We start from the raw sequence: 72,089 nt of genomic DNA on the forward strand, positions 1-72,089 counted from the left end.
TCCAGGGTGCCACCTCTCTCGTCAGCTTGGACCCTGCCAGGCTGCTAGGTGACTGGATGGTACTGCAGGGTGTCACTCCTGACACTGCCACTTCCCCCGGTGCTGCTGCTGCCGCTGCTCACGCCATTGCTGCCCCTCACGCCACTGCTGCTGGCACCACTGCCCCTGGCTCTGCTGCTGCCGTCTCCACTGCTGCCGCTTCCCCCGCTCACTGATTCCTTTTTGCTTAGCCAGTAACCCTGACAGCAGGAAGGCCCTTCCAGCATCCTCATGGTGTCTCTCCACCTGGCTTCCTCCACTCTTCTGTGGCACATGGAGGAAACTTTAATTGCTGTATGATTTCAAGTACATGACATTCTGGAAAAGGCAAAACTTCAATCTGGGCATAGCTTTTACTTCTTCGAAGGTCATCAGAGACAGAGATTCAAGAGTTTCTCTCAGCCACTCTTTTCCACTTCAGTCTTTTAAAGGTGCTAATCTCTGTAAATTTCCTCCTTCATATTCTGGATAGTTTTTCTCATTTTGTTGTGTCATCTGCGTTTTCTTGTGTATCATTAAGTCTCCTGAAGATTGTTGCTTGGATTTACTTTTAAGTTATTTCAAAGCTTTTCTGCTCTATGGTGTCTGGTACTTGAGAATTATTGTACTCCTTTGGTGGCGTCATATTTTCTTGGGTTTTTATATTTCTAGTATCGCTGCATTTATGTCTGGTCATCTGGTAGAGTAGTTGCTTCTTCTGTTACTCAGGAGTGGGCTTTGAAGAGAGAGACTTCATCCTATAGATGTATTTTATATTGACCATTGAATGGAGTGTTTTAGTATTGGTTCTGGGTAGACATAGTATTGTAGTCTCTGTTTCAGTAGTTCGGCTGTATTCAGTGTTGGGGTTGTGTGTGAGTGCCTCTGTGGCTTTGGTCCTGAGGCAGTTAGTGATTCCTTGCTGAGGTTAGTGACATTGTGTTGGGTTGTAGAGTACACGGATGAGCTCTCACATTCTTAGGAGAAGCACCTTGGTGCCCTGTTGTTCTGTGGGTGGGGTGGGTGATCTTTGATGAGCATCTTGGCACCCTGGCTAGCATCCAATGTCCATGATGTGTGTACTGTGGTTTACTAGAGCTCCTCAGTATGAATGGGTGACCCTGTCTGGGGTTTCTCTTTTTCCTTTCCTACAGGAAAGACTCCTTCTGGGTCTTTGCTTCCTGTTGTTGGGGGATGTGTTGGCTGGGAATTTTCTTCCTGACTGAATTTGGCTATCCTGGCTTCCTTCACTCTCCCAAGGCACTGCATACGTCTCTCCCCAGATCAAGGTAGTCATGTGGGCTGTGCATGTACCTCCTACCCCCAGGTGTGCTACCATGGGGGGCAGCATCATTCCCCCTGTGGATTGGGCCACTGGGTCATGGGTCTGTGCTTGCTCACCTCTTTCCCCAGGCTTTGCTGGTGACCCTTCTTGTGTCAATGCATTTGAGCCTTTGGCTGGCTGCCATGGTAGTGGTGGCTGTTATGGTGGCAGTGCCTGTTTCTGTGGTGGTGGGCTGCCCTTGCAGTGGTAGTGGCTGTAGTAGACCACCCATGTGTTGGTGGTGTCCCCTGCCATGATGGTTTCCTGTATTCCTAATGTCTTTTGGCGGTGTCTGCCTTCCGCTGCTGAGGTCTCTGCACTTCTACTGTTTCTTGGTGGGGCTGTGCTTGGCTCCTGAGGTCCCTGAACTTTTGTGGCTGTCCGCAGGGGCTGCTCTCAGTTCCTGTGGTCCCTCCACTTGTACCCTATATTTACAAAAACTCTAATTAGGATTTTATTATTTTATTTTTGGCTACAAAACGTCTTAATACATTTAAAAAGACTAAGATCATAGAAAATAATAGAAAATATGTTCTTTGACCAAAATACCAGAAGAAAATTCACAAATGTATAGAAAAGTAAACAACACTCTCCTAAAATGAGCAATCACAGGAAAATTAGAGAGTGCTTTGACATAAAAATCAAAGCACAGTATATCAAAATTTATAGGATGCAGGGCTTATGCAGTGTTTAGAGGAAAATTTATACTTGTCAACGCCTATATTAGAAATAAGAAAAATCTCAAATTAGTACTGTAAATTTCTACCTTCAGAAAATAGAAAAAGAAGAGCAAACTAAGCCAAAGTGAATATAAGTAGTGAAAATAACAAAGATGCAATAGAAATATATGAAATAGGGGATTAAAAATAATAGAGAAAAGAAACAAAACCAAAAGCTGATTCTTTAAAAAGATTAGCAAAATTCACAAACCTTTGTCTAGACTGACCAAGAGAAAAAGAGGGAGGACCAAAATTACTAAAATCAGAAATACAGCAGGGACATTATTACATTGTCATTATGGTTTTTTGAGGTGGTAAGATTTAGTTTCTTTCTCTTTCTCATTTGTATTTTGTTCTACCAGTGGTTTTTGTTCTTTCTTCTGTATTCATGATAGTGATTATCATTTTTCAGATTCTAGATGAAGGACTTCCTTGAGGATTTCTTGTAGGGCTGGTCATGTGTTGGTGAAGTCCTGCAGTTTTTGTTTGTCTGATGATACACTATTTTCCCCTCATTTCTGAAGAATGGCCTTGCTGGGTATAGTATTCTTGTTTGGCAGTTTTTTCCCCCCATTTTAGTGTTTTGTACATATTATTCCAATACATATCATTCCATTTTCTTCTGTCCTGTAGAGTTTCTGTTGAGAAGTCTGCTGTCAGTCTGATAGGGGCTCCCCTATAGTTTACTTGACACTTTTCTCTTGCTTCCTTTAAGATTCTTTTTGTCTTTGACCTTTGCCAGTTTGATTATAATGTGTCTTGTAGAAGATCTTTTTGGGTTGAATCTCTTTGGGGCTCCTTGAGCCTCCTGGATCTGAAGACTCATGTTTCTCCCTATGCCTGGCAAGTTTTCTGTTATTATTTCATTGAATAGGTTTTTGATGCCTCTTTCTTTTTCCTCCCCTTCTGGACACCCATTATTTGAATGTTTGTGTGTTTAAGGTTGTCTGCTAGCTCTTTTAGGTTTCCTTCATTTTTTACAATTCTTTTTTTCTTCTGCCTTCATTATTTTGAGGAGACTATCTTCAAGATCAGAAATTCTTTCTTCTTGTTCTAGTCTGCTGCATAAGCTATTGTCTGTTTTTATGCCAGTATCTTGCTGTTTTGGTTACTGTAGCTTTACAGTATATTTTGAAATCAGGAAGTGTGATGCCTCCAACTTTGTTCTTTTTGTTCAAGATTGCTTTCACTTTACCAGGTCTTTTGTGTTTCTATACAAATTTTAAGATCATTTTAAGATATATTCTTTTTCTTCTTGCTCCTCTTATCATGTAATTTCATGTGTATTATCTTTGAGCATACTGATTCTTTCCTCTTTTTGATTAAGTCTGCCATTGGAGCTTTCTATCAAATTTTTCAATTCAGATAATGCATTCTTTATTTCTAGAATTTCTGTTTGTTTTTTAAAATTGATTCTGTCCCTTTGTCAAGTTTCTCATTCTACTCATGAATTATGTTCCAAATATCATTTAATCTTCTATCTGTGTTTTCTTTTGACTCCCTGAATATCCATGTGAGGATTATTCTGAATTCTCTGTCAGACATTTCACAGCTCTGCTGTTCCTCTGCATCTATTGCTGGTGCTTTGTTTGTTTCATTTGCTGACAACATATTTCTCTGATCTTTCTTGATGTTTGTGTTTTTATATTGATGTCTAGGTATTTGAGGAGACTGCTATTTGTTGCTGATTCTCTGGGGAAGGCTTTTTGTGTGGAATGCTGATCACTTCCAGGTCTTGGCTGTGTGGAAATCCTGCCCAGAACTGAGGCTTTTCTGCTGATTGAGCCTTCTACAGTTCTCTTGAGATGACTGATTTTTACTGAGACCACCTACCCATGCTGTGCCCTGTATTCCCCTGGTGAGCCAGCCTTTCCCCGGCATTTCAACTGCTTCTTGTGGGACAAACCATATAGTGTCCTTGTGATAATTTACTGGCCTCTTGGTGGATTTTTTTCCCCAGTCATTTGCTGTGGCTTGCTCATATGTGAGCCTGGGGTAATCCTATCAGTTGTCTTTATGGTGTGTGGGCTGGTATGGTACATTTTGAAGCCCTCCTTTTCCCTGCCAATACCAAGCACATTTACATGAAGGGTGCTGGTGGCTTTTCCCAGCTTTGACTCTTGTGTAACAGCTAGTCCCTGCCTCTATACCAGGCTGGCTCAGAACAGTAGGTGCCATTCCTACACACCCTCACCATTGCTTCTCATGCCTTCACAAGCTCTTGGATCTCTCCTCCTCTTCCCCCAGCTCCAGCAGTTCTAGGTTGGTGGTCTTTGCTTTTTGATAGTTGTTAATTGGTTACTTTTGGGAGAGTGAATGCTGGGAATTGTCTATTCTGCCATTTTGATGATGTCACTCACCTAACTTGAATTTTCCTAATGGTGAATGATGTTGAGTATCTTTTGACATGCTTATTTGCTATCCATATATCTTTCTTGGTGATTTATCTGTTCAATTTTTTTGCCCATTTAAAAAATGGATTCTTAAAAATTGTTGACTTTTGAGAATTCTTTATGTAGTCTGAATAAAAGTTCTTTATCAGATATGTACTTTGCAAAGGTTTTCTCCCTATCTGTGGCTTGTCTTCTCATCCTCATAACTGTGTCTTTTGAAGAGTTGTTTTTAATTTTGTTGAAGTTCAGTTAATTAATTTGTTCTTTTATGGATTGTGCTTTTCATGTTATATCTAAGAAATCTTTACCTAATTCAGGGATTGGCAAACTATGGACAGCAGGCCAAATTTGGACTACTATTATTTTTGTAAGCTCTGTGGGCTAAAATTTTTTTTAATTGAAATTTTTATTGAGATAATTGTAGATTCATTTTTACTTATAACAAACAATACAGAGGCATCTTCGTACACCTTCTTCAGTTTCTCCCAATAGTAGCAGTTTGCAGAAGTATATTTTGTATCACAGCCAAGATACTGACATTGATACCATCCACCATCCTTATTCAGATTTCCAGTTTTACTTGTGCTCATTTGTGTGGGTAAGAATGGCTTTTACATTTTCAAACAGTTGAAAAAAACAAAAAAATTTCTCGATGTATGAATATTATATAAAATTCACTTTTCAGTGTCCATGCGGAAGGTCTTATTGGTGCATATCCATGTTCATTTGTTTATATATTGTCTATGGCTACATTTGTGCTATGATAGCAGAATGAAGTGGTTGTGACAGCGGCCATATATGGTGATCTCTTTGTTCTCCAGTGCTGTTCAGTGTGCTATAAATTGCAGTGATGCAGTTCTAACCTGATGGTATTTTGCTTACCATGTATCACTGTACTATGACATTTCATTTACTTTTTAATCACCAGTGCATTCCCATCATGTCAAAACAAGAAAAGAAAAAAAAAAAAGTGGACTTTGAATATCATGCTTTTAAGGCACAGTGCAGTTTATTTTGCTAACAAATGAGATGATAAAGCATTATGTTTATTATACAATTACCCTTTAGTTGTGCTGAAAGAATGCAATATACATTGACATTACCAGACTCTTCATCACAATATTTCAAACTCATAGGAAAGCTTCCATTAGAAAAATTAGAAAATCCAATATAGTATCTCATCACAACAAAGTTTCTTTCCAAATCTTAAAAATGAGGCTGCAACTAAAGTAAGTTTCTGAGTGCGGTTCATCTGTTAGCCAAGTTACTGATGGTGAATTGATTAAATCATTTTTGTAGCAGCTTGTAGAGCTAAGGCTAGGTCTCACAGGCCTCTTGAGCCCATTGTCCAGACTGGGTTACAACCCCCTCACACGCAGGTCTGTTAGCTAGGTAATAGGAAAAGGTCCTTGGAGCCATGGGTGAAGAAATAATAGGCTTTATTCAGAACTAGAAACAGTCGACCTAATATGGCTTCCCGGAGCGTCCTCTCAAAGCTTCGCACATCTGTGTCATTAGTCCTTTTTACTGAAGTCCATAATCCCCCCCAAAAAACAAACCCAGATGCACATGTGCAATCACACCAGACAATAACAAGGAACACCCATGTGCACGTGCATACTCACCACAGATGCTCGGCAAGACTCCGAACATCTGAGGGATCCTGACCATTCTCCTTATATTTTTCCAACAATCCACCCCTTAAGGGTCCCTTGCCTTACAATCTATGTGTTCAGAATCTTCTGCAATGTTCCCTTAGCAAGGATAAATGACCCTTACATTCATATAACCTATTGTCTGGTCAATATGCCTTAAGGCTTGTCCTGTAGTTCTGTCCCTTCAACTATTAGCTGCTCATGTCTGGTTAGTAGTCATCATTGGTGTGATTTTCCATGGGAATCCCATAGTCATACTGATGGGAAGGTCACTGCGTATTCAGTAGGCCAACACATTGATCATGCGACTCTGGTGCAGTGCCTGCAGCCAGAACACTATGGGCGAAAAGACAGAAGGGTTATTGGTACCAATAGGGGAAGTTCTCACCCCTCTGGTAAGATACATCCCTGTTTGCCATCCTGAGAAAGGATGGTTGCAGGAATAGGTGTCTTACCTGGTTTATGATACCATACTTTATCCGCTAATGCTGTTGGATCTATAGGTTCTACATGTAACAGTATAGGGGAATCATAATTAGCCATAACGATAATACAAATGTGCGCTTTGGAAGAGAGTGCTTATCTGTTCCAGGCCATGTTATCTTTACTTGAGGAGGCCAGGTACCTTTCACCCAAGGTGAAACTTGCAAGTTTTCTTCTAATCCTTTCCCCCAAGGCTCTATTAAGCCTACCTAGCATATATGGGGGGCTTCTATTTTCCAAGGACATTCCCATTGTACTGTCTGTTCCTGTTGCAAACAGGTTGGGGCCTGTAAGAGAATAGTTCCATTCTTGCCGTATCCTGGCTTCAAAAAATTATCTTTAGTAGTGACTTGCAGTTGTATAGGTGCTGCAGCCCTATGTAACAGAGCTTCCACTGGAGAGGGCTCACCCTTGCACGGTCTCTCATTTAGAATCCTGTTGGCCATAATGGCTGTGTCTATCCCTTCAGGGATGGGGGTTGGGTAGATAGCCTTCATCCCTTTTTTAAAAGGCCATTGTACCGTTCAATCATTCCCACTGCCTGGCACATGTAACTTCCACTGAATGGACAACTGGGAGGCCCATCTCTGAACCCCATGTCCAGTAAAGTGGGTTCCATTATCACTCTCTATAACTACTGGCAGACCATACATAGCCATAAAGCTATTCAATGCCTTCACAGTGTTTACCTGGTATGAGGCCTTGCAAGGCCATACAAACAGAAGACCAGTAGCCTTATCAAAAGCAATGAAGATGTATCTGAATTTCTCTGATCTTGGCAGTGGTCTGACAAAGTCCACTTGCCATCAAGTCAGGGGCACCCTTCCTTGAGTTATTTGCCCATCTGTATGGGGCACCCACTGGGGGTGTGGACTCTCTTGAGCACATACTGGGCAAGCATGACAGGCATTCACTACATCTTCACATTCTATAGGCAAGGCCCGTCCTTGAGCTGCCTTCCACATGGTTTTGCTGCCAGCATGCTGCATTCATCGATGTAACCATTGGGCTACATCAGTAGCTGGGGCTCTCTTCAGCCATCTTACCTTAACCAAGGCATCAGCTTCATCATTTCCTGGACTGGCTAAGGGGAAGTGTCCTGTGACATGGAAAAGAGTTACTTCTTCCTCATGCCCCAATTCCCACAACTCTTGCCACATGGCTTGTTCCCACAGGGGTCGGTGGCCTACCATCCACCATTGATATTTCTAAGTAGAAATCCAAAGGGTTAAACCTTTGTACACAGCACAGCTGTCAGTACAGATGGTTAATGGCCCAGGCTCATTTTTATTTTTATCACCGTCCATACTACTCTCAATCCAGCCCATTGACTGCTTTGCCCTGTGCCATTTTCATACCACATGGTATCTGTTAAGGGCTGGACAGCAACAGCTGTCCACGATGTTGAAGGTCCCATGCTAGAGCCATCTGTATACCAAGCTTGCTCTGTGATAGGTCCCTGTCCCTCATGGAAAGGTGTAGCCTCCACCTCCATGGGTAAGGGTTGTGTCAAAGTTTCCTCCACAACCTCTACTGGGCCTAGCACAGTTTACAACTCTTTGGACAGAGGACTCATTGACACCGTGCTCCTTTTTTCTATATCTGCTCCCCATTTAGACAGAATGGGAGTCTGAGCTATGCCCATTTTAGGGTTGGTTGCCCACATGCGCAGCCAACCTGTTATGGGGTATGTCGTCCTTACTAGGACTTTTGCAGTTCCTGTGATAGCTTCAGTGGCTATCAAGGCAGCATACACAGCTTCTAACTGCTTTTTGGTTAGGGTGTAGTGCACTTCAGCACCCTTCCAGAGCTGAAACCAGAATCCTACAGGTGTTCAGAATTGGTCTTGTCTCTGCCACAAACCCCATCCTAACCCTTCTTGGAATACTTGAAAGGTCCACTGCCTCTCTTCCCAGGTGAAGGCAAATTGGTCTTGGCTATCAGCCAAGATTGGAATAGAGAATAAAGCATTTTCAAGGTCCAATACATAATGATAAGTTGCCAGCTGAGTTGTCAGTTGATCCATCAAGTTGTGAACTGAAGGCACAGCAGCATGCAAAGGAGGCACTACTTTGTTTAGTTCTCGATCGGCTACAGTCATTCTCCAGGTACCATCAGGTTTTTTCACTGGCCATACTGGAGCATTAAAGGGGCTATGAGCCAGATGAATAATGCTAACTTTCTCTAACTCCAATACTGTGGCACCTATCTCTGCATTTCCTCCCAGCAGGTGATACTGCTTTACATTAACTACATGTCTTGGCTTGCTTAACACCTGTGGGTCATGTTTAGCATATCCCCATAACACAGGCTTTACTGTCCATATTCACGGTTGAAACTCTCCAACTCACTGTCCACATTGTTGTTTGCAGGTGCAAACCATAAAGTATATCCATACCCAAGATGTATTCAGCTACTGGGGATATATATATACAGTATACATAGAGGGAGTAATCGTCCTATGCCCAAGGGCAATGACACAGCTTTGACTTCAATTGTATGTCATCCATAGCCATCTACATGAACTGTGGCCCCTGGAAACATATGTGGATTGCCATATATCAGGTTACATTCTGTGCCTGTATCCACCAATGCCAAAACACGCTGCACATTTGTCTTCGACCAATGTATTGCCAATTCAACATGAGGCCTCAGTCCTCGCCTGCCCCCAAAAGACGAGTACCTTGGCCTATTCCCTAATCTAAATGGAACATTTCATCTGCCTCTTTGGGAGCGAACAAAAATCCTTTAAATCCACTGAGTGTACCTTGCTACCTGTTTCCGGATGTTTAGTGAAACGCTGTTCAGGGCGCAGTTGCTGCCACAAGGCAAACAGGACTGCATTTGGCTGCTGGTCAGTTTTCTTTTTATCAACCCCTGCTTCAAGCAAGTCAAGCCACATCTGCTTACGGCTGGTCTTGCTTGATCCCCTTGGGATAAAATCCTGAGCATTTCTTGGGGATTGGTCTTAGCCATCTTTTGCACCCCTTTTGCTTGTCTGCTATCCTGTACTTCACCCGAGCTGGCTATCATTGTCATTATTTAATGTATAGGATGACCAATGTATGGGGCCAGTATGGCCATCAGTGACCCAAAGGACATTGATGGGGCATTTTGCAGCACTATGTCTCTCATGCTGCATGTAAAATTTTCATCATCTGGGCCATGAGTGTTCACATTAAACATGGACAGTCACATCCCCAGCCCCCGAATTATTTCAACCAATTGAGCATATGCTGGCCATTTACTCACAATCTTGGGCTCTTCTCCAGCATTTGCCCACATGGTTTGGGTAAAGGGGCATGAAAATCAAGTACAATGTATTTTGAGAAGTAAAATAAAACAAAATTAATTTAAAAAAACCCCAACAACAACAAAAAATGTATTTTTGTGTGTTGTAAGAAAAATAAAATTCATTTTTATGTAATAGATGAATTTCCACCTAACCTTCAATTGGAAGTATCTGTGCTATGATGACATGCTAAAAGGAAAATATCAAAAGGATCTAATAGAATTCTATAAATACCTTTCAAATAATGTATATGTTAAAATAATATGATTGTGGATTGATAGGTATTCGGCAGTACCTATCTGTGTGAAGAGACATTTTCAAAGACAAAATCTGTGAAATCTTATTACAGATCAGCATTAACAGATGTACAATAGCAATTAATTTTTTTAAATTAATTTTTTTTGTATTTAGATATAATTCACATATTATAAAATTCATTATTTTAAAGTATATGAGGGTACTTTAAAAAGTTCATGAAAAAATGGAATTAAAAGATAATACAGATCACACCTATCTCAGTACTGGACAGATCATCTAGGCAACATATTAACAGAGGAACAGTTAATCTATCAGATGGAGAGAACAAATCTATGGTTATTAGAGGGGGAATGAGGAAAGGGGGAAAGCAGAGGGGAAATGAGGGAGAGGGAGAGGAAAGGGGAGAGATTGGATGAGACATAAAGAATAAGTATGATTTGTAACAATGAATATGCTATTAAAAATTTTTTAAAAAAAGACAATACAAATTCTTACATGAACTTTTTGAAGACCCCTCATACAAGTCAGTGTTTTTTACTATTTTCACAAGGTTGTACAACCATCACCACTGTCTAATTTCAGAACATTTACATCAGATCCCTAAGAAACCCCGTACCCATTGTCAGTCACTAATTTCCTCATTCCACTGTCCCCCAGTAACCACTAATCTACTTTGGATAAAAAATCTCTATGGATTTTTAAATTCTGAACATTTCAAATAGATGAAATCATGTAATTATGTGGCCTTGTGTGTCTGGCTTCTTTCACTTAGCATAATGTTTTTAAGGTTCATCCATGTTGTAGTATGTGTTAGTACTTCATTCTTTTTTATGGTTGAATAACATTCCACTGTGTTGATATACCACATTTTGTTTATACATTTATCACTTGATGGACATTTGGATTGTTTTCACTTTTTTCTATTATGAATAATGCTCCTAGGAACATTCATGTACAAGGTTTTGTTGGAACATCTATTTTCAATTTTGGGGGGTAAGTAGGAGTGAGTTTGCTGTATTTTCGTGGGTTGAATTGTATCTCCCAAACCTTGTCAGATATATGATTTGCAATATTTTTCTCCCATTTTGTAGTTTGTCTCTTTACTTTCTTGATGGGTCCTTTAGTGAACAAAAGTTTTTAAATTTGATGAAGCTGATGTATCTTTTTTCTTTGATGGCTTGTGATTTTGGTGTCATATTCAAGAAATCCAGAGTCACTGTTATGGACTGAGTGCCTTTGTGTGTCTCCTCCTCAACACCCTGTGCCAATTTATATGTTGAAATCTGTATTAGTCCATTTTTGTGTTGCTGTAACAGAATACCTGAAACTTGGATACTTTATGAAGAAAAGAGGTTTATTTGGCTTACAATTCTGTGACAGGTGCATCTGATGTGGGCCTCAGTCTGCTTCTACTCATGGTGGAAAATGGCAGGGCAGCCAGCAGGTGCAAGCAGAGCACATGGCAAGAGAAAGTGAGCGAGAGAGAGACAGTGGAGGTTACCAGGGTCCTTTAAACAACCAGCTCTCATGGGAATTAATAGAGCAATAGCTCACTACTACCCTCCTCCCTAGGGAGGGTATTAATCTATTCATGAGAAACCCACCCCCCATGACCCAAACAACTCCCAACACTGCCACACTGGGGATCAGATTTTGACATGAGTATTGGGGAGACAATACATCCAAGCTCTATCAAAATCTTAACCCCCATTGTGATGGTATTAGGAGTTAGAGCCTTTGGGAAATGATTAGTTTATGCAGGTGTAGCCCTCATGAATGGAATTGCTCTTGTAAAAGACACCCCATAGAGCTCTCTCACCCCTTGCACCATCTATGAACCAGAAGGTGAGCCCTTACCAGACACTGAATCTTCTGGTGTCTTGATCTTGGATTTTCTAGCCTCCAGAATTGTGAGAAATAAATGTTTGTCATTTAAAGCCACCCAATCCATGGTATTTTTGTTATAGCCCGAATGGACTAAGACAGTCACAAAGACCTAACCCCATGTTTTCTTCGAAGAGTTTTGTAGTTTTAGCTCTTATGTTTAGATCTTTGATCCATTTTAAGTTAAATTTTGTTATGGTGTGAGGTAGGGGTTCACATTTATTCTTTTATGTGTGGATAATAGCTGTCCCAGAACGATTTGTTGAAAAGAGAGTTCTTTACCCATTGAATGGTCTTGGCACCCTCATCTAAAACCATTTGGTTGTAGATGTATGTGTTTATTTCTGGACTTACAATTCTGTTTAATTAATTTATATCTATGTTTATTCCAATTCCACACTGTCTTCAGTAGTGTAGCTTTGTAGTAGAACTTGACATTGGGAAGTGTGAGTCCTTCAGCTTTGTTCTTCCTTTTCAAGATTGTTTTGTCTGTTCTGGGTCCCCTGTAGTTCATATGAATTTTAGGATTAGCTTTCCATTTCTGTAAAAAAAGGCAATTGAAATTTTGATAGTGATTGCACTAAATCTCTGGATGAATTTGGGGAGTCTTGCCAACTTGACAACTTAAGTCTTCCAATCCATGAACACAGGATTTCTATCCTTTTATTTATGTCCTAAAGTGGACTTTAATTTCCTCCAATGACATTTTGTAGTTTTTAGTGTACAGTTCTTGCACATCTTATGTTAAATTATATCAAAATGTTTTATTTTTGTTTGATGCTTTTGTAAATGGATTTATTTCTTAATTTATTTTTAAATTGTTCATTGCCAGTGTATAGAAATACTACTGATTTTTTTGCATCCTGCAACCTTGCTGAACTCATTTATTAGTTCTAACACCTTTTAAACAGTACTTTAGTATTTTTACATATAAGATCATGTCATCTACTAATAGAGATATTTTATTCCTTCCCTTCCAATCCAGTGCCTTTTATTTCTTTTTATTGCCTAATTACCCTGGCTAGAACATCCAGTACAGTGTGAAATGGGAGTGGATAGAGCAGGCATCCTTGTTATGTTCCTCATTTTAGGAAGAAAGCTTTTAGTCTTTCACCATTTATTATGATGTTAGCTATAGTTTTTTCATATGACCTTTATTAGGTTGAAAAAGTTCCCTTCTGTTTCTAGTATGTTAAAAAGTTTTATCATGAAGAGGTGATGGATTTTGTCAAGTGTTTTTTCTTTGTCTATTGATATGATCAAGTGTATGTATTTTTAACCTGTAATTCTATTTTGTGTATTATACTGATTGATTTTTACATGTTGAGCCAGTCTCCATTCCTGGTACAAATCCCTCTTGGTCATGGTACACATGCATCTTTATTTTCCTTGTTTTAGTATGCTAGTATTTTATTATGGATTTTTGTGTCTACATTCATAAGATAATATTGTTCTATAATTTTCTTTTCTTGTTATATCTTTGCCTGATTTTATTATCAGGATAATACTGGCCTCATACGGTGAATTAGAAAGTGCTCTTTTTCTTTAGTTTTTCAGTAGAGTTTGTGAAGAATCTAAATTAACTATTCTTAGTAGGTCTGGGGCAGAGCCTAAGATTCTATGTTTCTAACAAGCTCCCAGATAATTCTGATACTGCTAGTCCACAGATCAAACTTTGAGTGGCAAAGTTGTGGACAAGGTTCTCAAACTTGAGCATGTATCAGAATCATCTGGAGAGAGGGAGTTTCAAGATGACGGTGGCTGCGTGGCTGGCGCGGAGTAGCTGAGGTGGAAAGGGCGGCCACTGGGCCTCAGGCAGCCGGGAAACTTGTGGACCTTCCTCTGGCCATCTCTTAAGGGAGGACCGCAGCTGCTGGCCGGTCGTGGGGGGTGACCGCCACTTTGCCCCTAGCAGGAGAGGCTGCCTCATTTACAGGCAACAGCTTTGAAGTGTGGAGCAGGAAAAGAACTGTTTCTTAGCTGCAAAAGCGAGTCTCGAAACAGGGAACACAGCGCCAGGGCTGCTGTGGATGCAGCCAGGATCCCGGAGGCCGGGGCCGCGCTGAAGGCGGCCAGCTGCCCTATTCAGGATTCGAGGTTTCAGGCCAGCATTAAAGAAGATTCCTGGGAGCACCTGAGCCGCAACGCGACTGAACAGCCCGAGGCGGCAGCGGCCGAGAACGGGAAAGGCGACAAACCAGAGGCAGAGAGTGAGCACCCGACCTGGCACAGCACTGTGAGTGACCCCTGGCCAAGCCCTGTTCGGGGGGCTGACGACCACCTGGCTCCGGCCTGCATCACCGGTTCACTCACTGCCCCGGGGCTGCCTCCATTTTCCCAGGTGCTGGCAGCTCCGCCTGGCTCGGCTGTCACTGAGCCTTCCCACTTGCTTGACCCGGCGCGGGGCTTCCCGGGGCCTGCAGGCTGGCCTCCCCTCCAAATCCCTCTGCGGTTCTCTGGCGGGGCTGGTGGTGTGGGGCATCTCCGGCCAGTGTCGGGAGGGCAAGGAAGTATGGGCGGGCCGACTGTCACTCCACCACACCCGGGACTCCAGCCCCCGGTAAACTTCCTGTTACTGGGAGGCAGATACCATCTCTGCAGCCACCAGTTTGGAAAAAAGCCTAACGAATTTCTGGTTGGGAATAGTGTGGTAGGAGAGTTCCCAGGTCTGCTTGAACCTGCCGGAGAGCTGGCTGCAGGTGGGCGCTAGATTCGGTCTATGCCAGGGGGATACAAAGGTGAACAAGTCCCGAGAAAGATCTACACAGTGCTACAAAGGTACCCAGAGCGACCGGTCGTCTGTGCCTACCAGAAACCTGGCAGACTTCCTGGGCGAGGCGGTGCCGAGCAGGGTCTTGAAGGCCCAGCTGATAGACGAGGGTTGAAGAAGACACATCCCTGCCCAGCACAGTGCGCACAGAGTGAGGAGACGTGCGGCCAGGGAGGCGGAGACTCGACAGAAACCACACACCCTGTGGGGTCGCCACTGAACGATCCAACAGCCTGGGCCAGAGCACACGGAACAGGGAGAAGTCCTGCACAGGAAGTGAAAGCTCAACAGAGATCACACACCCTGTGGTATGTGATCCACCAGCCCAGCAGAGTCCAAGCTGACCAGAAAGGTGGCTCCCCGGAGAAGCCCAAGACCCGAGGCAACCACACACACAAGGCACTAGAGGCCAACTGAGCAGTCACGGAGGTAGTCATACAAAATTGGCAACCACAGCAACATCCTAGTTAGTCATTAGTCTCAAACCGGTGGACTGTGAAACCCCCTGCCACAATGAATAAACACCAAAAAAAAGATACCAGAAATACAAAAAATCAAGAAAGTACACCACCAAAAGTTAATAAATCTCAAACTCTAGATCCTATAGAACAAGAAGCCCTTGAAATGACTGACAAGGAATTTCAAGTGATAATTCTAAGGAAACTGAATGAGATACAAGAAAACTCAGCTAGACATCATGATGAAATGAGGAAAAGTATACAGGATCTGAAAGAGGAAATGTACAAGGAAATCAATGTCCTGAAAAAAAATGTAGCAGAACTTGCAGAACTGAAGAAGTTATTCAGTGAAATAAAAAACACAACGGAGAGTTTAACCAGCAGGCCTGTCGAAGTTGAAGAGAGAACCTCTGAACTTGAAGATGGGCTATTTGAAATAACACAAGCAGACAAAAAGAAAGAAAAAAGAATCAAGGACATTGAAGAAAATCTGAGAGAGATATCAGACAACCTCAAGCGCACAAATATCCGAGTCCTGGGTATTCCAGAAGGGGAAGAAAATGGAGATTCCATTGAAAACATATTCAACAAAATAGTGGCAGAAAACTTCCCAGGTATAGGAAAAATCACAGATCTTCAGATCCAGGAAGCTCAACAATCTCCAAACGTATTCAACCCATAAAGGCCTTCTCCAAGACATGTCATAGTCAAATTGGCAAAACTCAGAGACAAAGAGAGAATCTTAAAAGCTGCAAGAGAGAAGTGTCAAATCACCTATAAGGGAGCCCCAATCAGGCTAACATCAGACTTTTCATCACAAACCCTAAAAGCTAGAAAGGAATGGGATGATATTTTCAAAATACTAAAAGACAATGTTTGCCAGCCAAGAATACTCTACCCTGCAAGGCTATCCTTCCAAAATGAAGGGCAAATAGTATATTTCTCAGACAAACAAAAACTGCGGGAGTTCACTACCACACGACCACCCTTACAAGAAATCCTCAAGGGAGTACTGGGTTTGGTTCCTGAAAAATAACTACCACTGCCATAAAAACCCAAGAAAAATCAAAACCCACTACTATAATAAAAATGGCATTCATGAAGAGAAAACAAGCAAACAAAAATGCTATCTACAACCTAAGGAACCAACAAACACAGAAACCAAACAGTAAATCAGAAAGCAAGGAACAAAAGACACCTAAGACAACCAAAGAACCAATAAAATGCTAGGAATAAATCAACACCTTTCAATAACAACTCTCAATGTAAAAGGCTTAAATTCCCCAATCAAAAGACACAGAGTAGCTGACTGGATCAAAAAGGAGGACCCAACTATATGCTGCCTACTAGAGACCCACATCACTCATAAAGATTCACATAGACTGGGGCCGAGCCTGTGGCGCACTTGGTAGAGTGCTGCGCTGGGAGCGCAGCGACGCTCCCGTCGCGGGTTCGGATCCTATATAGGAATGACCAGTGCACTCACTGGCTGAGTGCCGGTCACGAAAAAAACGACAAAAAAAAAAAAAAAAAAAAAAAAAAAAAAAAAAAAAAAGATTCACATAGACTAAGAGTGAAAGGATGGAAAAAGATTTACCATGCAAACAGAAAAGAATAATGAGCTGGAGTAGCTATTCTTATATCTGACAAAATAGACTTTAAACTAAAAACCATAAAAAGAGACAATGAGGGACACTACTTAATGATAAAAGGACTGATCCATCAAGAAGACATAACAAACATAAATATGTACGCACCAAATGGTGGAGCAGCCAGATTTGTAAAACAAACTCTATTAGACCTAAAGAAGGAAATAGACACTAATACCATAATAGCAGGGGACCTGAACACCCCACTGCCAATATTAGACAGATCATCTAGGCAAAGAATCAGTAGAGAAACACAAGATCTAAACAAGACTCTAGACCAATTGAAATTGGCAGATATCTACAGAACATTCCACCCAACAACCTCAGAATATTCATTCTTCTCATCAGCACATGGATCATTCTCCAGGATAGATCACATATTAGGTCACAAATCAAGTCTCAATAAATTCAAAAAAATTGGAATTATCCCATGTATCTTCTCAGACCACAATGGATTAAAACTAGATATTAATAACAAACGAAACTCTGGAAACTATACAAACACATGGAAATTAAACAGCATTCTACTCAATGACATATGGGTCCAAGAAGAAATCAAGCAGGAAATAAAAAAATTGATTGAAACGTATGAAAACAATGATACATCATACCAAAACCTGTGGGATACTGCAAAAGCAGTATTGAGGGGGAAATTTATTGCATTAAACGCTCACTTCAGAAGAATGGAAAGATGGCAAGTGAACAACCTAACACTTCACCTTAAAGAACTAGAAAAACAAAAACAATCCAAACCTAAAGTAAGGAGACGGAAAGAAATCATTAAGATCAGAGCAGAACTGAATGAAATTGAAAACCAAAAAACAATTCAAAAGATCAACGAATCAAAAAGTTGGTTTTTTGAAAAGATAAATAAAATTGACAAACCATTAGCATGGCTAACAAAAAAAAAGAAGAGAGAAGATTCAAATAACAAAAATTAGAAATGAAAAAGGCGATATTACAATTGATTCATCTGAAATACAAGGAATCATTCGAGACTACTATAAACAACTATATGCCAACAAATTTGAAAATCTGGAGGAAATGGATAAATTTCTGGACACACACAAGCTCCCAAAACTGAACCGTGAAGACGTAGAAAATTTGAACAGACCAATAACAATAAAGGAGATTGAAGCTGTTATCAGAAGGCTCCCAACAAAGAAAAGCCCAGGACCAGATGGATTCACAGCAGAATTTTACCAAACATTCAAAGAGGAATTGACACTGATTCTTTACAGACTATTCCAAAAGATTGAAACGGACACAAATCTCCCAAACTCATTCTATGAAGCAAACATCATCCTGATACCAAAACCAGGTAAAGATATAACCAAAAAAGAAAACTACAGGCCGATATCCTTGATGAATATAGATGCAAAAATCCTCACTAAAATACTAGCAAACAGAATACAGCAACACATACGTAAAATTATTCACCACGATCAAGTGGGATTCATCCCAGGGATGCAAGGTTGGTTCAACATACGCAAATCAATAAATGTGATACACCATATTAATAAACTCAAACACAAGGACCATATGATCATCTTTATAGATGCTGAAAAAGCATTTGATAAAGTTCAGCACTCATTCATGACAAAGACCCTCTATAAGTTAGGTATAGAGGGAAAGTATCTCAACATAATTAAAGCCATATATGCCAAACCTACTGCCAATATCATCCTGAATGGGGAAAAGCTGAAAGTTTTTCTTTAAGAACAGGAACTAGACAAGGATGCCCACTCTCACCACTCCTATTCAACATAGTGTTGGAAGTACTAGCCAGAGCAATCAGAGAAGAGGAGGAAAAAAGGGCATCCAGATTGGAAAAGATGAAGTCAAACTGTCCCTGTTTGCAGATGACATGATCCTATATATCAAACAGCCTAAAACCTCTACAAAAAACTGTTGGAATTGATAAATGATTTCAGCACAGTAGCAGGATACAATATCAACACACAAAAATCAGTAGCATTTCTTTTCTCCAATAGTGAACATGCAGAATGAGAAATCAAGAAAGCCTGCCCATTTACAATAGCCATCAAAAAAATAAAATACTTAGGAATTGAGTTAACCAAGGAGGTGAAGAATCTCTATAATGAGAACTACAAACCACTGCTGAGAGAAATTAGAGAGGATACAAGAAGATGGAAAGATATCCCATGCTCTTGGATTGGAAGAATCAACATAGTGAAAATGTCCATAGTACCCATAGTGATATACAAATTCAATGCAATCCCCATCAAAATTCCAAAGACATTTTTCTCAGAAATGGAAAGAACTATCCAGACATTTATATGGAACAATAAAAGACCACGCATAGCCAAAGCAATGTTGAGCAAAAAAAAATAAAGCTGGAGGCATAACACTACCTGACTTTAAGGTATACTACAAAGCTATAATAACCAAAACAGTATGGTACTGGCATAAAAACAGACACACTGACCAATGGAATAGAATAGAGAATCCAGAAATCAACCCACACACTTACTGCCATCTGATCTTTGACAAAAGCACCAAGCTTATTCACTGAGGAAGGGACTGCCTCTTCAGCAAACGGTACTGGGATAACTGGATATCCATATGCAGGAGAATGAAACTAGATCCATACCTCTCACCGTATACTTAAATCAACTCAAAATGGATTAAGGATTTAAATATACACCCCGAAACAATAAAACTTCTTAAAGAAAACATAGGAGAAACACTTCAGGAAAAAGGACTGGGCACAGACTTCATGAATACGACCCCAAAAGCATGGGCAACCAAAGGAAAAATAAACAAATGGGATTATATCAAACTAAAAAGCTTCTGCACAGCAAAAGAAACAATTAACAGAGTTAAAAGACAACCAACAGAGTGGGATAAATTATTTGCAAAATATACATCTGACAAAGGATTAATTTCCAGAATATATAAGGAACTCAAACAACTTTACAAGAAGAAAACAAGCAACCCAATTAAAAAATGGGCCAAAGAGCTAAGTAGGCATTTCTCTAAGGAAGATATACAAATGGCCAACAGACATATGAAAAAATGCTCAACATCACTCAGCATCCGGGAAATGCAAATCAAAACCACATTGAGATACCATCTAACCCCAGTTAGGATGGCTAAAATCCAAAAGACTCTGAACGATAAATGCTGGCGAGGTTGCGGAGAGAAAGGAACTCTCATACACTGTTGGTGGGACTGCAAAATGGTGCAGCCTCTATGGAAAATGGTATGGAGGTTCCTCAAACAATTGCAGATAGATATACCATACGACCCAGCTATCCCACTGTTGGGAATATACCCAGAGGAATGGAAATCATCAAGTCTAAGGTATACCTGTTCCCCAATGTTCATCGCAGCACTCTTTACAATAGCCAAGAGTTGGAACCAGCCCAAATGTCCATCATCAGATGAGTGGATACGGAAAATGTCGTACATCTACACAATGGAATACTATTCAGCTATAAAAACGAATGAAATACTGCCATTTGCAACAAGATGGATGGACCTTGAGAGAATTATATTAAGTGAAACGAGTCAGGCACAGAAAGAGAAATACCACATGTTCTCACTTATTGGTGGGAGCTAAAAATTAATATATAAATTCACACACACACACACACACACACACACACACACACACACACACACAAAACCGGGGGGTGGGGGGGAGGAAGATATAACAACCACAATTACTTGAAGTTGATATGACAAGCAAACAGAAAGAGCATTGTTGGGGGGAGGGGGGAGGGAGAAGGGAGGGAGGTTTTGGTGATGGGGAGCAATAATCAGCCACAATGTATATCGACAAAATAAAATTAAAAAAAAATAAATTAACTATTCTTTAAATATTTGGTAGAATTGACCAGTTAAGTCATTTGGTTCTAGACTTCTTGTTATGGAAAACTTATTGATTACTCATCCAATTTCTTTACTTGTTATAGGTCTATTCAAATTTAAAATTTTTTCTTGAGTCAGTTTTGGAAGTTTGTGTTTTTCTAGAAATATTTCCATTTTATCTAAACTATCAAATTTGTTTGTGTACAATTTCTCATTGTATTCTCTTAAAATCTTTTATATTTGTGTATGTTCCGTAATAATCTCTCCCCCTTACACTCATGATTTTGGTAATTCTAGTCTTATCTTTTTCTCTTTGTCAATCTTGCTAAAAATTTGTCAATTTTGTTTATCTTTTCACAGAACCAACTTTTGTTTCATTGATTTTTCTTTATTTTTTAAAGAAATTCTGTATTTCATTAATTTCAACTCTGATCTTTATAATTAGGTATTGTCTTCTGATCTCTCTTGTTTCATTTTTTAAAAATTGCTTTTCTCCCCTTCCATCCCAAGTTATCTAATCCAGGCTGGACTAGCCATGCACATGCATGCTGGTGGGAGTAGGGGAGTTGGGTGGACTCTGTGTGTGGTCCTCTTCCATGCTTTAGGCACCTGGCCAAGTCTGTGGGCAGCACTTGGAGTGAGTCCCCTGGTGGCCACAGATGCTTTTGCTCCTTGCGGAGGACTTCCTGACTGTCCCTTTCTAGCTGTGGCCCTGCCCCTCCTCCCACATGCAGCCCTGACTACACCCCTCCCCCTATGTGCAGCTGCTGCCATGTGCAGCCCTGGCTGCCCCTTCCTCTCTTGTGCAACCCCTGCCATACCCATGTGCAGCAGCCCCATGTGCAGCTCAAGCTGCATCCCATCACTCATGCTCCTGCATTCCCGTAGCCTTTTCGAGCCACCAGGACAAGCTTAGGTCAACCCTTTGGGGCCATGAGTTGGGCAGCCTTAAGGAGTTGGCACCTTAGGGACCCTCAGCCCAGCTGGGGAAGAGGGGTGTCTTGAGCTGCCTCCTGGTTCACCCACTATCCTGCATAGGCCAGAGTATCCTGAGGTTGCTCCACTGATTAGTACAGATCTCTCTTTTTTTAATGCAGGTACATACAGCTATAAATTTCCTGCTGAGCATTGCTATTGCTACATTTTATAGATGTTGGTATGTTTCACCTTTATTTTCATTCATCTCAAGGTATTTTATAATTTCCCTTTTAATTTATTCTTTCACCCATTGGTTGTTTAAGATTGCATTGCTTAGTTTCCACATATTTGTAAATTTTCCAAATTTCTTTATGTATGGATTTTTCATTTCATTTGATTGTCATTGGAGAATATTCTTTGTATGGTTTCAATCTTTTGAAGTTTATTGAGACTTGTTTTATGAACTAACATGTGGTCTCACATGGAGAATGTTCCATGTGCATTTGAGAAGAATGTATGTTCTGCTGCTATTGGGTGGAGTGTTCTATAGATGTCTGTTAGGTCTAGTTGGTTTATAGTGTTATTCAACCTTTGATTTCTTTGCAGATTCTCTTAGTGTATTTTCTGCTGCTTATAACAGAATACTTGAAACTGGATAATTTATAATGAAATGTAAGTTATTTCTTACAATTCTGGAAGCTGAGAAGTCTAAGGTCAAGGGGCTGTATCTTGTGAGGGTCTTCTTGCTGGTGGGTACTCTGCAATGTTTTGAGGTGTCACACGACATTCCGTGGTGAGAGGGCTGAGCATGCTAGTTCAGGTCTCTTTTCCTCTTCTTATAAAACCACCAGTTCCTCTTCCATGAGAAACCATTAATCCATTAACTAATCTGTTATTCTACGAATGGATTAGTCCATTCATGAAGGCAGAGCCCTTATGACCCAATCAACTCTTAAAGGCCCTACCTCTCAATACTGCCATATTGGGGAATAAGTTTCAACATGAGTTTTGAAGGGGACAAACATTTAAATCACAGCCTGATCTTCTGTGTAGCCATTCTATTACTGAAAGTGGGGTATTAAATCTCCAACTATTATTTTTGAATTGTTTATTTCTTCTTTAAATTTGGGCAGTTTTGCATCATGTACTTTGAGGACGTGTTATATGTTATTGATGGACCAACCCTTTTGTCATAAATGTCTTTCTTTGAATCTAGTAACAATATTTATCTTACAGTCTATTCTGTATGATATTAGTATAGCCACTTCAGTTCTCTTTTGGTTACAGTTTGCATAGTATATATTTTTCCATCCTTTTATTCCCACCATATTTTTGCCTTCAAATATAAAGTGTGTGTTATGTAGACAGCCCATCATTGGATCATGTTTTTAAAATCAATTTTGTCAATATTTGGCTTTATTTTTCTTCTTTTTTTTAATTGAAGCATAATTGATTATACATATATTTTGGGGGGTACAGTGTTGACTACCATCACCTGTATACAACATGTATTGATCAAATTAATATTATTAGCATATTCATTATTACAAATTATATAATTGTTCTTTATGTCCCTTCCCCAATCTCTCCTCAACCCCCAAGTTCTTTTTCTTTTATTTTTTTAATTAGCATATTCATAATTACAAATCATACTTATTCTTTATGCCCCTTATCCAATCTCTCCCCATCCTCCTCCTCCTTTCCCCCAATTTGTTCTCTTCATCTGATAGAGTAACTGTTCCTCTTTTGATTTATTGCCTGGATGATCTGTCCAATCTGAGACATGTGTGATCAAGTCCTCCCCTATTATCATAAAGCAGATGCTTCTTCTATTACTCTGGTATGTGCTTTGTGGTGAGAGAGGACCTCTTCTTTTTTTTTTTTTTTTTGGTCTCCACTGGTGACTCCTTGTGTCAATGCAGTTGAGAGTCTGGTGTGCCATCTTCATGGTGGCTGTGCCTGCTTCTATAAAGACTAGCCTCTTTTGTGGCAGCCATGGCAATTGTGGTGGCTATGGTCGACTACCTACATGGAAATGGTGTTTTTGGTGTGCTCTTTACCTGGTTGTGGCTGGGTTTGGTTTCCCTTGGCTCCATGCCTCAGGATCCTGGCTGGGTCCGGGGTGCTGATGGCAGCGTGCTTAGTTGTTGCTGGGTTTGGCTCCCCCCAGATCCATGCCTCAGGATACTGGCTGGGCCCTGGGGTGCATATTATTATTATTATTATTATATGGTTGTTATATTTTATGTTCCAAGTAGTACTGATTAAAAATATTTACACACCTACTTTTAAGTCCACAGTTTAGCACTCTTATTTGTATGGCTTTAAGAGTTATAGCACAAGATCTTTAGGTTAAGGATCAGGGAAAAATATTCCATTCCAAACAAAGCCTGATAATTATACACATATTTCTCTCTGTACTTTATTTTAAATACATTAATTTTTAAACGGTGTTCACTTTCTTTTATCTGGTGGTAAAATACTAGTGCAAGTTTTCATCAAAATGAAGTTTACCACAGATGTAAATGAATTTCCCAGTTGAAAATGGCCTTTCAGCTATCATTAAATGAAATTTCTCAACCTAACAAGTGAAAAAAAATTGGTGGTTGTAATTGTAAAGCAAAAATATACACTACTATAGCATCACCTACATTTCTTCTTACAACACAAACTTTGAAAGAACCAGAGATGTTTTATAGAAGTTCAGTTGGTTTTGAAAAGGCAGATGGGTGCGTGTGTGTGTGTGTGTGTGTGTGTTTACATTCTAGAAATTTTGCCATGACCACTCTTTCTGTTGCAGAGATAGCATCTGTAGTAATTGGGGTATACAAGAATATTGTTAAACTAAAGAAAGCCAGAAGCCAAAATTGAACTGCACCGTAACAATGCACTTTTCTTCCTGCAGCTTTGTATTTCCTGTATATTCAATTTTCTAACATGCATTAGAATATATAAACTTGTATTCTAATGATTTTATGTTTGATTTTATAATATAGAAAAAATTTGACAAAGCACATGACCTGGGAAAGAGAAAAGGGATAACGCTTATCACAGTGAAAATACATTTGTACTCAACTATCTAATAAGAATATAATTCATTTAAGCTTCCAGAAATATACTTTTTAAAGCTCCCCTTCATTTGTAGAAAAGATTCCTCCTCTTTGGCATTAACTGGGGGGACAAGAATCAGTTTGTTTTGATACAAACAGTTCAGCACAATAGGAAATAGTTTAACTTTGGTCCACTTGTCTTTTAGCTTAAAGATATTCACACTGACCACAATCAGTTCAAAACTCAACATATAAATCTGAAAATATATTCATTATTTTATTCTAAAACTGGCACAGCTGTTCTGTCTTCACTTCCTGCCTTTTCAGCTTGAGTATCCACTGTTGGTTTGGTCTGTAAAACCTCAGCATTTTGTGATCTTCCCTGGCAGCCCTAGCAGCATCTGCTTGGCTAGGCTCTCTTTCTTCCTGGTTCATGATTTCAGGGATCACATGGTTCAAGTCTGCTTCTAGAAGCTCAGTTTGTATTTCCATTGGCATCTGATTTACTCATTCAACAGCTCCTTTACACGTACTTCAGTACCTGCTTCAGTCTGAATTTGACCCACTTGTAGATAACTCACTTGGACCTGCTCTGAAAGCTCACTCATAAGTGAATCATGTATTTGGCTGTCCTGAAGCAGATCTGGATGGACTTGTTCCATAGTCACTTGTGCTGAATCCACCTGGACTTGAAGCAATGGTAGCATATGCATCTTCCCCAGTTGTTCTATAATAGTCATTGATGTCACAGGTTCAGTTTCCACACGTGTTTCTACTGAGGGAACTTCTTTGGTTACTAGATGCTCCGATATACGGTATCACTGATGTGCCTCCTAAATTCATTTCCTTGCAAAAACCACAAATCATATAAAATACAATAGTTGGGTTTATATCCAGTGTGTATTATCAAGTGACCTTTGAATTGGTCCTAGCTGTTAAACACACTGTTACAGACCTGGCATTCATAAAGCTTCTTTTTTCCCTTTTTTGCCCCTACTCCAGTTTGATGCAGTGAGGTGACATTTGAGGGTGTTATTTTTAGCAAATTGTTCCTGACAATTTGGACATCCAAAAGGTTTTTTGCCTGTATGTTTTTGAAGTTGTTCTTTAAAATGTCCAAAGTGGCCATACTGTTTCTCACAGTACTGACCTATGTGAATTTTTCCCCCAGTTTTTTGCTTCTGACTCCACCTTCTTCAAGGTGGTAACTGTTTAGGTGCTGTTTCCATGCACTGTCCCAGAGATACCTTTTATTGCATATTTCACGCTTGAAACTCTGCGTGGAGTGTGATTTCATGTGTTCCTTAAAATGATAAAACAATTTAAATGGACACTTACATTTCTCACAGTGGAACAAGTCCTCCCATGTGGCAGCTGAAGTTCCACAATTTCAGTACCTTCTACCTGTTCGCTTGTGGGGTCAGGTGCAAACCCATATTCTTCCTTAATCTACCCTTTTCTATCACCTTGATGGTACTTGTTGGTAATATCTGCCAAGAGTGCTAGAGCGCAATCATCAGAGGAACTTGTGCTCTCTATGTACTATAATTACAGACTGATTGGCAGAAGACACTTCCTCTAACATTTCGATGCCTTCATCTTCCACTTTGATTCTGCCTCTGGCAATCTCCACCTCTATTTCAACAGGTTCTAATTCTGCAGATGGCAATGAATCAGTGAAAACACTAGAAGTTTCTGCAATCTTCCTTTTTTTGGTCTCACTTTTCCCTATGGTATTTTCCTCTAATGGATCCAAGTTTTCTTTGTTCCTGACTTCAAAGGCTTTGATAGCTTCCAGCATTTGTAGAAACTCTGCTGGTTTCCATACATCTTTGGCTTCTTCTTCTCCTTGTATCATTAGTTTTGCTGTATATGTCAACTCAAATGACAAAAGGCCATTTTATTAACACCTTCTATCTTCACCAAATATTCCTGAGTAAACTCCTGCATGAATTTGTAGAAGAACTTACTGCAAGCAGCCAAAACATCTTTTTGGGCTTAAAATGGTGTCCATTGACAATCAAGGTGATGTCAGTAAACCAGTCCTGCTTTCTCTGTTCATTCAATCAGTGCAGGATCATTTTATGATGTTTGGGGAACTCCTGAAGACATTCCATTGTCTCTTTGGCTCCCATGGCTGTCACATTGCTCTAGGGAAGGAGGAGCAGCCTGTGTCTACATATAATGTAATTATTGATAAGGTATGCTTTGTCTTTTATTTTGCCATTTATTTTCTTTAGCTCTTATGTCTTTTTTTTGTTCCTCAATTCCTCCATTAATGCCTTCTTTTTTGTTAGTTATATTATAAAAATATTTTAATTCTCTTGTTATTACTTTTATAATTTATTTTTGAGTTATTTTCTTCTTCTTTCTTTCTTTTTTAAGATCTCAATTGGCTTTATTGTCATTCTAGAATTGGGCAACACTTTATTCCATAAAGTAGAAGAACTGTTTCAATGGTTGAGCAGAGGGGATTAGTTTTATAGACAGGACTGAATAAACCAGAAACAAGAACAAAAATTGGATTGGTCATTTCAAAATTGCTTTCCTTGTAATGTGGGGTCAGGGAGACAGAACAATAGAAAGATAACTGATTGGTTAACACCAGGTTACTTCAGGTTAGTTTTTGTTGAGGATCAATGCAGAGGAAACTTCATTATCATACTGATTGAAGATTGAAACTGGCCTATTTGGGAAATTGGCTGCTGTGTCTCCTTCCTGATTTCTCAGAAGGTCAGACAACAACTAGCATAAATAACTCCATTTTGATTTTTAGTCTGGTCTGTTGGGGCCAGTGCAGGAGCTTAGTCCAAAACAATGGCCTCCGATAATTTTTGTTTAACATTTGTAAGGTCCTAAAGCTATGAAAAAATGCCAGATCCCATGAAGTTAAAAAAATGTTTAATTATTAGCTAGAAAATACATTTACTTGTGTTAGGATCTCATCTAGTTCAAAGGTCTTTAGACTTAGACCAAAAAAATAAAAAACTAAATAAAAAAATAAAGAGCACCTACTGTTAGAGTTGAACTCTCTCCCCTAAAAATTCATACATTGGAGTCCAAACTCCCTGTACCTCAGATTGTGACCTTGGAAATAGGGTTGTTGCAGATGTAATTAGTTAAGTTGAGGTCATATTGGTGTAGGGTGGACTTCCACTCCAATGAGTTATTTTTTTAATGTTGTTCTGGGCATTACCATTAGCATTTTAATTTATAACAATCTAGTTCAGATAATACTAACTTAATTTCAATAATTGCTCTTGTATTGCTCTTATGCTGCCCTCCTTTATGCTATTATCATCTGTATTAGTCTGTTTTCTGTTGCTTATAACAGAGTACCCGAAACTGGGTAATGCATAAAGAAAATGAAATTTATTTCATACAGTTTTGGTGGTGGGGAAGTCTGAGGTCCAGGGAACACATCTGGTGAGGGCCTTATTCTGGATGGGAACTCTCTATAGGGTCCCTTGGCAACAGAGGCAATCACATGGTGAAAATGGCAAGAGGTTTTTCATGTACTCTCCTTCAGATCCATGATAACTCACTAAACCATTAACCCATTAATCCATAAATGGATTAATCTATTCATGAGGACAAAGTCCTCAAAATCCAATCACTTCTCAAAGGCCTGTGTTAGTGTATTTTCTATTGCTTATAACAGAATACCTGAAACTGGGTAATTTAAAAATAAATGAAATTTATTTCTTAGAGGTTTGGAGGCTGGGAAGTCTACAGTCCAGGGGCGCATCTGGTAAGGTCCTTCTTCTTGGTGGTGGCTCTCCTCAGCAATGCAGGGTGTCACATGGCAAGAGATGGTATGAACAAGACAGTTAACCTGCTTACTCTCCTTATGAAGCCACCAGAACCATGCCTGTGACCACTCATTAAACCATCAACTCATTAATCCATGAATGCATCAATTCATTCATGAGAGCACAGTCCTTGTGATCCAGTCACATCTCAGAGGCCCCACCTTTCAAATAACACAATTGGATTTACTACCCTCTTAACACTGTTGCAGTGGGGGGTCAAATTTCCAATACATGAACTTTGGTGGGACACATTTAACCCATAGCATCACCGCAAATTACTACTTTTACATTGTGTGTCTATAAACATATTTATTCATATTGCATTATACAATCTTTTAAATCAGATAGGAAAAAAAGAGCTACAAATATATGTTTATGCTGTCTTTCATATTTACCTTTTGTGGTCACATTTACTGGTGCTCTTTATTTCTTCATGTGGATTTGAGTTACTGTCTTGTGTCTTTTCATTTCATTTAGTATGTCTTTTTTTTTTTGACTGGTAAGGGGATTGCAACCCTCGGCATGCTGTGGTCTGCACCATGCTCAGCCAGTGAGCATACCGGCCATCCCTATATAGGATCCGAACCTGCGGCCTCGGCGCTACCAGTGCTGCACTCTCCTGAGTGAGCCATGGGGCTGGCCCCAGTATTTAGTATTTCTTGTAAGGCAGCTCTGCTAGCAATAAACTCTCTCAGATTTTATCTGGGAATGTCTTAATTTCTCTTTCATTTAAAAAAATGGAATGTTTTTTTTAACAGCAGTTTTAGATTTAGCTCCTCTGTTTTTGGAGGGTAATTTTGCCTTATATGGACTTTTTGGTTGATTTTTATTTTTCTTTAAGCAATTTGAATGTGTCACTCCAATGCCTTCTGGCCTCCATGGTTTGTGATGAGATATATCAGTTGTTAATCTTGTTGAGATCCTTTGTATGTGATGATGTGACGAGTCTCTTTTCTCCTACTGCTTTGAAGATCTCTTTTGTCTCTGCTTTCAACAATTTGATTATGGTTTTCATAGGTATGGACTTCTTTGATTTTTAGTTGCTCGGGTTTTGTTGAGCTTCTTGGAATTGCCTATTAATATTTTCAACAAATTTGGAAATTTTTCAGCCATTATTTCTTCAAATATTCTTTTTCCTTTTATGTCTCTTTCTTCTTCTGGGAACCTTGTTAAGTATATATTGGTCCATTTGATGGTATCCCATATGTCTTTGAGGCTATGCTCATTTTTCTTCACTCTTTTTTCTTTCTGTTCCTCAGACTGTATTATCTCAATTAACCTATCTTTGAATTCACTGATTATTTCTTCTGCCTGCTCTCTTGAGCCTTTGTAGTGGATTTTTCCATTTCAGTTATTGTCCTTTTCAACTTCAGTATTTCTATTTGATTCCTCTTTATAATTTTTGTCTCCTTATTGTTGTTCTCCATTTGGTGAAATATCATTTTCATACTTTTCTTTATTTAATTATTTATGGTTTCCTTTAGATCTTTGAACATATCAAAAATAGTTGACTTAAAGTCTTTGTCTAGTAAGTTTGTCTGGCTTTCTCAGGGACAGTTTATATTGATTACTTTTTTTTCTGGGTTTGTGTCATACTTTCTGCTTCTTTTCATGTCTTGCATTTTTTTTGAATTGGACATTTCAAATAATATAATGTGGCAAGTTGGGAAGTTAAATTATGATCCTCTGCAGGGTGTGTTGTTATTGCTGCTTGTTGTAGGAGTAGTTTTTACTCATTTGTTTAGTGACTTTTGTACCTAATTTTATAGAGTCTGTATTTTTTGTGTGTATGGTCACTGAAGTATCTATTGGTTGCTTAGTGATCAGCTAATGATTGAACAGAAATTTTTATAAATGCCTGGAATCATTAAATCTCCCAGTCCTTTCCAAGAGACTCTTGGTACTTGTTGAGGCATGCCTTAAACACTCAGCCAAGCAGTTTACAACTCTGTCTTATCATTTACTTCCATCTTGTGCAGACCCTCAAAGTGAGACCTTACATCATGTTTAGGTCTTTCCTCAGCATATTCACAGCCCTGGGCATGTGTGTGCCCTTCTGCATTTCTAGGAATATGTCAGAGCCTTTGAAAACTTTGAAAGCCACTTGGACATCTCATTCTTCAGGTTTTACTTTTAAGCTTTTTGGTTAGTCTGTTTGTCCCAGCTGTTACCTATTGCCTCATGCAGCTGTGATGTTAAAGCATTTGACAAATGCTTCCCTGGGGAGGTGTTTAGCACTGGACAAGTTGAAGTGAGGTCAAATAAAGGCAAGAATTTTGAGTGTGGTTCTCCAGGGATTCACCAGATAGGTTAAGTAATAACAGTTCTATGAGAATGAGATTTATTCTTCTCCCTTTGATACTGGGAATAGTGAGCTGTCATTTTTCAAGGCTACTGATTTAATCTTTTCTTTTTTCTTTAAATGCTACCTGCGCTGCTGCAAACCTTTTGTTAATTTTCAGAGTCTTGAAAAAGTTGATTATGACAATTTTTGTCAGTTTTTTTGGATTGCTTTTATTGAGGGACAAACTTTTGGAGGTCCTTATTCCATTTTCACTGATGTCACTCTGCAATCAATTTTGATGTTAGCAAGTACTAACTTGGACTTCCAATTATGCAAACTATTATCCCCCCCAAAAGAATTCCATTATTATTATCACAGATATGTATTACAAAAAAATTGCACTCAGTTATTAAATTTTGAATTTCTTCAAAACATTTGTGGAAATTTCTTTTCTCTCATTATGTAAGTACCTATATAATATCCTTATTATTATTATTATTATTTTTGGTCATCAAAGCCTAAAATATCTATATCTGACCTTTTACAGAAAAAGTTTGCTAACCCCTGGGCTATACCACAGTCCAGAGATTTTCTCCTATGTTTCTTCTAGAAGTTTTGTAGTTATAGGTTTTATATTTAGATCTAGGATCCATTTGGAGTTAATTTTTATATACCTTGCAAGGTATGGATTCAAATTAATTTTTTTCCTAAATGGATATGCAATTGTTCTATCACAATTTGTTGAAAGGACTACCTTTCTCCATTATTGTTTTTGTAGCTTTGTTAAAAATCAGTTGTCTACGTGGGTTTATTTCTGGGACTGTATTCTTTTCCATTGATCTGTTGTCTGTCTGATACTATGCTGTTTTGATTACTGTAGCTTTATAGTAATTCTTGAAGTCTGTATAAGTTCTTCAAACTTATTATCTCTTTTCAGAATTGTTTTGGCTATTATAGATCTTTAACATTTCTATATGAAAGTTAGAATTCACTTGTCAATTTCTACAAACAAGCCTTGCTGAGATTTTGATTGGGATTGTGTTGAATCTATACATCAATTTGGAGAAAATTGTCATCCTGACAATATTGAGTCTTTGGACCCATGAGCAAAATATATCTCTTCATTTCTCTAGGTCTTCGTTGATTCTCTCAGCAATCTATTGTTTCTAATTCCGGAGCTCTGGACCTTAAGGACTACACATACTACAAAGCTAAACAGAGCATATGAGCTTTGACTCTTGGGCCACATTCCCCAGTTTTTAATTTCACCTTTGTTATTTACCAGCTGTGTGATCCTGGAGGACTCATTGACTTCTCTATGCTTCACTTTACCATTTATAAAACGGAGAGGCTAGTACTTACAGGATTAAAATGAGTTTAGATGCTCTTGTGACGCGGGCGCCCCGGGCTTTTTGAGCGGGAAGAGAAAGCGGTCTGGATCTCGAGCCGGGCCAGCTGTAGCCAGCTGTTTTCGCTGAGGCCACCCCTCCCGCCCAGCACGGGGCTGCTGGAGCTGTGCGAGGAAGCGTTCGGTACCGCTGGCCTCTACCGGGTGCTGGGCGTGCGGCGCGAGGCCTCGGAGGGCGAGATCCGACGCAGCTACCACAGGTGTCTCTGCAGGTGCACCCAGACCGGGTGAGCCAGGGCGGCAAGGAGGACGCCACCCGCCGCTTTCAGATCCTAGGGAAAGTCTATTCCGTTCTAAGTGACAAGGAGCAAAGAGCAGTGTAATGATGAGCAGGGAACAGTTGGCGAGGATTCTGCTTTGCTCAACCAGGACCGGGACTGGGAGGCGTATTGGAGGTTATTCTTTAAAGAGCTATCTCTAGAGGACATTCAAGCTTTTGAAAAGACATACACAGGTTCTGAAGAAGAGTTGGCTGATATTAAACAGGCCTATCTGGACTTCAAGGGTGACATGGATCAGATCATGGAGTCTGTGCTTTGTGTGGTGTACACAGAGGAACCCAGGATAAGGAACATCATTCAGCAAGCTATGTGACGCCAGAGAGGTCCCATCCTGTAATGTCTTTGTCAAAGAATCAAAACTAAAGATGAATGCAAGGAAAAGGAGGGCTCAGAAAGAGGCTAAAGAAGCAGAAATGAGCAGGAAGGAGGAGTTGGGGCTTGATGAAGGAGTGGATAACTTGATCTTAGTATTTCCTGGAAATCCCCGACGTTGTGTGAAGTTGGTAGGAATTTGGTGTTGATAGTTGGGAGGGCAGAGGGGGTGAGGTACTTCCTGACAGCACTTGCTTCCATGGATCTTCTGTACATGGAACTCAGTCCAGAGTCTGGGTCCCTCGGTGCTGCTTTCAGTGATGTGTGTCTTTTAGAACAGGTACTCTACCTAGCTAGAACACCTTCAAAACACTTGCTGAACAGCTGTTTTCCAAATACTTTCCAGTTTGCTTTGGTGTTAATGGTTTTGGATAGACCCTCTCTCATGTCTTAGCCAGGTTTTGTACTCTGTTCTTGAAGATTAGGAGAAAAAGGTGTTAAATTACTTTAAGCGTTTTTGTAAGACTTGTATGTGATTAAATAAACAAATAAAAAATAAAAACATGAGTATAGATAAAGAACTTTGTGAAGATCATATACACTTAATTTGACTAATATATTAATATTCATGGATGGGTGTGCCTTAATTTTCTTATTAAATAGGGGCTAATAAAAATTAAAGGCATAGCAAGTAGTAATGACTGGAAAGCGTTTTTATAATAAGCACAATCTTTAAATTCTTACGGTGGTGATGGGGTTAAATGACATAGTGAAGTCTTTTGAGCCCTGTGGATAAAAACAGTTTTATAATAATAATAGTTTATGTTTGTAAAGAGCTTTTAGCCTTTAACCACTTTCGCTCATTATTTGAGCACATGATGAATGTGGCTGGTTTCAAAACTATTCCAGTTATGGAAGAGAAACTCTAGGTTGCTAGCCAAATAATATGTTAGGCTATTTCTCATTTTGATGTTTAAATAAACATACAAAAATCCTTAACTTTAGCTAACGAATGCTTTGTATATAACAATAGACTAATAGACTATGTGATTTATAGTGTATGTAGAATAATGTTTAAGATTACAGGACTCTCAAGCCAGACTGACTGGGTTCAATATCTGCCTCACCACTCTCAGGATGTACAACTTTGGGTAAGTTACTTAACTTTTCTATGCCTTGGTTTCCTCATCTGTAAAATAGGGATAATTAATAGTGCCAACCTTATAGGGTTGTATGATGACTAAATGAACTAATGTATGCAAGGTATGTTTATAAACTATTAATTATCGAATCAATAAAACCCACTCAGAATTTCATCTAAAAAAAAAAAAAACAAAAAAAAAACAAAAAAACTATTAATTATCATCATCAGTAGTAGCATTTCATTACTATTACAGTTTATTATCATAAAAAAACTGTTTTTATGGTTTTAAAAGTGATGCCTATTTATTGTGGAGAATATAACTCTTCAAAAAAGAAAAGAAAATTGCTAATATAGTCCTATCTCCTGAGACAATTACTACTAACCCTTTAGAATATATATCCAGAACTTTTTTTATTATTACAGTATGGGTTTACAGTTTTTTTTTTACAAAAAATATGGGATTACACTACACATGTTGGTTTTATATTGGTTGTTTCAAGTATAAACTTTAGGAAGAAAATAAATTTTGGTCTACTAAAGTACTCAGTTACATAGATAATTAATTATGTGATCATAGGCAAGTTTTGTTAACTTTCTATGTCTCAGTTTCCTCATCTGCAAAATGGGATGATTACCAAATTAAATAAATGATATAGTGCTTGTAAATGTCTTTACGCATACTAGTATATTGCTCTTAAAAATTGGGAAAGAACTTGGAAACATAGGGTATAATAAAGGCAAGTGGTAGGCACGTTTTTACATGGGTAACAAAGAGGGCCAAGGAATTATGAAACATAGTCTCTCTCAAAAAAAGATTTTATACTGTTTTTCTATACTTGCTGAATCTAATATGTATAATTGCCTAGCAAATTATGTTGGTGTTGAAGCTAAATGTGTTAGCTAGCCAAATAATATGAATTAGTGTATTTCTTATTTCAGTTTGCACACTGAAGAATCAGTATGCATAGATACTCCTTTAAAACTGTTTGAAGGAAAAGGGTAGGAGATAGGTCTATTTGGGGGTATGCTTGATATGGAATTGGAAAGGTGGCTGGGAGATCTGTGCCAATCAGTCAGAATGGTAAGTGATGCTGGGTGTTGAGGAGAGGAAGAAAGGAAGGGTGTGGATGGAACCAGTCTTGCTCAAGATTTCAGTAGATTCAGGTGTCTTGGTTGCTGTCTAAGGGTGGATCCAAATGTAGCTGGTAGTAACTCTGTGCAAGGATTTCTTCTGCACACTCAAATCTCAGGAAAGATATTTGGGTAGAGAAGAGTTTTTTTGTGATAGAAGGGCAAGAGGTTGATGGATTTTTATTTATTTATTTATTATTATTTTTTATATTCTAAATGTTGCAGAGCAGTTGGGGGAGGGGGAGAGAAGTATGGGGAGGAGAATAGGGTGGGAGGAAAAGGAAGGGAGGGTGTGGTCAAAGCCTGTGGTATCCCCCTCATTTTGGCAGGGAAGACCAGGGGACTTCTAGCAGAGGCTTGGTTGTGGGTGGGCTGGATATAGACTTTAGGGGGCATGGCTGAGGCCCTTGGCCCCACCCCTGGGAGCCCAGGGCACTTACAGCAGTGGCTTGGTTGTTACTGGGCTGGATGCAGACATTGGGGGCTGTGGCTGAGGCCCTTGGATCCCCTGTCCCAGCTTGAGGCAGTTGGGAGCCTGGAGCACTTCCAGCAGTGGCCTGATGGTCGTCACTGGGCTCAGTGTGGAGGTAGGGGGGGCATGGCTTAGGCCCTTGGCCTTCTCCCCTCTCCCCTCCCTGGCTTGGGAGCCCATGGGGCTTCCAGTCCTTCTAGGTTTTTTAGGTGTTCTTTGGTGGTGTTAGACCTTTACTGGTTAATATACGAACTTTATCTCTGATCTTTGGGTTTTTTGTTTTTTCTTTCCGTTCTGTACTGGATTATTTGTTATTCCCACTACTTAAACTACACTGGACCTAATTTATTGTCCTTTGGTTACTTCTAAAATGGGGGAACTTCCTGTGGGAACCAGCACTTGAGCCCTGTGGTTGAGCTAAATTGCTGCTTTGCTGCTGATTCTTCGGGGAAGGCTTTCTGTGAAGCTCAGGTTTTAATTGTTGACCTAGTAAGCACTTCCAGGTCTTGTGAGGTCTGGTACACCTGGGTTGTGTGGAAACTCTTGCCTGGGCCTGAGACTTTTCAGCAAACTGCACCCCCTGCAATTCTATATTCCTGACTAATCTCCATTGAGTGGTCCTGTGCTGACTGGAGGGCAGATCAGCTGTCCATGCTGTGCCCCAGTGTTCCCCTCGTGGGTCCATCTCCCCCAACCCCAACACTCTGAACACTTCCCATGGGATGGGCCATGGGCTGGCTCTTGCTCTGTGTGCTCACCAGGGTCAGCCTTGAAGTGGTCGAGGCTGGAAATGGTCAGAACAATCCTTTCTTTTTCTCATCGTGGTTCTCCTGCCTTCATGAACTCTGTATGTCACTCCTCCTCTTCCCCTGAGTCCTAGCGGGCCCAGCTTGGCAGTCAACATACATCTGCTAAGTCATTACTATAGAATTGGGTTGCACACTGGTCAATTTACAGTGTGGTTACTGTTTGGCAAAACCAAGTCCATGGGTCTTAGGTCTGGGATGAGATTCTTTAGCTCTGGAACATGGGTTCTTTAGCTCTGGAACAGTGAGACAAAAGCACTCCTGTCTTTCTAAAGCTGATGAAGAACAGACTTTTTCCCTGGAAAGGGGATGAATGGTAATGTGCCTCTAAGGACTGCACTGAGTAAATCTTTAAAGCAAGGTGCAGTCAGAGTTGATTAAAATCACACCATTTCATAACACTCCTTACGGACAAAGACATACACCAGGAGGCTATGAAGAAAGAGAGCTGGCTGCAAAACAAACAGCAGCTTGTATCTGTTCTCTCACCTCCTTGAACTGTTTGTAACACTGCATGGAAACATATTTCTTGGTTTGTCTGTTAAACTTTCAGCTTCCCCTTTGTGCCTAACTTATTGATAAGATGCCTGAAGATGAATCAGTTTTTCACCTTGAGATTGAATGTTGAGATAACACTTCTGTTTCTCTGTTGCTTCTTTGAAAGAAAAGATTTAGTTATATTTTATAAAAATTGAGAAAAAGAGAATCATACTTGGTAGAAATTTTCAATATGTTACTAATATATTAAAAGTTTCCATTCTCTCTTTGAGGGATGGGCTTGTGTTTTCAGGAAGCTATTCTCTGGTGAGTCAGTATTTAGTCTTTTCTGAGTGGTGATAAAAAGATTGCTGTTCCTGAAATTTAAGGAAGGGTTCAAATTATGACTGTGTCACTTAACAATCTGAAGACTTCAGGCAAGTCACCAACATCACTGAGCCTCAATTTCCTTATGTAAAATAGAAATAACAGCTGCTGTACCTACCTCGTATTATTATTTTAAGAATCAAATAAAATAATGCATGTGAAGGTACTTTGAATCCTTTAAAGCTCTTTGTAAGTGTAAAGTACTATTGTCCTTGCCAAGGCTTTCCCCCCCTTTCTGTAAAGATAATGTTGACATTTTCCAATCATTAGTTAATCATTCCTCTAGGGCCACACTTGTTCACAGACAGAATAGGTGTCAGGCTCTATGATGTGATTTGGAGGAAAGTGGAGTCTTTTAAATGAACTTCCAGCTTGCCAGCCTTAAAAAGAGGAAGGCTGGCTCATGTAATACTCTTTTGCTTGTCATATTTTTTCTAGCAAGGTCACTTTGGAAGTAGAAACTTCTGATTGAAATCATGATGGGGTTCAGAACATGTTATTCCAAAATGCTGTATTGGCATTTGAGAAAACAGCAGAAGCAGGGAAGGTCACTCTCTGAACTTCTATCTTTCTCCCCCGAAGCAGGTCATAAGATCCTTATTTTCATTCAAGAGGTGCTCTCCTATACGTAGAGGAAAGGAACATCCTTACCTCTGAAGATAGAGAAACACAGAGAAGAATCTGAACAAATAGGCCTTGCTAAGTTCCTTTTAGTTTGTTAACATTTGATTATACCCCTTTTCCCAGTGATACTTCTCCATGACTGTCCATTGTTCATCAAACCTAACCATAAAAATACAAAAGTTTATCTGTTTCTTTGGGTCTTTATTTCTGAAGGCTCCTGTGTAATATAAAGCCTATTAAATTTGTATGCTTTTCTCCTGTTAGTCTGTCTTTCTTGAACCTAGTGATGGGTAAGAAATTGTTTCTATCTTATAGCATTTACTTGCATGAATATTGTTAGTATGTATTTATTAAAGGAGACTATAGATGAATTAATTTATTAATTTTATTTTTCATTTATTTGTTTTTTATTTTTAATTGACATATAATAATTGTACAAACTTATGGAGTATGGTGTGATGTTTCAATACATGTAATTGGCAGAACTTTCAAACTCCTCTCTTTTTGCTGTTTTGAAATATACAATATATTATTGTTAACTATAGTCACTCTGCTGTGTATTGGAACATTAGAACTGATTCTTCCTATCTAACTATAACTTAGTTAACAAGTTAGTAAGTAGTAGTTAGTCTTAGTATAACAAGAGGTAGGGGTCTAGTTTCATTCTTCGGCATGTGGCCATCCATTTTTCCCAGCACCACTTGTTGAAGAGATTATCCTTTCCTCAATGAGAGCTCCTGGCACCTTTGTTGATCAGTTGGCTATAAGTGCATGGATTTATTTCTGGGTTCTCTATTCTGTTCCATTGGTCTATGGGTCTGTTTTTATGCTAGTACCATGTTGGTTGGTTACTATTGCTTTGTAGTCAGATAGTGTAATATCTCCAGCTTTATCCTTTCTGCTCAAGATTGCTTTGGCAATTTGGGATCTTTTGTGATTCCACATGAATTTTACGGTTATTTTTTCTATCTCTGAATGTCATTGATGTTTTGATAGGGATTGCATTGAATCTGTAGATCACTTTGGGTAGTATGGACATTTTAACAATATTAATTCTTCCAATCCATGAATATGGGCTATATTTCCATTTCTTTGTGTCTTCTTAATTCCTTCATCAACGTTTTATAGTTTTCATTGTAGAGATCTTTGATCTCTTTGGTTAAATTTATTCCTAGATTTTTTTTTTTTTGGTAGCTTTGTAAAAGAGATTGCTTTCTTTATTTCTTATTCTAATAATTTGCTATTGGTGCATAAAAACACTAAGGATTTTGTATGTTGATTTTGTAACCTGAAACTTTACTGTATTTGTTTGTTTGTTCTGATCATTTTTTAGTGAAGTCTTTAAGGTTTTCTAAGATCATAAGATCATGTCATCTACAAACAGTGACAGTTTGACTTCCTCTTTACCAAGTTGGATGCCCTTTATTTCTTTCTCTTGACCAATTGCTCTGGATAGGACTTTTAGTACTATGTTGAATAAAAGTGATGATAGTGGGCATTCTTGTCTTGTTCCAGATCTTAGAGAAAAAGCTTTCAGCTTTTCTCCATTAGTATGATATTGGCTGTGAATTTGTTATAAATGGCCTTTACTATGTTAATGTATGTTCCTTCTATACCTAATTTGTTGAGTTTTTACCATGAAGAGATGTTAAATTTTATTAAATGCTTTTTCTGCATCTATCGAGATGGTCATATGGTTTTTGTACCTCATTCTATTGATGTGATGTATCACATTTATTGATTTGTGTATGTTGAACCATCCTTGCATTCTTGGAGTGAATTCTACTTGATTATGATGGATAATCTTTGTGATGTGCTGTTGGATTCAGTTTGCTAGGATTGTGTTGAGGATTTTTGCGTTTATGTTCATGAGGGATATTGGCCTGTAGTTTTCTTTTTTTGTTGTGTTGTTGTCTGGGTTTGGTAGCAGGGTAATGCTGGCCTCATAGAATGAGTTTGGAGGACTCCCTCTCCTTCAGTATTTTTGGAATAATTTGAGAAGAATTGTGTTAGTTCTTTTTTAAAAGTTTGGTAGAATTCAGCAGTGAAGCCATCTAGTCCTGAGCTTTTCTTTCATGGGAAACTTTTTGTTACTGGTTCAATCTCATTGCTTGTTATTGGTCTGTTCATATTTTCTATTTCTTCATGATTCAATTCTGGTAAGTTGTATGTGTTTAGGAATTTATCCATTCCTTCTAGGTTTTCCAATGTGTTGGTTATGGTTGTTCGCAATAGTCTCTAATGATCCTTTGTGTTTCTGTGGTGTCAGTTGTAATGGCTCCTTTTTCACCTCTGATTCTGTTAAGTGGAGTCTTCTTCTTTTTTTTTTTATTAGTTAGACTAGCTAAAAGTTTGTCAATTTTGTTTATCCTTTAAGAAAAAAACTGTTCATTTTGTTGATCTTTTGTATTTTCTTTTTGGTCTCAACTTCACTTATTTCTGCTCTTATCTTTGTTATTTATTTCCTTCTATTTATTTTGGGTTTGGTTTGTTCTTGTTTTTCTAGTTCTTTAGTTTGCATCATTCGATTATTTGAGATCTTTCCATTTTTTTTATGTAAGCATTACTATAAACTTCCCTCTTAGTATTGCTTTTGCTGTATCCTGTAGGTTTTGGTGATGCATTAATTTAATAGACTTAACCCATTACTTGATTGTAGAGGAAAATAGGAGCACCTCAACATACATACCAACCTGATTAAAAACCAGTTTATTTTTGTATCTAGCTTCCTAAATTCAATGTGATGTTTTTGAGATTATTTATGTTGTTGCATGTATCACTAGCTATCAGTAGTATTCACAGAATATCAATTCAACTGTTAATAGGACTCAAAAATATCTAGAAAAATGTACAAAACCTCTATATTTCAATGTGCAAAGCTCTACAGTAATATTTGCAAAATCTCTTCACTGGAAACAAACAAACAAAAAAACCTTCTCCTTATCGAGAGAAATTAATAAAGTCCTAAATAAAAGGAGACATACAAAAATCAGTTTAATTTATTGTATTTCATAACTTTTTTTTTATCCAAGCAACAGTATTTTGATCAAAAGTAATCTTGTTTTCCCTGTCTAAATTTCATCAGGACAGTTTTAGTGGTTTAATTATAAATCTATCCATTTACTGGTATGGAGGTTCCTCAGACAATTACAGATAGATCTGCCATATGACCCAGCTATTCCACTGCTGGGAATATACCCAGAGAAATGGAAATCATCACGCCAAAGGGATACTTGTACTCCCTTGCTTATTGCAGCACTATTTACAATAGCCAAGAGTTGGAACCAGCCCAAATGTCCATCATCAGATGAGTGGATAAGGAAACTGTGGTATATCTGCACAATGGAATTCTATTCTGCTATTAAAAAGAAACCATTCACAACAACATGGATGGACTTAGAGAAAATTATGTTAAGTGAAATAAATCAGGCACAGAAAGATAAATACCACATGTTCTCACTTATTTGTGGGAGCTAAAAATAAATAAACACACAAACAAATAAGGGATGGGGGTGGGAAATGGACACAACAATCACAAAAATTTCTTGAACTTGTTAAGACAAGTGAACAGATATGATGTGAGTGAGGGAGGGGAGAGAGGAAGGGGGAAAGAGGAACAGGTAAAGGGTCATGAAAATCAACTACAATGTACATTCAGAAGTTAAAATAAAAAAAGAATAAATCTGTCCATCTATCATAGTTGTCATGGAAGAAGATCTTGTCAAAATAATTTGATAGTTTGGGAATAACAGGAATATTTGTGGTCATGAGTAATATAAACAGAAGATGAATGACTTTTTCCTTTGTATATAAATCTGCCAATTTCCCCTACACTATTACTCTACTTGTATTTACCTCAAGACATAGAAATATAATTTGCTAATTATATTTTTATAATAATATAATTATAAATGTTATAATTAATATTAAGAAAGGAAAAGAGGAATAGGTTTCAAATTGTAGGGGCAAGGATATAGGCTATATAATCATTTCATCTGAGTGACTGTCTAGGACAGTGAAATGAGCACGTTGGTACTCACTGAAAGTTGATTCTGGACAGCAAGTTTAGCTTTAGCAGCAAATATGACTCGTTTCTTTCCATCCCTATGCCCAACTCCAACTTTAAGACTTTTCCTACTCTGAAGAAGCAAACAGAGGAAACTCTCCCTCACTGAGAGGGCCAATTTCCTGAAAAACTCTTTGGTAGGAAAATTCACAATTAAAGAATGTAAGACATTATCAGATAAACAGAGACACTGAAGTTTTAGAAACTTACGAAAGTTCTTTTAAATAATCTTGAGGTTAAGAAAATAAAACAATGAATATAGTACATGAAATAAAGAGAAGAGTAAGTTACATTTCATCCATTTAATTTATTTTTATTTTTATTTTATTATTTATTTATTTATTTTTAAATTTTTTATTGAATCATAATTGATTATACATATTTGGGGGGTTCAATGTTGATATATGTTGATCCAATCAATATTACTAGTATATATATATATATATATATATATATATATATATATAGTTACAAATTGTACTTATTCTTTATGCCCCTTGTCCAATCTCTCCCGATCTCACTCTCCCTCCCTTTTCCCACCACTGATAACCCTAGATTTCTTCTCTTCCTCTGAAAAAGTAATGGTAACTCTGTTGATTTGTTGCCTAGATGATCTGTCCAATGCTGAGAGGTGTGATCAAGTCCCCCAATATTACCATAGAGCAGAGGGTTCTTCTGTCACTCTGGAATGGGCTTTGTGGAGGGAGACACCCTCTTCTTTTCTTTAGTCTCTGCTGGTGATTCTCCTTGTGTCAATGCACTCCAGTGGCGAGTGGACCATCTGCATGGTGGTTGTGATGTCTAGCCACCTTCATGGCAACCGTGGTTACTGTGGTGGGCCACCTACATGGAGGTGATGTTTTTGGGATGCTCCTTTTCACTGGTGGTATGCCTGGTTGTAGAGGGTGTCTGGTCCCTGGCTCCATGCCTCAGATCCCTGCTTGGACCCCGAAGGGCTGGTGCTGTGCCTAGTTGTTGGGGGGGGTCCAGTCCCCAGATCCATGCCTGTGGCCCCCCGGTGGGCCCCACAGTGCTGTTGCTGTGCCAGGTTGTGGGAGTGGTTCTGGTCCCTGGCTCTAAGCCTCAAGACCCTGAGTGGGCCCTGCTGGAAACCAGCTCTGCAGGATTCATTGGACCTAAATAGGTGGTGTGTATTTGGTGAAAAGGAAGAGATGGACCACAGATGTCTAGTGCAAGTGTGGACAATGACCACATGGATCTTGCTTTATTTATATGTTTTTACTTAATCTTTTACACATTGATTTATCTTTTAATCAAAACATTTTTTATTTTGTTTCTATTGAAAAAGCAAGGTCAAAAATGTTCCAAGGCACTCATGCTGTGACCAAAACATCGACTCATGCATCAATAGTTCACCCCAAAGCCTGTGGCTTGTGGCCAGGAAACTATACAATAGCAGCATGTTTGGCTTTAAAGAGTGTCAGACTTTTAGTTTGAACTATAATTCTTAACCTTCTTAGCTTACAATTTAACTCTTTTTTAATCTTACTTATACTTACTATACTTGATTTTAATAACATTGATTAGTTATGTTTGACAATTGTTTATACTCTATATAATATAATCATTTTAATTTATAATCAAAATCACAATATTTATAACATGATTTTTTATCATAAAACTTAACTATAAATCTCTATTAAATTTTATGTTATTGATACAAGTTTTATGTTAGAAACTGATTTAAACAAAACCTGTTAATATCAAAATTCATGTTTTTCTACTATCTAACTTATTCGTCTTTGTAACAAAACTTCTCATCTCCCTGCCAAGAGACTCTGGGAACAGCACAGGGGACAAAGTGAAAAGTTAAATGACCCTTCTTATGTTTGATAAAATACACTGCATCATTCTTATTATTACTATAGAATGACATGTTCTTGGTGAGTCAAGTGAAGCAGTGGGAGTGGAGAAAGAACAAAGAAATCTGTAACTGGTTGTGATCAATTAGTTGTAAACAAACAGGAAATTCCACGGAGCCATGTCAAACATATGGGGCCCACTTGCAGCCCGTTGAGCAAGTGGTATCATTCCTCAGGCTCCCATGCCATTCCCTATAGCAAGATGGCTCTCGACAGGGCTCCAAGGCACTGGCAGTGTGCCTGGATGTGGGCAGAGGGTCTGGTCCCTGGCTTCATACCTCAGATCCCTGGGTGGGCCCCAAGGTACTGGTGGTGTGCCTGTGCCAGAACTAATTTTTTGCTCTTTGCTTACTTCTAAAATGGGAGAACTTCCTGTGGGAATCAGTACTTGATCTGTGTGGTTAAACTAAATTGTTGCTTTGCTACTGTTTCCTTAGGGAAGGCTTTTTGTGCAGCCCAGTGTTTAATGGTTGACCTTAGGTACTTCCGGCTCTCCAGAGACCTGGTGCACCTGGGTTGTGTAGAAACTCTGATCTGGGCCTGAGTCTTTTCATGAACCTGCACCCCATGCAATTCTATATTCCTGACCAGTCTCCTATGAGTGGTCCTGTGCTGATTGGGGGGTGGATTGGCTGTCCGTGCTATGTCCCAGTGTTCTCCCGGTGGGCCTGTTTCCTCCACTGCCCATGCTCCAAAGACTTCCCATGGGATGGGTTGTGTGACAGTCCCTTGCAATGACTCACTGGCCTCTGAATGGCTCCTTTTTTCAGTTGTTGTGGCTCCTTTCTCTTGTGTGGGTCCACAGGAATACTATTAGTGGTCTTGCTGTCCTGGGGGCCACCAAGTCCCCCTTCTTCCCTGCCACCTCCAAGCAACTTCATCCAAAGGGCATAGCTGTGGCTTCTGCCGGCTCCTGCTCTGTGTGCTCAGCAGCTCCAGCCTTAAAGTGGCTGTGGCCTGAAATGCTCTGAGCAGATTTTTCTTTTCTCTTATCCTGCCTTCATGAACTCTGTATATCTCTCCTCCTCTTCCCCTGAGCTCTAGCAGCCCCAGCTTGGCTGTTGTTGTTTTTTTATAGTTGTAAGTTTGTTGATTTGTGGGAGAGAGTGATGCTGTGTACCATCTATTCTGCTATCTTGACTGGAAGCCTCATCCATTTGATTTTAATAATAATAGATACTTTATAATTAATTTTCATCTATCACTACTTGCTTCTTAGAAAATTTTAGGGATGAGGGAGTGAGGTCATCAAGATGGTGGAATAGTTGATTCCCAGCATTGCTCCTCCCCATAAATAAGCAATTAACAACTATTAAAAAACAAAGACTGCCAACCTGGGACTGCAGGAGCAGGGTGAAGATGAAGAGAGACCCGTGGAGTTTGTGAAGGTGCAAGAGGTCATGGCAAGAGGGTGTAGGGACAATGCCTATCATTCTGACCCCTGGCCACTTCTGAGCCACTCTGGTAGAGAGCAAGGAGTGGCTGCTGCACATGTATTGAAGCCAGAAAAAGCTGTAGTGGCACCATTTACATGAACCTGCTTGGAGTCTGCAGGGGAATGGAGGGCTTTGAAGCACACCATACCAGCCCACAGGCCATAAAAACCACTGGCAGAATTACTCTAGGCCCTGATGGGAGCAAGTGACCACAGCCAATCTGAGAAAGGAGGCTGGTGAGTTATTGCAAGGGATGTATTTGTACATGGCCTACCCCATGAGAAGTGGTCGGAGTTCAGGAGAAAGTCTGGCCTGCTGGGGGAATATTGGATACAGTGAGGGCAGCTGGTCTCAGTGGAAATTGATCAAGGTGATAGAACTGCAGGAAAGACAGTCCCTGGCCAAAATTTCTGCACAGTCCAGACCTGGAAGTGATTAATGATCCACACAAAAACTTTTCCCAGAGAATCAGCAGTAAAGCAGCAATTTCACTTAAGCACAGAGATTAAGTCCTGGTCCCTTCAGGAAGTTCCCCCAACTTAGGAACTACCCACAGAACAGCACATTAGTTCCTGTGCAGAATCTAAGTGGGGGTGTAGCTATTAATCCACCACAAAACAGAAACAAAACAAAACAAAAACAAAAACACAATAACTAAAACCCCACAGACCATAGACAGAGCTCTGATAGCCACTTATAAACCTAGAAGAAAGAAGTAGCAGTCTCCTCAAATGCCCAGGTATCAATGTAAAGACACAAAGATCAAGAAAGAGCAGAGAAATGGGTTGCCACCAAATGAAACCAACAAAGCACCAGCAATTGAAACAGAGGAACAGCACATCTATGAAACATCTGACAGAGAATTCCAAATAACCCTCTTAAGGATGTTCAGGGAGTCACAGGAAAATACAGATACAAAATTAAATGACATCTGGAAAAAAATTGGGGAGGAGAATGAGAAACTTGGCAAAGGAATTGATAGAGTCAATGAATGAGAAACTTGACAAAGGAATTGATTGAGTCAATTAAAAGAACAGAAATTCTAGAAATAAAGAATACACCATTTGAGTCGAAAACTTGATAGAAAGCTCCAACAGCAGACTTAATCAAAAAGAGGAAAGAATTAGTGTGCTCAATGACAAAACATACGAAATTATCCAATCAGAGAAGCAAAAAGAAAAATGAAACAGAAATGTAGCAAACAAGGGACTCCTTCAAGGAAAATAATCTCATCATAACTGGCATATACAAAGGAGAGGAAAAAGGAAGAGATGCAGAAAGCATATTCAAGGACATGACGGCTGATAAATTCCCAAGTATGGAGAAAGATGACAGCATACATGTAAAGGAAGCTCAGAGGTTGCCAATCAAATTCAGTCCAAGGGGGAACACCCCAAGTCACATCATAATCAAATTATCAAAAATCAAAGACAGAGAAAGGACTCTGAAAGCAGCAAGAGAAAAGAAACACGTAACATTCAACAGAGCCCCAATACGTCTCTCAGTGGATTTCTTAATAGAAACCCTGCAGGCCAGAAGAGAATGGAATGATATATTCAGAGTGCTGAACAAAAAAGACTGTCAACCAAGAATTCTGTATCTGGCAAAAGTAACCTTCAAATAGGGAGGAGAAATAAAGCCTTTCTCAGACAAACAAAAACTAAGGGAATTCATCAACACCAGATCTGCGTTACAAGAAATGCTAAATCCTCAGTTTGAAAGAAGATGATGCTAAACAGCAGCAAGAAAACATTTGAAGGTACATCATTCATTTTAAAGTAATTTCACAGAAAATCTCAGAATACTCCAGCATTGTAAACTGCTTACATTCTTAGTTTGAAGACTAAAGGCCAAACCTAAGAAGACACTAACAGAGACTTCCAGTCAAGATGGTGGAATAGATGGTCCCCAGTGTCACTCTCTCCCAATTGTAAATCAACCAATTTACAACTATAAAAAACCAATGACAGCCAATCTGGGGCTGCTAGAGCTCAGGGGAAGAGGAGGAGAGACCTATGGAGTGCGTGAGGGCAGAAGTCATGATGAGAGAAAGAAAGAACTGCTCTGACCATTTTGAGCCCCAGCCACTTCCAGGCTGGAGCTACTGAGTGCATGGAGCAGGAGCTGGTAAAAGGTGCAGCTGTGCCTTTCAGATGAAGTTGCTTGGAGGTGGCAGGGGAGAAGAGGGCCTTGGTGGTCCCCGGGCCAGCAATACCACTAATAGGGTTCCTGTGGACCCACACAGGACCAAGGAGCCACAACAACTGAAAAAAAGGGGCCACTAGAGGCCAGTGAGTCATCTCAAGGGACTGAAGCATGGCCCATCCCATGGGAAGTGTTTGGAGCACCGGTGGTGGGGTAGATGGGCCCACTGGGGGAGAACTGGGGCACAGCAAGGACAGTTGATCTTCCCCCCAGTCAGCACAGGACCACTCAGAGGAGATTGGTCAAGAATGTAGAATTGCATGGGGTGCAGTTTGATGAAAAGACTCAGGCCCAGACCAGTGTGTCTACACAACCCAGGTGCACCAGATTTCACCAGACCTAGAAGTACCTATAAAGTCAACCATTAAAACCTGAGCTGCACAAAAAGCTTTCCCCAGGGAATCAGCATCAAAGCAGCAATTTAGCTCAACCACAGAGCTCAAGTACTGGTCCTCACAGGAAGTTCCCCCATTTTAGAAGTAAGCAAACGACAACAAATTAGTTCCAGCATAGAGTTTGAGTGGTGAGGGTTAGCCAATTATGTTATGCTAAGATGGCGGCAGGTGGACAGGAAGAACACCCAAAATGGCAGTGGAAAGTTTCAGGTCCCTAGAATAGCACATCTTCAGAGAACCACAAAAGAACCCCCCTTCTCCCTCACCACCACATCACCTTCCCATGCGTGCGATTTTCCCCACCTATAGGAAAGTCCCAGCTCAGCTTAAACTCTTATTTGGTCCTCTTGTCCAATGACAATGAGACAGCTCAACCTATTAGGATATATAAGGCACTCCCTAGTTCTGCATGTGGCTGCTCCCACTTTGAGAGGGCAGTCCACCCGCTCTCCCCTGAAGCCCTCCAATATACATTCTGGCTGAGTATCTGTCTCTCAGTGTAATTCTTTGTGACTTTGGGCCATCTATTTCAGTGAGAACAGCAAATAATCCAACACAGAACTGAAAGAAAAAGCAAAGTACCCACACCAGAGACAAAGTTTGATATTAACTAGTAAAGTTCTCATTTCACCGAAGAACACCTATAATATCTACAAGGACTGGAAGTCCGCCACACTACCAAACCAGAAAGAGGGGAGGGCCAAGGGCCTCAGCCATACCCCCTGACACCTGCAACCAGTCCTGAGGGTGAGGGGCCTTGGGCCTTGGTCATTCCCCACAACACATGCAACCAACCCAGCGATGACCACCGAGCCACTGCAGGTGTGCCCTGGGCTCCCTGGAGCCGAGGTGGTGGGGGGCCTTGGTCCTCAGCCACACACCCCCAATACATGCAACCAGCCCAGCGATGACCACCAAGCCACAGCAAGAAGGGCCCCAGGTTCCTGAGCTGGGGTGGTGGGAAGTGAGGGCTTTTGCCACAACCCACTGACATCTACACCCAGCCTGGCAATGACAAGCCACCACTGGAAGCCCCCTGGTCTCCCCTGTGGGAACGTAGGGGGGTGCCATAAGCCTCAATCCCACCCCTCCTCACTCCTTCTTCCATCACTTTTTCTTCCCCTTTCTCCTCTCCCCCTCCCTCCCAACTTCTCTGCAACATCATAGAATGTAAAAAAAATAATATTAATAAAATAAAAATATATATTTATATATATAAATAAAGATACTAATATGTACAACAAGCATATAAGAGATAGGGAATATTAAAAGATGTAACTTGAAATGACAAATTGCCAAAAAGTTGAGAGGAATGATGCCAAAGCATAGAGTTGGCTTTGGTTTTTTCTTTTTACTTAGATACCAAAGTTAAGTTGTTATTAGTCTAAAATAATCTGCTATAACTATAACATATTTGTGTAAGCCTCATGGTAAGCACAACACAAAAACTTATAAGAGGCATACTAAAAATAAATAGCGAGAAATCAAAATACACTGCTAGATAAAACCACTCAATCACAAAGGAAGACAGTAAAATTGGAAAAAAGAAAAAAAGGATCACCAAAACAACCAGATAAAAAGGAACAAAATGATAGTAACAAGTCCCTACATATCAATAATAACTCTAAATGTAAACAGATTAAATGCCCCAATTAAAAGACACAGAGTGGGCTCAATGGATTATAAAAAAAGAACCAACAATATGCTGCCTACAAGAAACTCACTTAACTAATAAAGACATACACTGGCTGAAAATGAAGGGATGGAAAAAGATATTTCATGCAAATGGAAACCAAAAAAGAGCCGGAGTAGCTATATACATAAATAAAATAGACATCAAGCCAAGGAAAGTAAAAAAAAGATAAAGAAGGTCATTGTATAGTGATTAAGGGATCAATTCAACAAAATGATATAACAATTCTAAATATATACATACCCAACTCCAGTTGTATACAATTACTGTTGGACCTACTGGGAGAGATAGACTCCAATATACCAATAGTTGGGGACTTTAATACCCTACTTTCAGCAAAGGACAGATCATCTAGACACAATATTAACCAGGAAACAACAGAATTAATCTCTACTATAGGCTGACTTTACCTAATGGACATTTATAGAACATTTCATTCAACAGCTGCAGAATACACATTCTCCTCAGCAGCACATGGAACATTCTCAAGAATAGACCATATTGGGACACAAAACAACTCTCAACAAATTATAAAAAAATTGAAAACATATCAATTACCTTGTCTGACAATGGAAGAAAACTAGAAATTAGCAACAAAGTGACACTAGAAACCTTATGAATACATGGAAATTAAACAATACATTTCTAAGCAACAAATGGTTCAAAGAAGAAATCGAGAAGGAAATTAAAAAATTCCTGGAGACAAATGAAAATGCAAACACTCCTACCAGAACTCATGAGATAAAATGAAAGCAGTTCTAAAAGGGAAGTTTACAGCAATAAATGCCTATATCAAAAAAGAAGAAAGACTCCAAATAAACAACCTAATGTTACAACTCAGGGAACTGGAAAAACAAGAACAAAGCAAACGCAAAGTCAGTAGAAGTAGAGAAATAAGAAAGATTAGAGCAGAAATAAATAAATTAGAGATTAAAAAATCAATAGAAAATGTTGATGAAACAAAGAGAGGTTTTTTGGAAAGATAAACAAAATTGATAAATCTTTAGCTAGACTAATGAAGAAAAAAAAAGAATACTCAAAATCAAAACAAAAAAGCAGACATTACAACTGATACCACAGAAATACAAAGGATCTTAAGAGACTGCTATGAACAACTACATGCAAACACACTGGAAAACTTAGAAGAAATGGACAAATGCCTGAACACATACAACTCACCAAAGTTGAATCATGAAGAACTAGAAAACCTAAACAGACTCATAATGAGTAATGAAACTGAAGCAGTAATAAAGTCTTCCAACAAAGAAAACTCCAGGACCAGATGGCTTCCCTGCCAAATTCTACTAAATATTTAAAGAAGAACTACTACTAATTCTTCTCAAACTCTTCCAAAAAATTGGTGAGGAGGGAATACTTCCAAACTCATTCTGAGGCCAGCATTATCCTCATACCAAAACCTTAAAAAGACAAAACAAGAAAAGAAAACAACAGACCAATATCTCTAATAAACACCGATGTGAAGCAAACAGAATCCAACAACACATTAAAAAGATCATCACCACGATCAAGTGGGATTCATCCCAAGGATGAAAGAATCATTCAACATATGCAAATCTATAAACGTGATACATCACATCAACAGAATGAATGAAACCCACCCCCCATATGGTCATTTCAATAGATGCAGAGAAAACATTGATAAAATCCAACACCCCTTCATGATAAAAACAGTCAACAAATTAGGTATAGAAGGAATGTACCTCAACACAATAAAGGCCATATATAACAAACCCATAGCCAAATCATACTGAATGAACAGAAATTGGAGGCTTTTCCTTTAAGATCTGGAACAAGACAAGAATGCGCACTTTCTTCATTCTTATTCAACATAATACTAGAAGTTCTAGCCTGTGTAATAAGGCAAGAGAAAGCAGCAAAGGGCATTCAAATTGAAAAGGAAGGAATCAGACTATCCCTATTTGTAGATTACATGATCTTATACATAGTAAACCCTAAAAAGTCCACCAAAAAAATTCTAGAATAAGTGAATTCTGTACAGTAGCAGGATCCAAAATCAATAGCCTTTCTCTACACCAATACTGCAATAGCTGAAGAAGAAATCAAGAAAGTAATCCTCTTCACAGCAGCTACCAAAAAAATGAAATACCTAGGGGTAAATTTAATGAAGGAGGTGAAAGACCTCTACAACAAAAACCATAAAACATTGGAGAAAAAAGTTGAAGAAGGCACAGTTAAATAAAAAGATATAACATGTTCATGGGTCAGAAGAATAAACATCATCAAAATGTCCATATTCCACAAAAACATGTATACATTCAACACAATCCTGATCAAAATACCAATGACATTCTTCACAGAAATAGAAAAAATGATCTTAAAATTTATATGGAACCACAGAAAAACCCAAATAGCTAAATCAATCTTGAACAAAAAGAACAGAGCTGGAGGCATCACACTCCCAGACTTCAAAATATGTTACATAGCTAGTAAACAAGAGAGCATGGTACTGGCGTAAAAAAAAAAACAACAAAAAACAAATTGGCCAATGGAACAGAACAGAGAGCCCTGAAATAAACACACACATTTATAGCCAACTGATTTTCCATAATGGTGCTGAAAACATACAGTGGGGAAAGAACAGCCTCTTTGACAAATGGTGCTGGGAAAACTGGATATCCACATGCAGAAGATTGGAACTAGATCCCTATCTCTCACCATACACAAAAAGCAACTCAAAACTTTCAGCTTAAAATTGCCACTGAGGCTATACTGAACTCTGTTTGAATTATTTGATGGATGATCAATTGTAATCTGTAGCCCGTTCCCTGACCCCACCCTTGACCACCCCCCACTGATCATATTTTTACATTTTCTTCTTCCCACTGGAGTTCTTAGTTTGATAAGTTTTCTTATTCTTACTTTATTGAGTGGCCTACTCATATCTTGGAAAATTTGTTGGTCTGAATTCTCCTGAGTCCCATTGTTTGGAAGATGTATTTCCTCCTTTTATGTCTTCTTTCATAGTTTTTTTGGATACGATAAAACTTTGTAAACTCATACAGAGTCCCGACAAGATACATTATCTTGGAAAAATTACCTTCACATTTGGGTTAAAAGAATATTTCCTTAAAGGATAGGTTTAGTAGTTCTCCCTTCAGCTCCTGGAAACACCAAATTCTTATAGTTCTTTCGTGGGACCACCCTGAGGAACTTCTTTTAGTAAGGATCCAGTCACTTCTATACTCCCAAATTGCATAGTTGTGTCTGTGAATGACATTGCTGTCATCTAGATTTTTTAATAGATAAGTCATGGGGAAATCTATTAGACACCTGGTTACTTAAGAATCCTTTGAAAATTGATCATTCATTTGTGAGATCTATGGACATGGTCTATTAACTATCCAACTTCCTTTTTCCTCCACCCCTGCAATGACTATACTAGAAAATGGAATTTGCTGCAAAGACATTTAAAAAATGAAATATACTTCCTTCAGAATGGTCCAGTTTATATATGTAATGTAATATATGGTCATGTAATATCTAATTTATTTTATAACTGATTTTAAATTAGGCTATGTAGTAGAATAAACTAATTCATAAGAAAAAATTAGTGTCAGAGACCGCCAAATAGTAGACAAATGCATGTTGATAAAAGTGAGGTTCTATCACTCACATCTTATTTTGGGTCTGCTGTCCAAGGAAAGATTGTATTGGTGGTGTGTAGGGCCAAGGCATTTGTATAGCAAATTCTTAGGTACTGAATTTTAACTCTGGTCTCAAAAGTTTAGATTGGTTTTTCAGCATATCCTCCAAAGTGCGGACTGTAGAAATCAGGGGATGATATTTGAACTAATCAGTTTTGTAGTATGTAGGAAGCTTTGTTAAAGATCTATTGGCCTATCTTCTATTATAAGCAAAATCAAACATTGACTTCTTTTGGTCTGTTCTACTAATATATATATATATGTATATATATATTTTTTGTCTTTTTGTGACCGGTAAGGGGATTGCAACCCTTGGCTTGGTGTCCCCGCACCACGCTTAGCTAGTGAGTGCACTGGCCAGTCCTATATAGGATCTGAACCCGCGGTGGGAGCGCCGCTGTGCTCCCAAGTGCCGCACTCTCCCGAGTGCGCCACGGGGCCGGCCCCAACAATATATTTTGATAATTTAAATTTTGCCTTTTTTTTTGATGGATGACAGTTTAGCCTAATTTGTCAGACAAAATGGCTTATGTGGTTCTTGTATTTGAATTATGAGAACTTCAGAGGCATAGAAATTTGCCTTCTTCCACCCATATATTTATTCTGATTTATATTACTTCTTTTAAGAATTGTGATAGCTTGTCTAGTTGATTTTGTAGGCTTTACATTGCTCATATATAGAAGATCTTTTTCTGTTACATTTAATTTGAGAAACTCTTCAGGTAACATTGCTGTTTTATTCTTAAATATTGTCTGTGCGGAAATGGACCTCAGCTGTTTAATATATTAATGTAAATAATGCTTAAATCATTTTAAAATAAAAATGCTCTCATTTTATCATTAGAAATTAATAAACTCATGTGTAATGACATATTTGTATCCTATTCAAGTGCAGTTTAAAAAGAAAAACAATTCCTTGAAGTGATTTTTTGAAGACTAAAAAAAAGGGTAACAAGTAAAATAATGTGGGCTACAGGCACATAATGTATAGCTTCTTTAATGATCCCTTAACTTTTAAAATTTCTTGAACATAAAAGCGGTGCTAATCTGATTAGTAACTGTGATTGAGTAAATCAACTGTAAAAATGGACTGTGTCCTGGTTTTTAACATGATACCATGAAGTCATTTGAGAACTGCCTCTGTGGAACATAAAAGTCTCTTTGATGGAATATTTATTCTATGATTAAAAACTATATTTATATATATTTTTTACATATACACACACGCATACACACATATATACACACTATATCATTTGTATTGTTTCCATAAATAGATATAAAATTTAGTTCCTAGAAAACTTACAGGCAGGAAAGAAAAACATTTTGATACAAACAAACATCAAGTCTGGGTGTGAATGTGGTTACCAGAAATGAAGACTCCAGATTATTTAGTGCTCTTTTTAAACTTTTATCCTGCCTTCTTCCTGCCTCCAGACATACTTGGGTACTTCAGAAAATTCATGGAAAAAAAGGATGTAAAGATAATGTAAATCTTTCCACAAACGTTTTGAAGTACATGGTACATATAGAGAGACAAGAGTTAATATCTGAGAGACTGTTGTGTTGTAGGCATTTTACATATGGTACCTCATTTAGTTTGAAGAATCGGGAAATTTGGCAAGCTTTGTGATGTTGAAAAAATTGTTAACTGTATTGCGAGACCTTGGAAATATTCCTCAGCCTTCTATCTAGCCCGTAGCATATTTTTGTATGTCACATTAGCAGTCACAGATACTTCTTTTAAAGCAGAGAAGTTCATTCCTTGGCACCCACATGCACTGCAATTAGACTTCTTGCAAAATGCCAAAAATCTCTGGCAGTTTAAGTGAAGTCCAAAGAAATGTCAGCACTGCTTATGAATGTATTTTTTGGAAAAAAAGTGTTCATGTTCAAGTTGTTAATATGTATGAAAATATGCTAAGAAAGGCAAGGTTTTAACTAAATAAAATAAAATTTTCTTAATTTACAGTTTATATGGAATTTAAATGGAACTTTCCATTTTTATCACAGTAGATATCTGTTAAAATTTCAAATTAGGTGATTCCCTTTTTAATTTTTTTTTTCACAAACCCAGTGAATATCTTATTTATAAATTAAATCACTTTGTGCTTTTAAAATGCTTTTTGCACAAGAATTTTATTATTAACAACGTCATAAAATGTGAGTGTGTATGTCATGTAAGACACATTATAATAGATGAGATGGGAGCAATTGACCGAACAAAATTAGGGTTTGTTTCAACTTGGCTGCTTGACATTTTTCCTTCGTTTCATGGCAAATTTTGAAAGAACCAACCAAGTTTGTTGCCCTTTTAAGGGTTTCATACAGCACATTGGTTTGGTTTGTGGGAGGAGTGTTCTACCTTCAAATATAGAAGTTAACAAAAAATTTTCAAATAGGCCTATATTATATGATTTAAAAACTAAATTCCAAGTAAACTTGGATTTTAGATTCATGATTTAACTGTGGGCATAGAGAATGGGACAAGAGCTTTCAAGGTTGGGGCAAGGGCAGTGGTTGAATACCTAACTATTCAGTTTAATATATAAGGACTGCCAGGCAGAAAATGGTGCTTAGGAGAGTAGAGGATATTCCAACCATAAAAATTAAATTATCCCAAGCTATATTATCCATTGGGTCATTAATAATCTTAATAAAATCCAGTTCTAATTCTAAGATCATTACATGCATTAATTTTCTACCTCTACCTTTTATTCCCCTAACAATTTTCAGTTACCAATTTTTAGAAGATCTTAAACTGCTCTAATGTCAAAGAAATTTAATGTTTTCCTGCAAAAAAGGGAAATTCTACTGTTGAAAATCTTGATAACTTTTATCAACAAAATAAGTGGAACATATGACATTTCTTTGGCACTTACTGTCTCATATACTTGTTTTGCAGTTTATCTTTTAAATAAAAAGAATAGAGTTTGTCGTACTAGTGCCTGATCTCAAATCCTAGCTCCTCTACTTGTCAAATGTGTGACCTTTTGTAAATTACAGTCAGCCCTCTGTATCCATGTGTTCTGTATCATTAATTTCAATCAACTGTGGATTGAAAAAATAACAATAAAAAATAATACAAATAAAAAACAAAACAGTATAACAACAATTTACATAGCATTTACATTGTATTAGGTATTGTAAGTAATCTAGACTTGATTTAAAGTATATGGGATGATGTGCATAGGTTACATGCAACTATGACACCATTTCATATCAGAGACTTCAGCATCAGCAGATTTTGGTACCTGCAGGGGTCCTGGAACCAATCATCAGTGGATAATGAGGGTCACCTGTACTTAGTCTTTCTCTGCCTCAGTTTCTTATTTGGGATGAAGAACATAATAGGACTTCTGTATAAGTTAAACAGGAAAATATAAGTAAGGCACTTAAAACAATGAGCACTAAAGAAGTGCTGGCTATGACTATAATTGCTGTTGTTATTACTACATAATTTTATTTCCATGAATTTCTGGGGCGTCCTCAGGACCTCGCCCTTTTAGGAAGTAGAATTTCTGGACCAAGAGTTTGATTATTTTAAAGCCTCTTGATATATATTACTGTTTTTCTAAAAAGATTTTACCAATTTATATTCCCAAAGCACCTTGAAAATTCCCATTTCACTGGTTCCAATACACAATTATTTATAATTTTGAATCATTGCTAAGTAATGCTTAAACAAAATATTATATTGTGTCTTCAATTTTCACTTTCCTGGTGATGAAATAAGTTTATTTTTTCATGAGTTTATTATGTATTTGTAAAAGTGCTCATGTCCTGTCCTATTTTTCTTTGAGGTGTTACTGTTTTGTTCACCTATTTTTATGAAAACTTTATTTATTAAGGATATTAACTTTGGTCATATTGTTGCAAATATATTTTCTTTTTAATTTTATATTTCCATATACAAAAATTTTAAATGCTTATGTAGTGAAATCTGCTGATCTTTTTCTTTGTGATTTCTTTCACTGAAAAGCCTCAATTCTTAAGATTTATAAAACTTATTGCTGGTTTTAAAGGAGCTGAATAGGCATTTCTCAAAGGAAGATATACAGATGGGCAACAGACACATGTAAAAATGCTCAACATCACTCAGCATCTGGGAAATGCAAATCAAGACCACTTTGAGATACCATCTCACTCCGGTTAGGTTGGCTAAAATCCAAAAGCCTGAGAATGATAAGTGCTCAAGAGGTTGCAGAGAAAAAGGAACTCTCATCCACTGTTGGTGGGACTGCGAAATGGTGCAGCCTTTATGGAAAATGGTATGGAGGTTCCTCAAACAATTACAGATAGATCTACCATATGACCCAGCGATTCCACTGTTGGGAATATACCCAGAGGAACGGAAATCATCATGCTGAAGGGATATCTGTACTCCCTTGCTTATTGCAGCACTATTTACAATAGCCAAGAGTTGGAACCAGCCCAAATGTCCATCATCAGATGAATGGATAAGGAAACTGGTACATCTACACAATGGAATAGTACTCTGCTATAAAAAAACAACAAAATACTACCATTTGCAACAACGTGGATGGACTTAGAGAAAATTATATTAAGTGAAACAAGTCAGGCCCAGAAAGAGAAATACCATACATTCTCACTTATTTGTGGGAGCTAAAAATAAATAAATAAATAAACATACAAACAAATCAAGGATGGGGCGGGGAAGAACACTAAATAATCACAAAAATACCTTGAACAATTTAAGTCAAGTGAACAGATATGATGTGGAGGGGAGGAGAGGAGAGGGTGGAGAGGAACGGGTAAAGGGGCATGAAAATAAACTACAATGAATATTGAGAAATAAAATAAAAAATAAGAAAAAAACAGAAACAAAGCATTGCTGGTTCTAAGTCCTGATTAGTATACTAAATAGAATTGTTTACTCATCAGTTTCAAGGACTTGGAATCATTTGTGTGCACTTAAGAAGTCACTAACTCTTACTGTAATTAAAATTTGTCATCAAAAATCATAGCAAAAGTTTCCTACTAAATATGTATTATTAATAAGCCAATTAGGTACCCAGCGTCAGCTGATATAACACGTTATAGTTTGCAAAACACTTCCAACATGCATTGTATAATTTTATTCCACTCCTCAAAACTACCTTATGAAGTAGAATAAGATGGGCATTGTTATCACCTTCTTACATACAAAGACCCAAAATCTCAGAATGGGTATGGCTTTTCTAATGTTATACAACTAGGCAGTGGCATAGTTTGGACTTGAACCCAGATATTCCAACTTCAAGTCCATGCTTTACTCTCTGTAAAAACTATATATGTACCAAATAACTTTTTAAGAACCTAAACTATTTGAGTTTTAAAATTCCAAATTCTTGCTTCTCTGGATATTCTGCTAGAGAAGGAGAAAGGAAGTAATGTTTGTTGAGCTAACATTTATATTTAAAATATGTTCTTTAAATTTAAGCCTCTCCCTTGATTAAAATACCCCTTTAATTCTTTTATTTTTTCTTTTGCAGTGACTGTATAATTTCCATTAGAAAAGACTTCTTTATCTCTTCCTCGTTATAAATGCTCTTCTTTTTTTTTTTTTATCATCCTATAGTAGGACTCTGCATTTTTACTTTACAAATTGTGCTGATTTTTGCCAAATCTACCATACTTCTACCCTTTTTTCCTTTTCCGAATATGAAACCTATGCTCAGATCTCATAAATGTTTGGATCCTAGATGCTTTACACAATCATTAGTTCCTTTTATTCTCACAGTACATGAGGTAGGTATTATTATTATTATAAAAGGAATTGAATATTTCCTTAACCTATAAAGAATGAAAGAATATATTTGACTTTTGATCAAAATGGAGAAAAGGTTGAATTTTTTTTTTTTTTTTTTTTCTGACCGGTAAGGGGATCACAACCCTCGGCACGGTGTTGTCTGCACCACGCTCAGCCAGCGAGTGCACCGGCCATCCCTGTATAGGATTCGAACCCGCAGCCTCGGCGATACCAGCGCCACACTCTCCTGAGTGAGCCATGGGGCCGGCCCTTATTTTTATTTCTTTAATGGTTATATATTTTTATTATGTAGATATTCTATAAGTTGTTTAGCAAACTGTTGTTAAACTCATAGTTGTTTCTAATATTTCTTTTTCTTTTCTTTTTTCTGTTTTTCTTTTTTCTTTTTTTAAAAAAATTTTACTTCTCAAAATACATTGTACTTGATTTCATGCCCCTTTACTCGTTCCTCTCCAACCCCCCCCCCCCCCCACATCGTATCTGTTCACTTGACTTAAATTGTTCAAGGAATTTTTGTGGTTATTCTGTCTTCTTCCCCCCTCCCTTTATTTGTTTGTATGTTTATTTATTTATTTATTTTTAGCTCCCACAAATAAGTGAGAACATGTGGTATTTCTCTTTCTGGGCGTGACTTGTTTCACTTAATATAATTTTCTCTAAGTCCATCCACGTTTTTGTGAATGGTAGTATTTTGTTCTTTTTTATAGCAGAGTAGTATTCCATTATGCAGATGTACCACATTTTCTGTATTCAGTCATCAGATGATGGACATTTGGGTTGGTTCCAGCTCTTGGCTATTGTAAATAGTGCTGCGATAAACATTGGAGTACAGGTATCCCTTCGGCATGATGATTTCCATTCCTCTGGGTATATTCCCAGCAGTGGGATAGCTGGGTCATATGGTAGATCTATCTGCAATTGTTTGAGGAACCTCCATACCATTTTTCATAAAAGCCTGCACCATTTTGTAGCCCCACCAACAGTGTATGAGAGTTCCTTTTTCTCCGCAACCTCCCCAGCACTTATCATTCTCAGTCTTTTGGATGTTAGCCATCCTAACTGGGGTGAGATGGTATCTCAGTGTGGTTTTGATTTGCATTTCCCAAATGCTGAGTGATGTTGAGCATTTTTTCATGTGTCTGTTGGCCATTCATATATCTTCCTTTGAGAAATGCCTATTCAGCTCCTTTGCCCATTTTTAAATTGGGTTATTTGTTTTTTTGCTGTATAGTTGTTTGAGTTCCTTATATATTCTGCATATTAATCCTTTATCAGATGTATATTTTGCAAATATTTTCTCCCATTTTGTTGGTTTTCTTTTTACTGTGTTGATTGTTTCTTTTGCTGTGCAGAAGCTTTTTAGTTTGATATAATCCCATTTGTTTATTTTACCTTTAGTTGCCTGTGCTTTTTGGGTTCTATACCCACTCCTACTTCCTGGAGTGTTTCCCCTATGTTTTCTTTGAGGAGTTTTATTATTATTTTCTCCATTTTATTGTTAATGAACAAACTTAGAGAAGTTACCTAACTTGCTGAAGCCCTCACAACTAGTGAATACTAGTGCCGTGATTGGATCCCAGGTATTTTCCTGCTGCAAACTACTGCGTCCCTGGCAGGCATGACTGAAATTCTTTTTACCTGTTATGTTCCTGGAAGCAGTTTTTCTCATATGTCTGAGCAGCTGTAAATGCACTTCTTGGTTCCTATCCCATAAAACTAATTCCATCTCAGGGTCATTCTGCACAGCTTGACTTCCACATAAAAATTAACTTTTAAGAGGTTTATTTTAGCTTGATAGCCATCTCTTCACTGATTTAGAAAGCAGGTATCCTGAGTGCAATTTCCTTTTTATAAATGAATACATTACCCTACTCTTCTGTGAGTTCATTCTTATAGAGTATCACATTTGCATTATCATTCCAGACTAGATGAGGGCATACTGACCTACAGTTCTTAAACCTTCCTGGTCTCCAAATTTACACAAACAACTGGATCTGGGCATTTATGGGATCTGAACGTCGACTTTTTTTCTCTTTTGAAGAAAAGTAAAAGAAAAGAGAAGTGGAAAGTACATGGCAAAGATAGACACAAATAGCTTTTGGAATCGAAGAAAAGATTTGTAGAAAAAGATGAAAGAAGCTAAATTTCCACCATATAGACAAAGATGACCAAGTGGGGATTTTTTTAGTTGCAGGACTGATGTTAAAAAGAAATTCTGCTAAGGAGAGAATGAGCTGAAAGGTGGTTTAGTGCTTTTAATGTAAAGCATGTATGCAAATGCTGAAATGCTGTGTAATCACGGGGATATTCTTATTAATATTCTTAATAATATTACTGGATAACCCCTACTAAGTATTACTGTGTGCTAGACAGTTAACTCATTTAATCCTCAGAAAAAACCTGTTAGTAAGATACACTTGTTATCACTGTTTTATAAATGAGGTTTAGAGAGGTTAATAACTTAAAGAACTGGTAAGTAGTGGAACTGATACATAAACCCTTAATAGCACTTATCATGATCTGTAATTATTTACCTGTTTACTGTCTATCTCCCCCATCAGAATGTGATCCCCATGAGGGAAAAACAATGTCTGTCTCTTCACTGCTGTATCCCCAGTGCATGAGTCAGGGCCTGACACTTAGAGTTTGTTCAACAGATATTAGTAAAAAAAAAAAAAAAAAAAAAGAATGAGTGAGTGAATGAGTGAATAAAATTCAGTCTAACCCCAGACCATACTATAATCCTTTTGCAATAATGGATTTCTAATAAAAAATTTTTGATTGGTTTGTCATGTCTTCCTTCAAACACCTATATACAATTTTCCTGAAGCATTAGTAGATTCAGGGGGGAGGATTAGCTAATCAATAGAGGATCCCCCCCACCTCCCTCCCCTAATAATGAGCTTATCTCCATTTGAAGATGATGAAAAGAAAATTTAGTATGTAACCAATTTGAGTCAATTATGGTTTCTCAGAATTATAATTTATAGAAATTGTCCTTTATAACTTTTGTGGAATTCATGTGAATGAACAAGTGACAAAGTGTCATAGCAATGACCAAGACAGATCCAGTCCTTGCATACATAGAGCTTATTGTTTATTTAATAGTTTTGACATTTATGTTACATCCTCATTAAATTTTGGATTTAACATTATACAGGACATATTATTTTCCAAAAATATTTTGAGTATCAAAAATGAAAGGCAAAATATGAGTACATGTTACTCTCTGAGGGTTGAGATTTATTAGATAGCAAACAACTTGTAAGCAATGTGAAGTGTCTTGTAGAAGGTACGGCCCCCCCAACCCCCATTCCAGTGGTTTTCAACTCTGGCTGTGCATGAGAAATATCTGGGGAGTTTTTAAAAACACAGGTGCTCAAGGCATACCTCAGACCAATTACATCTGAATCTGTGGGGCTGGGCACTGGCATATATATTTTAAAAAATGCAACAGTTTAGTTATTTTTACTATGACATGGGTTTGAATCCTTTTACTGTGAATTTCCTTCTCAATGTACTTCCTTTTTTTCTATATCCTTTCTAATGCTTGGTGCCCCCAAAAGAACATAGAAATCAATATATGGTCTCAATTATATAAAGCAGAGGACTTTTAACAAACTTCTTTCCCTTTTAATCTTCTTTTAAAGATGATATATTTCTTTAAATATGATCTAAAATTTAAAAACTATTACATAATACTTAAGACATACAAGAAGATATAAAGAATAATGCAATGGATAATCATCGACTCACCACCAGATTTAAGATACAGAATATTACAAAGTATAGTCAAAATGCCCTGTGTACCTCCCCCAAATGCACTTGCTCTCCCAAGTAGCCCTGTATTTCTAGTATGTACGTATGTATTTCTAAGCAATGTGGAGTATCATTTTGCATTTAAAAATTTTGAAACTATGTAAATGTTGTCATATACATATATTCTTTTGCAACTTTCTGTTATGTTTTAGAAATTTGACTATGTTGGTTTGTGAAGCTTTAGTTCATTCATTTTCACCGCTACATTATGTTCCATTGAAATAACTATATCAGTATTTATTCTTTCTTTGTTGATGGACATTTAGGTTGTTTCCATTTATTTTAATGTAGCCCAAATTCATATTAGCTTTTGAATAATAAACTCACACTGTTGATTATTTTATACATGTACTGCTGTAATCTATGATTTCTCCATTCTGCTGCAATTAAAATATGAAAATTTTAATGCAAGGCTTTATATTTTGTGCCAATTACATTTCATATTGTTTAAATTCCTGAGATAGATTTTTTATTTAAAAAATCTATCTTGTTAGCTTTACCTAATTTTTTAGTTTGGTGAAGTGTTTATTGAATTGTATTTTTGTCACCTGGCATTTTAACTACCAGGAGAAGGTATAATAAATCCTTCTACATATTCACATAAACCATTTGATAGGAATTATGTAGAGTATCTGGCCAGCACCCCCCCCCCCCCAAAAGGAATTATGTGCAGTAGAACAAGACCTGGTACACAATGAAGTAGAGTTTATATTTTTCCATACTATAGTTTGAATTTGCCATGGATCAAAGAAAAAATAGTGAATTTCTGGTTTAGAACTAGAGCCAAAACTTATATGCTACTTTAAATCACTGCAGATTCAAGAAAGATTTTTAGACTAACAATTGTACTTTGCATTCTCTCCCAAGTACCACCATTGACTCACAGAACTGGATTAGTTGATCAGATGAACGAGTGAGAAATTAGGAATACACAGTAAAGATAAAATCACACCAGAGTTTTTCACCTGAGAGTTAATCCTAATATGATCACATCAATTTTTTTTTTCTTTAACTGCTTCTGTGGTTGGAATTTAAGGGTCTTACATCTGTCCACCACAAGGAGGAGCTATGGCCTAATAAGGAAGTGGTTTGCTTGTGATTGAGAGTGGCAGCTCAAAGATATTTTAGAAAAGAGGCCATAGGTTGCAAAAGTCTTTCTCAAACATGACATTTATATAAGAAATTTTAAGTGTGTAAGCCAGCCTTTATTTTCAAAGGGAAAATAAGACAATTATGTATAATTCAAATTCCTTCCACTAAGAAAAAAATGAGTTTGCTTTTCTTTTTCAATTGGTTAACTATTTGGAACAGATCAAATGGCTAATTTTTTAATTCTTCAACCAGAACCACGGGCTGTAGAATGAAAAGGAATTTCAACATCATCGGTTTACTTTGCTTTCAGGCATTCAGATATTAAGGTTTTAAGAAATATAGTATGGACTTGGTAGTCATCTATTGAATGAATGAATTAATGACTATAAAAACCTATAGGCCAGCCAGGTTAATTAATTTGACCAAGGCAAACAAGTAGTCAGTCAATGGGGTCAGGATCTGGGAAGAGGAGAGATCACACCAAATCCCAGGTTTCTACTTCCTTGGACTGTACTTCTTACACGAAATCACGCTGTCCCTCCTGCATTCCTGCTTAAATAAAGCCTACATATAAGTTGAGTAACTATTTTTAGTCATAGTTCAAACATACAGTAGTTTATCTTGGGGCATGTCCCAGCCACTGTACATATACAGGGGTACTTCAAAAAGTTCATGGAAAAATGGAATTAAAAGGTAATGTGAGTCTTTCCATGAATTTTTTGAAGTACTGAGGCTGGCATGATCCATTGTTTTGGGGGACTGTAGAGAAGATTCCTACATTAGATGTAATTTCAGAATAGATCATCTCAAACATTCTTTTCAATCCTAATATGTTCATTTATTTTATTTCATTCTTTTCTATTCTAGTCATTCATTTAAAGAAAACAATTTATTATGAAAAATTTTAAATATACTGAAAAGTTGAAAGAATTTTACTGTGAATACCCTTATACACATCACATGGATTCTACCATTAACATTTTACTATACTTGTCCTATTACATATCTGTCCATCCTTCTCTCTATCCGTTTTATTTTTTGGTGTATTTCAAAGTAAATTGTAGACATCAATGTGCTTCCTCTTAACCACTTCAGCATTTATAATATAAAAAAAACTCAGTATTTAACTTTTTTAGGTAAAATTTTCACAGAAAAATGCACAAATCTTAACTGAACATTGCTGAGTTTTGACAAATGAATACACCTGTGTAACCTAAACTCCTCTCAAGATACAGAGCATTACAGTCACCCTGGAGGGTTCACTCATGTCCCTGCCCTTCTCCCAGAGGTAGCCACTGTTCTGCGTGGTTGTTGTTGTTTTTTTCCACTTCAGGTTAGTTGTAGAACTTCCTGTAAATGGAAGTACACTATATACTTTTTGTGTCTGGCTTCTTTTATTCAGCACACTATTTTTGAGACTCATCAGTGTTGTTGCATGTATCGGTAATTTGTTCCTTTATTTTTCACTGGTATTCCATTGTATAAATACACCACTTTTTAAAAAAAAGTCATTCTCATATTGATGGATATTTGGGTTGTTTTTTAGTTCACAGTTATTATAAACTGCTATAAACATTTTTTGTGCCAGTATTTTTAGTGAACATGTGTTTTCATATCTCTTGGGTAAATACCTAGGCATAGAATTGCTGGGTTATAGGTAGATGTACATTTAGTTTTATAAGTATTCTTTTATTTTTCAAAATAAATGTTTATTGGATGGCTACAATGTGTCAGGCACTGTGCTAGGCACTGGGGATAAATTGTGTAGACTAATTGATCTCTCAATAGGTGTCATGTTTTTTCCCCTACTGGTTCAATAAATTATTTTAAAGTTTTCTTTTTATGAAATCAGTCAGGCACTTTTCAAAAATTATTTTGTGAATTATATTTCGAAAGAATTGACCTCATTAGGGACTACTCCCACTACTACACAGTCGTCAAGATCACAGGCTCTGGAGCCAGAACACCTGGATTCAAAAATCCCAATTTTACCACTTATAGCTCTGTGACCCGGAACAGGTTTCTTGACCTCTTTATGCCCCAGTTGCCTTCTCTTATAATTTCTTGTACATACCTCCAATACTACTTATAAAACTGTAATGCAGTTATTTACACACATATTTGACTCCATTAGACTGTGAGCTTCTTTAAATCAGGCCCATATCTCATTCATTTATTTAATGTCAGTACAGTAGAAAATAGCAAATGCTCAGTGAATGTTCGGTGAATAAATGACTTAGTACAGCTTTTTGATTTAAGATGGTTTCCAACAGGACTCTATAAAAATAGAAATGAGAAACCTGGCAAAAGAAAACTTATAAACACATGCTATCACAATATTGTGAGTTTGCTTATCAAATTATCAGTGTTCAGAGCACTGAGTGAAAGAGATGGGACAGAGTACATGGGAAACTTTTGGAAGTGGGGTATGGGACAGAGGGCTGCCCTGGAGGCAGGTCAGTGAGTCTGAGCTCTGGCAAAAGGCTGAAAGGAAAAGATGTATAGGGGTAAGGGACCAAAAGGGGAGGAAGTAGAGCAAGAGATACAAAGCTAGAGAACTTCACAATTTAGCCAAGTCCTTGTTGTGCTGGTGTCAACTTTGGTTTAGAGGCAATAAGAACACCTATTGAATTATTGTTACTCTTGGATTTCACTGGTGTCTATAACTGAGAGAGAAGCAGTGTTCTCTCATGGCCACTGGGAAGGTCATGGAAGATGTAAGTTTCTTCCTTCTGTTTCTCCACTTCAACATTGAACTACATAGAAGCAGAGAATGTAAGGATAGTGAAAATAATGATCAACGGCTGTTGGTGTTGAATAAATGTCTTGAGGTTTTTAACCAGTATTCTTTGTTTAAATGTTCATAATCCTTCACTATTACTGAAAAACCTTCCTCATTAGGGCATCAAATCTCCCTGAATGTTGTTGCTGAGACAAAAGTTCAGTAGTTTGGGGTCATTATTAGTGATAAAATTTTTGGTTCCTTTAGAGAGGACTTAAAGTTTGCTGAAAAGACCAGCTGATTTAGGGCTGGCATGACTATAGTTAATATTTTTCAAAAGATTATTATATTCCTAATAATGATGCTGATAACAGATGTGTTGAGCAGTTACTGTGTGCCATATACAGTGCAGAACAATCTTATATTTATTATCTCTTTTCATTCTTACAGCCTCCTGTGTAGTAAGCATATTCCACCCATGTTATAGATGGTGAAGGTGAAGCTTAGAGAAGGAAGAGAGAATGTATGTATACACTCTTTGTCCTGAATATATTTTATTATATCATTTAGTTAAGTAGGTATCATTACCCTTTATTTTACATACAAGGAAACAGACTGCAGAAGATTCAGAAAGAGCACTTACTGAATACTTACAATGTGTCAGGCATTCTGTTAAGTGTATTCCTGGCATTATTAGTTTGATTTCATAGCCTCATATCAACCCTGTCAGATACATACCATTATCACTACATCACAAATGACAAAACTGAAGCTCAGAAATGTTAAATAATTGGCCCCAATTCATGTGTTCAGTGAACAAAAACAAGACAAAACTGTGAGTCAGAAAGCAATCACATCTTTCCCTGAAGTCCATGTTACCTCAAAGATAAGATGTTTTCTCTCTGATACTTAATGTGTCCAAGGTCACAGAGTTAGTAGGTAGAGTGGGATTTCTGATTCTAAGTATGGTTGTTCTTTGTACTACATCCTGCCCTTGCGTTGAGGTTTTAGTTTGTTTCATCACTATGTCCTCTGCAAAAGTAGAGAAAACCAGTCAAGAGTTTGCTCTTTATGAGACATTTTCAAATCCATGTGATTAAGCAACCTTGGATACTCCTTGTCCCTAGACTAAATACTGTGAGAGCAAATCCTTTAACCTTCACTTACAGATCATGTTTTCATCCCTGTAATATTTTTGCTTATCCTTTTAAGTTTTGTACCTCCTGTTACTGTTTTTGTAAGATAGCACAAACTGGCCTATTCTGAGGGGCTGTTTCCCAGTACAGAGGTCCTGCAAATGTTCTTAAACAGTGGTGCTCTGAAGAATGAAATGCGGGTGAAATAATATGACCTAATTCCATGTTTATTACATTTATATGACTTGGAAGTATTCTGGGGAGACAGTGAGAGAAATTTAAAAGTCCTAAAACTCATATTCTGTGTCCTGAAGGACTGACTTTCCCCACTACAACAGTATTTACAAAATAAAGCAGGTATACTTCCAGGGAATTTCACCAAAAGAAAGGAATTTGAACCTCTTGAATACACACCTTTGTGCCTGGAGGCTAGAATTTCTGTCTCTTTTTTTTCTATGTACCATATGGAAAATATGTTCTATGAAAGATTGGGATTCTAAGAGGAGATTTTAAGACTTGGTCTTTAAATATGTGCTCCAATAAACCAATACACTAGATTTCTCTATTTTCCCAAGCATAGGAATCACCATTTCTCTTATGAAAACTTGTTAATACCTGCTTAAACATAAAGACAATTTTATCTGCAGGATTTTAGTGAACCATTGGAACAAAAACTGATCTTACAAAATGTGTTTGTCATCTATTTCTTTTTTCTCCTGTGTTTGTTTTCTGAGGTACCTTGCTCAATTTCCTTGGGAGAATTCTGTTTTTGTCTAATCAGTAGAGAAGACAGTCTAATTCTGACAATGAGAAAAAACCAAAAACCAAAAACCAAAAACCAAAACACCCTAGCTGAATGATAGCATGTGCTCTGGGATTGAGCACAGTCCCTAGATTTTAAGAGTGTCTGTCCCTGGAAAGAGAGGCACCAGCAGATGGCAATACCCCTACATGGAATCTCCTTCCAGACAAATGGCAAGTGCCTAAAGTAAGCCAATACCCCAGTGAAGTCACATGCCATTTCAGAGAAACCTGATAGCTTTAGCTGGGTAGGAGCCCATTTAACATTATCTCTCAGCTATTATCTGTCTATTCCATCTGACAATTCTCCAACTCAGCATTTTGTATATACCATCCTAAAGGTCATGCTTGGCTACCAGGTTGGGTGCTTTGAATGTGATGCCTGAGTTTGGTGTTAGGAACAGACATTTTTAGCAAGTAACTTGTGTTGACTGCTCTCAGCAGTGACCTTGATGATTTGCTGTACTCATGTCTATGATCTCCTGTCCTTGGCTAACCTGTGTTTTGGGATGATAAGCATTGTATTACAAGAATATGTGAGCAAACATTGAGGCACAATATGTTGTTGGTATTGTATTTAAATAAGAAATTTGGAGCTTTCCCCCATAAAACTATAGCAAAATAGCTATAGTTTTGAATCTGGTTGATTGGTTTAGCTCTCTTCTTTCCCCTCCTTTATGCTCTGTGGACTGGGCTGAGTGGTAGGATTCAATGATTACTGTGAACTCTTTTGCTTACCAAATCTACTTGCAAAATAACTTAACCTTCCAGGAGTTGGTTGAGATAGGGAAACTTTTAAGTCATATGAGGCCTAATCCCACTGCCCAGAGAGAGAGGCCTGAGAGCTGCAGAGCCCATATTCCCCAAGTCAGCTGTGCCAGAACAGGCAGGAGCTGTAGGACCTCCAGCCCAGGTCAGTCCCCACTGCTTGGAGAGGCCCAAGAGCTGCTGGGCCCACATTCCCCGAGTCAGCTGCACTGGAACAGGCAGGCACCATGGGACCCCCAGCCCAGGCTAGTCCCCACTGCACAGAATTGGCAGTCCCTTCAGGATCCAGGCCAGACATGAGGGTGGAATGAGTAGACTGTGATACTGCCTGGCACATGACTAAATACTAAGGAAAAATTACAGAAATATGAAAAATCAAGAAAATACATCACCACCAAAGGAAAATAATAACTCTCAAGCTCTAGATCCTATAGAACAGGAATCCTCGAAATGACTGACAAGGAATTTTGAGCAACAATTCTAAGGAAAGTAAATGAGATACAATAAAACTCAGTTAGATGACACAATGAAATGAGAAAAAATATACAGGACCTGAAAGAAGAAATGTACACAGAAATCAATGCCCTGAAAAAGAATGTAGCAGACCTTGTGGAACTCAAGGATTCATTCAATGAAGTAAAAAACACAATAGAGAGTCTAACCAGCAGGCTAGAACAAGCAGAAGAGAGAATTTCTGACCCTGAAGACAGGCTGTTTGAATTAACACAGGGAGACCAGAAAAAAGAAAAAAGAATTAAAAAAATTGAAGGAAATCTAAGAGAGATAACAGACAACCTTAAGTGGTCAAGTATCTGAATCATGCGTATTCTAGAAGGGGAGGAAAAAGTAAATGGCATTGAAAACAAATTCAATGAAATAATAGCAGAAAACTTCCCAGTTTAGGGAAAGTCACAGATCTTCAGATTCAGGAGGCTCAAATATCCCCAAACATATTCTACCTAAAAGTTCCTCTCCAAGACATGTTATAGTCAAACTGGCAAAACTCAAAGACAAAGAGAGACTCTTAAAAGCTGCAAGAGAGAAGGAGCAAGTCACCTATATGGGAGCCCCAATCAGGCTAATATCAGACTTTTCAACAGAAACCCTAAAAGCCAGAAAAGAATGGGATGATATATTTAAAATACTAAAAGACAGAAATTGCCAGCCAAGAATACTTTACCAGCAAGGCTATCCTTCCAAAATGAAGGACAAATAGTATATTTTGGGAGTTCACAACCACACAACCAGCCTTACAAGAAATTCTCAATGGAGTACTGGGTTTGATACCTGAAGAACAACCATCACTGCCATGAATACTCAAGAAAGAACAAAACCTACCAGTAAAACAAAAATACTAACAATAAAGAGAAAAAGTAGTTTAGCTACCATCCCAAGAAACCAACAAACACAGAAGACAAACAAAAAATCAGAAAGAAAGGAACAAAAGATACTTCAGACATCTAAACAAAAATCAATAAAATGCTAGGAGTAAATCAACACCTTTCAAAAATAACTCTAAATGTAAAAGGATTAAACTCCCCACTCAAAAGACACAGACTGACTGACTGGATTAAAAAGATGGGCCCAATGATATGCTGCCTTCAAGAGACCCACCTCACCTATAAAGACTCACATAGACTAACAGTGAAAGGATGGAAAAAGATATACCATGCAAATAGAAATGGAAAATGAGCTGTAGTAGCTATTCTTACATCAGATAAAATAGGCTTTAAATTAAAACCATAACAAGAGATAAAGCCACTATATAATGATAAAAGGATTGATCTATCAAGAAGACATAACAATCATAAATATATACACGCTCAATGTTGGAGCAGCCAGATTTATAAAGCAAACACTGTTAGATCTAAAGAACGAGATAGACACTAACACCATAATAGCAGGGGACCTGAACATCCCACTCTCAACATTGGACAGATCATCTAGGCAAAAAATCAATAGAGAAACACAAGATCTAAACAACACTTTAGACCAATTGGATTTGGCAGATATCTACAGAACATTCCATCCAACAACCTCAGAATATTCATTTTTCTCATCAGCACATGGATCATTCTCCAGGATAGACCACATGTAGGTCACAAAGCAAATCTTAACAAATTCAAAAAATTGGAATTATTTTATGTATTTTTTCTGATCACAATGGATTAAAATTAGAAATCAATAACAAATGAAATTCTGGAAACTATACAAACACATGGAAATTAAACAGCATCTACTTAATGACATATGGGTCCAAGAAGAAATTAAACAGGAAATCAAAAAAATTTCTTGAAACTAATGAAAATAATGACACATCATACCAAAACCCGTGGGATACTGCAAAAGCAGTACTGAGGGGGAAATGTATCATATTAAATGCTTACTTCAGATGAATAGAAAGATGGCTAATAAACAACCTGACACTTCACCTTAAATATCTAGAAAAACAAGAACAATCCAAATCGAAATTTAGCAGATGGAAAAAAATAATTAAGATCAGAGCAAAACTAAATGAAATAGAAATCCAAAAAATGAAACAAAAGATCAATGAAACAAAAAGATGGTTTTTTCAAAAGATAAATAAAATTGACAAACCATTAGCAAGGCTAACTAAGAAGAGAGAAGACCCGAATAACAAAAATTAGTAATGGAAAAGGTGATATTACAACTGATACCTCAGAAATACAAGAAATTATTAGAGACTACTATAAACAACGATATGCCAACAAATTTAAAAATCTGGAGGAAATAGATACATATCTGGA

General features: G+C 38.0%; 2 pseudogenes; one reads left to right on the forward strand and one right to left on the reverse strand.

Moving 5' to 3' along the window:
* Positions 1 to 24,985: 24,985 nt before the first annotated feature.
* On the reverse strand, positions 24,986 to 26,843 carry LOC134363539 (zinc finger protein 131-like; annotated as a pseudogene).
* A 1,653-nt stretch (positions 26,844 to 28,496) lies between these two features.
* On the forward strand, positions 28,497 to 33,014 carry LOC134363652 (dnaJ homolog subfamily C member 9-like; annotated as a pseudogene).
* The last annotated feature ends 39,075 nt before the right edge of the window (positions 33,015 to 72,089 follow it).

The sequence above is a fragment of the Cynocephalus volans genome, chromosome 15 (assembly GCF_027409185.1).
Source record: "Cynocephalus volans isolate mCynVol1 chromosome 15, mCynVol1.pri, whole genome shotgun sequence".
Classification (NCBI taxonomy): Eukaryota; Metazoa; Chordata; class Mammalia; order Dermoptera; family Cynocephalidae; genus Cynocephalus; species Cynocephalus volans.